The sequence below is a fragment of the Thunnus albacares genome, chromosome 18 (genome assembly GCF_914725855.1).
Source record: "Thunnus albacares chromosome 18, fThuAlb1.1, whole genome shotgun sequence".
NCBI lineage: Eukaryota > Metazoa > Chordata > Actinopteri > Scombriformes > Scombridae > Thunnus > Thunnus albacares.
In genome coordinates, this window is record NC_058123.1 from 891,307 (window position 1) to 963,395 (window position 72,089).

Consider the following 72,089-nt stretch of genomic DNA (forward strand, 5'->3'; position numbering starts at 1 on the left):
CCCTGTTACAAGTGCTACACTGTTGATGAATAAATACCTAATCACTGATTAATGTTAAGTTTAAGCCACACACACACATGAAAAACCAACATAAAGTGTCTCAGTAAGGTGTTGAGCCACCAGAGCAGCATCAATACACCTTGTTATTGATCCTACAGTGTCTGAACTCTTCTGGAGGGATGAACATCATTTTTCATAAAGATCTTCCTCATGTAGTATTGTGATGATGGTGGTGGAGAGCGCTGTCTAACACGTCAGCTGGGTTGAGATCTGGTGACTGTGAAGGTCATAACATATGATTCACATCAATTAATTCTCATCAAACCATTCATCGTCATCCTGGAAGAGACCACTCCCATCAGGATAGAAATGCTTCATCACAGGATAAAGGTGATCACTCACAACTACTTTGTATTGATTAGCAGTGACTCTTCCCTCTAAGGGGACAAGTGGACCCAAACATGCCAGCAAAATGCCCCCCACAGCATAACAGAGCCCCCAGACCCCCTCACTGTAGGGGTCCAGCATTCAGACCTGGACCAGTTTTTCCTTTAATGTGTCACCCGTCTGTAAGCATATTTACACACACATTCTTTCTGTAGCTAAAACATGAAGATCACAGTTTAATCTTTACTGAAAATGTTTAGGTAACATGTTGAACAACAGGACAACGATTTTATTTAAAAGTATGAGTTTTTGCCTTTGTTTAATTAATGGCATTAATAAAGTTCAAAATTATCTCAAAATTGTTTAATTTTGTGTCATTTTTATATCAATATTTAATGGTAGCACTATTTATCCACAGAGCGCTGAATTTACCCCTACCTTGGGGTAAGTTGTGCCATAGGACTAACTTTATTTAGTTAGGTGTTTATGAAAAGGAAAAATTATGAAAAGGAAACTGTATATTGTTCCTATAGATGCTACAGGTCAGGTTTTAGAGACTAATGAGTTACAAGTAAACAAAATCATCAGCTCCTTAAAAAGTTCCAAAAGTAGAGATGCTTTCCAGTTTGGCACCATGTTTGTTAAATCACACAAAGATATTTTAACTCCCCCTGTTGCTCATTTAATTAACTTGTCTTTTAAACATAACTCCTTTCCTGATGACTGGAAATGTGCCATCTTCACGCCTATATTTAAATCTGGAGACCGCCTTGAAGCCAGTAACTACAGACCAATAAGTATACTGCCAGTACTCTCAAAGGTTGCTGAGAAAGTTGTCATTAAACAACTAACAACATTTCTTAATACAAGCAGTTTTGGTCTACATTGTATGCAATTTGGCTTTAGAGCAAATCATTCCACTGAAACTGCTACCTTGCACTTAATAGAACAAATTAAATCAAGACTTGATAAAGGAGGAGTAGTTGCTGCTGTATTTTTAGATCTACGTAAAGCATTTGACACAGTCAATCATGATGTTTTAATATCGAAACTCTCTAAATTTAACTTCTCATCTAGAGCACTGGTATGGATGTCCTCATATTTATCTAATAGGAGACAAGGGGCCCTATCTTATGCCTGGTGCAAAGCGGCGCCAAGTGTGACGCAAGTGTCTTTGCTAGTTTCAGACCGATGCAGTTGTCATTTTCCTGTCCAGTCTCACGTTGTTTAAATAGCAAATGCACTTGTGCCCATCACAGCGCCCATGGGCGTCATGGTCTTAAAGTGAGGTGTGGTCAGGCGCATTGTTGGTGTGTTGCTATCTTGAGGCAGCAGAGAGCGATTGCGCTATTGACCAACAAAAACCTGGTCTGAAGTCAAAGGTGCAGTGTTTCACTGTTATTTTAAGGGCACATTATCATTATAATAATATGCAGCTACACAGTGTATGCACAACATACACTCTGCTTGTTACACACACAAGATGCGCAGCAGTGAAAGCTGAAAAGATTGACATAGTCACTGATTTTAAATATCTTGGTGTAATATTGGATCCAAATTTGAACTTTAAGAAACATGTTAAAAAAAATGGTTAAAACCATAAAGTACAGCTTAGCAAATTTTAGACATATTAGAAACTGTCTCTCTTTGGATGCAGCCAAGATATTTATGCAGCTATGATTCTTTCCCAGATGTCTTTCACTCACTCAGTAAAGTCAATTAGATCCAGAATATCCTCTATACAAGATTATACTATACCATTTCATCACACTGCATTTGGACAGTCAGCTTTCTCTGTGAAAGCCACCACTCAGTGGAACGTCCTACCTGATGATATGAAGAACTGCAGTTCCATCGGTACGTTCAAAACCAAATTAAAAAATCTGGTAAAAACTACTCAGCTCTGTAACCGCTGAATCTAAATTTCATCTCATGGTCTTCTCATGAATGCAAATAATCCTGCTTTTAATTTGACAAGTTTACATTATTCATTTCTAGTTGACATTGTGGGTGTATCTGATGTGCTGTTGTGTGTAGCTTTGTATTTTGTATAATGTATCCTGTGTGTTTTTTTTTGCTTTGTTTGTTATTGTGCTGTTATATGTTTTAATTGTAAGGGACTGCAGATGAAAATTAGCTATAAGATAACTTTTGTTTTCTCTGTGCCTGCAGAAGACCTCAGCCTGACCCCGGCCCTGTCTCCAGTCCTCCTGCCTCGCCGGCTCAGCCTATCCCTCTACCTGGCTCCCCGCTCCATCCCCTATACCCAGCCTCACGCCCAGCCCAAGCCCCAGGTTCCCCAGCTACCGGTCCAGACCTTGGCCCCAGTCTCCCAGTTTTTCCGCCTTGCAAATAAATTCTTCTCCAACCCCACTCGCTGCCTCCTGCCACGGTGTCTTGCTCATGGGTTCATTAGCCTAGCCATAACTATTATTATTATTATTATTATTATTATTATTATTATTATTATTATTTCTCTCTGGCCATGACATGACAGCTCCCCAGAAGTAAAGCCAAAACATCTGCTGCAGTATAGGTAATGAGTCCCGCCCCCTCCATGTTAACAGATGGGACATAAGCCAAACTAAAATATCAAAGTACACATAAAATTCATGGTTTCTGTCATTTTAGGTTGTTATCACACTGTATGTTCAGATACTAATTTTTCTGATAAGTTTGTTTTTAATTGTTATTTGACAATATAAAAGGGGGTGTGATGTCATGATTGACAGGTATAACAGCCACTGTCAAACCTCTGCAAGGAGGCAGGGTGGCTGAGAGGGCGTGTCCTTTGGGCTGTCATCCAACTCCACTGCACAGACTCTGGCTCCAAATGACGTCACACAAGCAAGATGGCCGCTCAAGGAAAGGAGATATTTTGGCTTCACTTTTGCATAGTGGCAGGAAGTGGAGACATGTCGTCCATATTTATACAGTCTATGCTCCTGCATCACACAGCCATGTTCCTCCCTCCTCAGCCACTCCTTTTTCCTCTATATGTCTATCCATCTCTGCTTTGGTTGCTTTTATTACAGTATTATAACTGGATTCATGTTTCAGCTGCTCTCAGACACTTTTTATGCTAAAATGGGAGCTTAAGCATCTCTGCACACCCATCATCCACCCACACAGGTGTTTTGACTCATGTTGCCTCATTAACAGTGTGGGCATGTTCTTGATTCTCACCCTTCTATCTGTTGTACTAGTTGTATTAATTGGGGCACATTGTTAGTAGCACCACAGAGTTTGGCGACAAGATCAGCTTCAAACAAATGAGCAGCTTCAACATCAGATTGAGATATCAGCAGCGTATAACAGCCGTCTGTGATCTGCTTTGATATTGAAATGAAAGGAAAAATAGGGATGCAAATGTGGACAGTCTGTGAAAATCTTGCATAAAATCCAATTGGCTGCATGTAAAACCAGATCAAACTGTCCCCAATCTTAATCTCTAGGAAAATCTCCCAATATTTTTCTGTTGTGTTCTTTTTTCTTTTAGTTGATTAATGCCAGCATTTTATATACTGTAGATCTAAATGTTGATTTTTTCATTTGGTTTGTAATGTGCATGCTCCAGCTGAACACAATTCATTCTATTTTTAGTATCACACAAAATGAAAACTAGAAAATTGATGCTTCTGAGCTCATGCTTAAATTAATCTGTTTTAAACTGAACTGTTCTCTGGAGGCTATAATGGCTGTTATCACCAGCGAGTCTATGACCTAAACTAACTAAACTAATGTGACCAAACTCCTCATGGAAAGCAACATGTCAGTCAGTGCAGCGGTGTGACTCACTGATGTGTTTTACTGGACAACAACGGAGGAATAAGATGTACCAGGCTTTGATACACACACAATACTTGTTAGTATGTTGACAAGAAGAAAAATACAGAAAATCTCCAGAATTATCCTTTAATTTATGCTACAAATGCCTTTTTTAACTTTAAAAATGTTTTTCTTGTTGCATTTGAATTAATTTTGTTTTCATCTCTCATAGTTGTTTTACCTGTGTGGTCAGATGTGGTTCAGTGTGTGGAGGAGCAGGAACAAGTGAGGAGTCTGTTCTGAGCAGAGTTTTTATAGTCCTCCAGGAGAGGGGACAGACTCTGCATGTTCTTAATGTTGATGCTCAATGACTAGAAGAGGGAGGGCAGGAACAGTGAAACAACTGCTGCTTTCTGAGTGATGTGTTGAAACATGAAGACTCACAGCAGTAAGGTTTCTCAAAGCAAACAGCATCAACATGGAACCTGAACACACAGGAGGTAACTGATGCACACAGCTGATGGTGAACAGGAGACAGTAATGTGGGGGGTAAACACACAGAACAGGGAGAAAATACAGACTCAGCTTGATAAGAAAGGAAACACGTCTGTGTTCCAACTGTATAACTGCAGTGTTCACACTGAAGAAATGTCAGCATGCAAACTGAAATTATTTTTTGTTTTATCATTTCTGCAATTCAAAGTTAGTCCAGGTACCACTTAAAAACATCACATAAAAAGACAGTTTTTTCTTGAAATCACATGACAACAGAAACACAGACACCCATATACGCCTGATGGTTGCATAGAGCTGAATGGATTTAGAGTTCTGGTCTATAAAAACACACCTATATATTTATCTATATACTGTATATTACTGCATATATAGAGAGAGAACTTTGGGGGGAAAAAAGAAAAACACAGGTTCTTGTCTATGTGTCCACCAAATTATTATTATTACCAAATCAGACAGGAGATGTTATAGAGACACTCAGACATGTCTGACCTGTGTGTGTGTGTGTGTGTGTGAGTGTGTGAGTGTGTGTGTGTGAGTGTGTGTGTGTGTATGTGTGTGTGTGTGTGTGTGTGTGTATGTGTGTGTGCGTGTATGTGTGTGTGCGTGTGTGTGTGTGTATGTGTGTGTGTGTGCGTGTGTGTGTGTGCGTGTGTGTATGTGTGTGTGTGTGTGTGCGTGTGTATGTGTGTGTATGTGTGTGGGTGTGTGTGTGTGTGTGTGTGTGTGTGTGTGTGTGGGGGTAGCTGTGTGTTATTTCTCTGGTCATGTGATTTCAGAGAAGTTATTACACCTCAACAGGCCTACAGAAGAGGAGCTAGATTAACCACATCTCATAATTTGCATGATTCCGCTGCAACCACATTTGGATTTTTGACCTTATACAGGACTGTTCTTGTTTTGGAAATGATGCTTCATGACAGAGAGTCACATAAGTGGGACCTGCCATTTGTAATGTGAAAGCAGATATGACCTCTTGGATCAACAGTTGTCACTCTCATATTTTTGTTTATTTATCTGTCTGAATTTCCTTTTTATTTTCATTGCACATCTCATGTTATATATCAATGACAGACTGTTTTTATATATAAGATTGTTGCTTCTGCCTGAAGTTGACATTGTCTTGGTAGCATTTCCGAATGTACGGTTGTTTCTTCCTGTTTAAGTTCATCATTGTGTCTGTAACGATTGTTAGCATTGACTGTCATCACTAAGTTTCTGAATATGTTTAGTTTACAATATGTTCACACAAAGTATATTGTTCCCTTTGAAGCTCATTTATTAAGATGTATTTTGTTTGTTTATTCCATACACACAGTGAAATGTATAAAAATAATAATGTAAAGTATAAACTTATTCACTGATGTGTTTTTAGTTGAGTTGTTTTGACGTATGTGACACCTGAACAGGACAGGAACAGTACAGACATCACATACATGTATTTCCCTTTTTTCAATTAGGTGTAAAAACGGTGATTAGGAGCTGGAAGGGCCTCAATTAATAATCAATAATATATTCACAACAAACAATGATTGTTGTTTATGTACCTGGTTCAAGGATTTAACCTTCACTCTGACACTCAGCACTAGATGGTGACGTCACTGCAGGATCTTAACACAGCAGCAGTGATGTTTCTCTGCAGAGGTCACTTTGAGGTGATGATTGATCACATTCACAGAAAATGAAGTGAACAGAAGGATGAGAAAATACACTCCATTTCCTCATGAAGTACAATAAAAGACTGAAGTTATCAGATGAAACACTGATAGTGTTCTCATGAATACACAGATTAAATTTTCAACATGTTCCAGCGTAAACAGTCTAACAATGGCGGGAAATACAATAAACCTGTGAACCTCACAGTTCACAGCCTGAATACAAATAACATTATCTACAGTATAAAACCAAACTGAACAAACTACTGTGGTGGGTTTACATAAACTAAACATTTCACAGGCTTTATTGATTGGACTCTTAGGACTCTTATGTTAACCTGGATCTATTTGTCCTGCAGGTTCGTTTATATAACAGGACGACCAACGTCTGTTCTTCATGTTTTTACATTCAGACATCATTACATGTCCTGCAGGGAAATATCAAAATAAAACTTCAAACACATCAGTCTGACACTCATAAAATAAGGTCACTAAAACTACTGACCTTTTTTTAAATAATCTTTTTATTGATTTGGGCAGTGTAAAAAATAACAGATTGACAATGTCAGGAGTAAGTAATACTTAAATAATAATAAGAGAAAAATTAAGGATAAGTTAAAGCACACAAATAGGTAATACAGAAAATTTAAAGTGGTATTGAAGTAGCTAAATTTCAATATTTTTTATTAAAGCCTACGTGGGCTCATCAGACACTATTTACATGACCTACAGAGACAAGAGAAAACAAAGAAGAAGTAAGTCAGTACATGATGCTGTTTACATCAGATAGAAACTTAAAGTCGCCTCCACTTAAATCTGAACCCTTAACTAATGTTCAGGTCAAACTTGACCCATTTGCAGGATTTATTTCAGTCTGCAACCAATAACAGAAATTATTTAATGTGTATAAATATACTAATATATATATTTAAAAAGAGGCAGATACTCAATAACACAGCTGGAAACAGCACAATAACACAAGTTAAAGATTTCTGCAGTCTGAAAAAGTTTTATGATGAAGCTGCAGTTTATAATGAAGATATATTTAACATAATGATTAACCTCGAAAGGTAACATCAAACAACAAAACAACACAAAACTTTAGTACAAAATATTTGTACACTTGAGCAGTAAAAACACCCTAAACACATTTCTGTTAACTTAAAACTTTATGACTTTTTCTAAAGTGAAAATGTCAGTCTCAGAATATACAAAAATTTAAAATATTTTCAGTTTTCAGAAATTATTTTGAGTTTTGTGTAGCTGATACACATTTTTGTACATACTGTTTCTGGGTATTCTGGGTTAAATTCAATCCATAATTTTTCAAAAATTCTAAAATGTTGTTGCATTCTTCACATGCATTCTTCTAATGTTTTTTGACATTAATATAACGAAGGACCATAATATAATGTGATTGTGAATGTTTTTTCTCCATTAAACCTCAATAAAACCCTGAGTGTATGCTCTCTCTGCTCTCTGAGAGATTAATCACATTTTATTAATGACTGAAGTTGTAATGAATGAAAAATAGATTTATGGTCCAGATGTTTGGGGGCGGCTGTGGCTCAGGAGGTAGAGCGGGTCGTCCACTAATCGGAAGATCGGTGGTTCGATTCCCGGCTCCTCCAGTCCACATGCCGATGTGTCCTTGGGCAAGACACTTAACCCCAAAATTGCTCCTGATGGCTGTGCCATCAGTGTATGAATGTGTGTGAATGGTTAGCTTTCTCTGATGGGCAGGTTGGGACATTGCATGGTAGCCCCTGTACCCATTCAGTGTATGAATGTGTGTGAATGGGTGAATGTGATTCGTAGTGTAAAAAGCGCTTTGAGTGGTCGGAAGACTAGAAAGGCGCTATACAAGTACAGTCCATTTACCATTTACCATGTTTGGTATAGAGACTAATTATAAGGAGATACTGTGCTGCTTACTCCCTGACCTCCTCACAGCTGACCAATCACTGAGTAAACTGGATTTGATGTCAGATTGTCAGTTTCAGGAAGTTTCAGTAATTCCCTCAGAAAGGAGGTTTCAGGTACTTCATCGAAAACATACTGAGGCCTTTATGACCCACTGCAGAAAGCAAAAGGAGCAAATTCATGATAAAACTTCAAAAAGTCCTCACAAAGCAACAAACACAAAAATAAATAAATAAATAAAGTTAATTAAAGTCATTCAGTTTAATCTCGACTGGTGTCCAACTGTCAGCACGTCTTGTATCTCTTGTTTGTCCAAATCAGTAAAGAACAGAACTAGTAAATATACTGCAATGGCTGATAAAGGGTCCACTTACTGTTCTGGAGCTTTCAACCACATCACACAGCAGCACATCAGGCTCAATGTTTAAAGCAGCATGGATGAGAAGTCCTCCAGCTTTGTAACAACTGAACAAACTCAACCTGCTGATGAAGACCATGTGTAACAGTCAATCAAGCTCCAGAACAGATGAATTACTGGACCTTGAGTTGAGATAGTTTTCATCAGCTGCTGTTTCTTAGGTCAAGAATGAACCATAAAGAGTAGAGAGGAAGTGAACACAGCTAACAGCTCAGGTTTAATACGGAGTGAAGACGCCCCCTGGTGCTTCATGTGGAGTACAACAGCCTCCCTGCTGTTACAGAGAAACAGCAGTCACATCATCTTCTACACACACACATTATGTTTCTTTAGCTTCTTTCACTTGAATGATTTGAATGTTTTTCTTGTGTGTTTCAGTCAATATGAGGCTGAGATGTTTTCTGAAGTGACTCATGCAGACAGAAGTGTCAGTAAACTGGTGGAGGGACAGTAACATGTTACTGACATCATATAGAAACTGATACACATGATTGATTTTCTCATTTGAATGCGTTTGTTCAGACGATGTTACAGAACGTAGAAATATTCTGCTGTGTTGGACGTGAATCCAACTTTCTGATGTTTGTGTTTTTGAGTGGAGTCATGAAATCTCATTTGCTTCTGTTTGATGAAATTTTCTTCACATGTATTTGAATCATACAGCTTGTAATGATTAGTTTAATATTTCACATGACACAGGCCATGTAGGAAAACTTGTATTCATTCATGTTCTTTATTTTCTAACAAGTTCTATTAGAGTGATTGCAGTATATTGTGTTATTCTACATTAAATCATATCCTGCTTGATGCATTTTTCTGTGAATCATGAATAAAATCTTAGCTTACCCACCCATCTGAGAAAGCTGGAGCTGAGCTACAACAAGCGGCAAGTTTCAGGAGTGATGTTTCTGTGTAATTTTCTCGAGAGTCCACACTGTAGACTGGAGACTCTGAGGTCAGACAACTTTTTTTCAACTTTTGTGATGAGATTAATATGATGTGAAAGTTATTGTGTTATTATTGTGTTATTCTACATTAAATCATATCCTGCTAGATGCATTTTTCTGTGAATCATGAATAAAATGTGAGCTTGATGAAACCAGTTTGCTCAGAGTGTCTTCACTGGATCATCAGCTGCTTTCTGAGTCTGTTGAAGCTTCTGCTGAACTTTGTTTATTAAATGTCTGTTTGACTTTAAACTGAGCAGCAAGTCTGACAGAGACTCAAAGAAAACACAGCTCACATCATCATAGTGAACATATCCTGAAGAATATTAGATCAACTCTGGATAATGATGTTTTCTGTAGTGACCACTAGATGGAGCCACAACTGACATGGACTGAAGGAAACCTGAGTAGACTGAACTGATATTACAAGAAGAATTAACTGTTTAAACTGTGCAGACTTCAAGAAGTACTTCAACTAGTACTCTCTTTATTTTCGTTGACAAAAAAGAGGAGACATAATATTACAGACTTTTTTTCTCTAAATTACAATCCAAACATCCTGTTCATTGGATGACACATGCGTTCTCTCTCACACACTGCTCTAAACATCTTATCAATTTATGCATTTTCTTATTAATTTATGTAATCCCCCACTCCCAACTGCTTAACAAACACTCATATTTGATGACCCTCCCCCCACTTGCATTGGTTATACGCTGGTGTGTGTATGTATGCGAGCCTGTGTTATTGTCGCAAGTATATGTGGGGGGGATGCCAATGTGAACCTGTAATGGGGCTAGATTGACTGAAATGTTCAATTTAATCTGAAAAAGACTAAAATGTCAACAGTTTGACTAAAACTATACTAAAATAGTTACAGTTCTCTTTGACTAAAATAAGACTAAAATGCACTCACTTTTAGTCAACTAAAACTTGACTGAAAAAAAAGACGATTTATGATAAAAACTAACAAGGACATTTGACACAGGACTAAGACTAAATAAAAAAATATCTGACAAAATTAACACTAATTCATAATGAAGATTTTATGTAAATAGCTTCAGAAACAGCCTGCTGGAAGTCAGAGGGGAATCTGGGCTGAAAGGAAAGATGGATTTAAATTAACAATAAACAATTTTTGGTGAATAAAACATCACAGATATTTAAAATAGACTCTTGCTCAGTATTTATAAAAATTAGTCAAAAAGACCATGAAAGAGTCTGTGTCTTAGTCAGTCTTTCACAGTGTCAGTGTGTGAGTACGAGCTACAACCAATGTCCATTTTTGCTGGAGCTGGACAACGATCCACACTCTTTACAAAGTTCTTGAATATTTTTCTTATTTTTGCATCTTTAACGCACAGCGCTCCCCCCAGCCTCTCATACTGTGTCTTTGCTCTGTTTACATCAGCAATACAAGTCCAGGTTTTATTTCGATCCACAGCTACACACCACTTTGAATGGTCATGATCATCTTCCCATTCACCCAAATCAGTTTTTACAGATTGGATATTTTGCACTTTTTTTCCATCTGGAGGGCAGAAGGAACCATCACGGGCTGTCTGGCAGCCCCAGCTCTGGACATTCACATCACTGTTGACTGTCTTTGAAATAGTGACATAAAGATCTCCATCTGCAAGAACAACAACAATAGGAGCCACGTTAAACAGACCGTTCACATCTGTGAGAAGAGCTTCTCTCTGTCTCAGCAGCTCAATAACATGTTGTTGTGGAAATTATCTGCAAACTATCTGTACTCATGAAATAACAAAACACTGATGTAGATGAATAAATATTGTGACAATATATGGAGGCAACACTATCAACTCAATGGTCAACAAGAAGGGAAGGGTTCAGTGATTTTTACCACCTAACAACCTAATCCCACATACAGTAGGGCAGATCAAATTCTTGCAAGGCTCATAGTTCAACACAGATGTTACCTTCTATGGAAACACAGCCTAATGGAGACAAGAGACTTGGGGAGAGGGAACTCTCCTCCAGCCCCTAGAAGACTCCCTAAAAGCTATAAATCTCCTGACAGTACATGGTAATACAACTTATGAGGTAACAGAGGCATGTAGCAATAAAGAAACAAATACAAAAATGAGTTATACATGAATAAATGATAAATCTTAATGTTTCATACCAGTTTACCTTCACAAATGCTTCACAGAACAGGGAAAATACACTTCAGAAAACAGACTGGAGCAATGATTGATTTGTAGTTTTTCAGACTGAAAACGTTTTCACCACTATTGTTTCTTCATTAGAGTTAAAATGGAAAAAGGCAAAAGGCAAACACATACAGGCGTTCAGAAAGTATTCAGACCCCTTTACTTTTTTCACATTTTGTTATGTTGCAGTCTTATGCTAAAATTGTTTAAATTCTTTTTTTCCCCTCATCAATCTACATTCAATACCCGATAATGACAAAGTGAAGACAGAAAAGTGAAGAAAGAAAAACTGAAATATCACATTGACATAAGTATTCAGACCCTTAGACACTTGAAATTTAGTTCAGGTACCTTCATTTCTCTTGATCATCTTTGAGATGTTTCTACACCTTGATTGGAGTCCACTTGTGGTAAATTCAATTAATTGGACATGATTTGGAAAGGAACACACCTGTCTATATAAGGTCTCATAGCTGACAATAAATATCAGAGCAAAAAACAAGCCACAAGGTCGAAGAAACTGTTTGGCCTCAATTCTAAGTGGCATGTCTGGAGGAAACCAGGCAGCGCTCATCACTTGCCCAATACCATCCCAACAGTGAAGCCTGGTGGTAGCAGCATCATGCTGTGGGGGTGTTTTTCAGCAGCAGGGACTGGGGGACTGGTAAGGGTTGAGGGAATGGTGAATGCAGCAAAGTACAGAGATATCCTTAATGAAAACCTGGTCTAGAACGCTCAGGACCTCAGACTGAACTGAAGGTTCACCTTCCAACAGGACAATGACCCTCAGCACACAGCCAAGACAACGCAGGAGTGGCTTAGAGACAACTGTGAATGTCCTTGAGCGGCCCAGCCAGAGCGTTGACCCAGTCAGTGTAGATATGACAGGAAATGAAGGGAGAGAGTTATGGGGGGTGACATACAACAAAGGTCCACTGCTGGATTCAATCTGTGAACGTTGCAGTTATGTTGCATGCACGTCTTAACCAGTAGGCTAATGGAACGCGCCTCAAATATTTCTTTAATGGATGCTACTGGAAACAGAAACTCACGTTTCTGGGAGTGACCCTGACACTGACCTAATTTTAAGCTCTGTGATTGGCTGTTTCTTGCTGAAATGCACCCTGGGAGTCTCTCTTCTCTTCTTCAGTTTTTACGTCCATAGTCTTGTAGTTTTGATTTACTAAAGAACCAGATATTTTCTAATGCAGTTGTCCATTTTTTGTTCTGATGATTCAACCAGGAGAGTTTCATGTTGATCCAAACTCCTCCCACTGTGTTGTCATTGGGTAGTTGGTTAAACAGGAATATCTGTTGTAATCTATTGGATAATGTGTTCGAGGGCAGGAGTTACTACAGCCAATGTGCGAGAGAAATTTATTCATAACTCACTCCAAAACATTTTTTATCCAAAACTGCTGCGTGGAAAAGATGCTTTGGTCATATGGAGAGGAAATAGAGGAGAGCTGGTTGATTTTCTACCATCAACTATGTTTCTTTTACTGTGAACTACATGAAAACTTTCTTCACTCGACACTGAACAAGTGAACGACAGTAAAAAACTACCATCTAAAAGCTGAGACTAATCACCCACACAGCTATAGGTGTGCTTCCATGCACCTGTTTGTATTTCGCATTTTAAATGTCTGCATGTCACTTGCCATATGTTGTCCCTTTAGGGACGAATAAAGTTTTCTGAATGGATTAGGTAGTAGTGATACAATACACACCCCAAGAGCTTAAACAGAAACATGAAGGAAACTCACCCTCTACTGTACTCGACCGTTGTTTAGCAATGCTGTGAAACTTCTTCCCTCCCCTGGATTTCAGCAGTTGGAGCTTAGGAACGAACTGGTTGTTGGCGAGGGTGTTGTGGTTTTTGGTTTTCCTGGTTGTTACCTCGTGAAGCTCATTAAGGTTTAAGGTTTGTGGAAAATGAGAATCAAATGGGTACGCTCTGATGAGCTGCAGGTGTTTACCTGAAAACATTAAGTCAGACACATTTATAGTATCGTTCAATGTAAACACTAAGAATAATACACAGTAAATATGAAGATGGATTACCAATATGTTTGAACTGGTTGTAGTTGAAGGTTACACAGATGAATATCTGAGCATGATCTGTTCCACTTTCAGGCCAGAAATTATTTGGATCTCTCTTGTAAGGGAACTGTGGTGTGCTGTGTAACAGCCAGACTCCAGTGCCTCCAGTGCTTACAGTGTCATCCTTCTGCACCATCACAACCCCTGTGAACATGAACAGTCAGACAGCAGCTCATCTGAAGCAGCTACACCAGACTGACAGAGCTGAACCCCAACTGACCCAAACAGAAGGTCATGGACCAGCAGGACAAATCTGACGTCAGTTTGATTATTGAAGGTAAATCAGCAGAGAACAGAAAGACATGTTCCCTGTGAGAGAGAAGCTTTCTCTGTTTACCTTTACTGTGACCATATGAAGAAGAAACACTCTTCTTCTTCGGCTTTGAAGGAGAAACAGAAGAAGCAGAGGATCCAGAAACATTTGGAGGCTCAGGAGGCTGATCGTTGTAGCTGATGAATCCAAAGTTTGGTGGCTATGAGGGATGCAGAAGAAAAATAAGAAACAACTTTTTAAAGTTTACTGGATTCCTTGATCCTCACATGTTCAACAGAGAAACAACCACAACAGAAAACACAGAGATGAAGGTTAACCTGCTATCTTTGGGTTAAATTCAGACTTTCTACTAATCAGATTTAAATTAATCTTCTGCGGTTTCAAAGCAGATAATAATAATAATAAACATTGTATAACAATAATAATAATAAATGCTGAATAATATATTTTTTGCACATTAATTACTGATATTGATTATTCAGTGTAGATGCTTTTATTCTCATTCCGTCACTGCATTCAAGATAACATGAGGAAACCTTTTTAGACTCAATGAAATGATGATTGTCAATGAAAATATTTTAAATGGAATTGAAACATGACTTAATTTAATTTTAAAATATTCTTGTCGGTGCTGGACTTCCATACTTTCTCTGTCATTTAAGTTCCTGGCAGCTGTTTGTCGATGTGACTCTGTGGTTTACTCATTAGCAGCATTGTGTTGTAGGAACAGGCTCTGAATGCAGCACTTATATATCAAGTGAAGATATTTACTTTATATCATATTTACTCCTTTGTCAGCCCATCAGTTAATATCAGGATGTTACTGAATAAAATAAGTAAAGGGCTGTATCTCTAAAATCATACTCACCAGAGGATCACAAAAGAGCGGCTTCAGGGTGTTTGCCAGGATGCCATTAGGATCGTTGATGGGCTTTATGTTACGTCGAGACACTACCCTATTATATAGTCTTTGATCTGGATAAATGTAAATATAATCCAAACCAGTCATGCCTTGATTCCTTGGTGTCTTGTATAAGATGTACCTGATGAAACAGTCAGAGAAGATAGAAATCAGAACATAATAGTGACTCTGAAGAGTAAACTGTGGCATCTCTGTTTCAGTTTCACTCAGACTTTGAACAAAATGATTTTGCAAAATGAACTTTTCATTCATTCACCTGCCCTGCTGTTACAGTCACAGACACCCTTTTGTCTGATGTCTTTTGTCATGCATATTTGTACATATAAAAAGTTGGAGAAGGAAGAGTAGTAACATGTACACACTTACATGTATACAGTGCATGAGATCATCAACATAATCAAATTACAGAAGAAACAGTCTTTAACCTGGTTACTGAAGTACTGTAACATATATAAGTAATGTAAATGCACTGATTGCAAGCAGACTTGACAGGACAGACTGAATCAGAAGTAGCCGATTGCATTTTTTATGATCTGGAGCGCAGCTGGAATATGAACGGATGCCATGTATATTTGCCATAAGAGAACACTTTGTATTCTCATTAACTAACCAAGACAATTGCTGTTTACTGCTAGTTATATCTTGTTAATATTTGTCTCCATCAGCTTGACAGCTCAGAAAGTTTGATTAGAGTTAATTTTCAAACACCACTATTATCAGCAAAATCACAACTCTGAATAAAGGCTGAAAGTGAAGAGAAATCATAAAATCAAACAATATCTAAGAAACTGATGTTCCGAGGTCCCCATCTCTCCTGTGTGTCTCAGCTGTAATTTATCTTCTTGTTTGCATGAATATAGATTTGGGTATGGACAGTGGAGACTTGGCCATATTCAAATCTATGCCCTTGCCATGGGCGTAGATTTTAAATTGATGATATAAAATACAATTAATATAAATATATATAATATAAATACAATTCTAAGTCTGAAAATGTTCTTACCATTCAGTGTGTTTGTACAGTATATGTTTATATAAATGCAAAAGCTCCTTAAATAAAGTTATATATAAAAAACATTCTTTATCAAAGATAAAAACAAAGTAATTAAAGATAGCAATAACAAACATATTACCAGAACATGGATTTGTAATTTAGATTACTGTAGTGATAGAATCAAAAATGTAAACAACGACCCATCTGAGAAGGTAAAACTACTCCCAGTTGTTGTCTTTCCTTTGTGGGTAATCTTTGTATTTTTTCTACTGATAGTAACATCATGCTCTGGTGGGCCGAGGCGGACTCCAAGAGTCTGCAGTCCCATCAGGGTTTAACAGTTTATCTGACATAAACTACAGGGCAGCTTGGGCAATTTGACAACAGACAACATACAATGTTTACCATGTTCACCATCTTAGTTTAGAGTGTTAGCATGCTAACATTTGCTAATTAGCAGTAAACACAAAGTATATCTGAGGCTGGTGGGAATGTCTTCAGTTTGCAATTATTTGTTCATAAACCAAAGTATTGTACAAATAGAAAATCTTGACCAGATGATGGTGCTAGATGAAAAATCAAGGGGATCAAATTATTGTAAATTATTGTATATAATAATTAGAAGTTACCCTGAGGGAAACATGAATGTGTGAACAAAATTTTAAAGCAATCCATCCAACAGTTGTTACGATATTGCAGACTGGAACAAAGTGGTGGACTGAGTGACTGACAGACCAACTGATCAGCACTGCCTTCTCCAGAGCCACACTGCTAGCATGACTAGCATGACATAAAATAAACATGAACTGTGTCTAAAATAGACAATGAACTTATTGACTGAAAATTATGTGGGTTTTTTTCTGAAGGACAGGGACCCTAAACAAAAACTCTCTATTGCTGGGGAAGCAGCTGCAGAAATAAATACATAGGAAAAGGAAAGTGTTGTCTCACCAGTCCACTTCATGATTGTCCTCATCTCTGCAGGTCACTGGGCCCTTAAATGCCTTTCTGAAACACACAGCAGCACATCAACATGGTTTGTTTTCATTTTAGGCCCTGTGGAAATTATTATATGAGTTAAGCCCTTAACCTATAGACAAATTGGAATGTAAATCGAAGTTGGTAAGTCACCATCACTGCGGTGACATCTCACTTGTAAACCTACATATAACACTGTTATTTCACCTTTTAATCTGTCCAGGTGATCCTGTAAAAGCAGATAGTCATCAAATGTCACTAAAAATGTCACAAATGTCTAATCTGCAAACTATGACACTTCATGAACGTATATACATATGCTGCCAGAGTATGTCATCTCACTGGGTTTCTGTCCATGTTTTATGCACATTCATACTATTCATACCTGTCATTTGCAGGCTGGGTCCCTCCCCCTTTCTGTCTCTTATCTTTGACGCCACTCCTTCCACCTCCAGATTCAGCTGTTTCAGTCAAAGGACACATTGTGTTAGTTTTTTATTACTGGCTGTGTTTGCCAGATGTTTAAACTGGCTCAATGGATGTCTCACCTCGCTCTTGATTAATAGCCTCCACACCCACTGCAGGTTGGGCTGTACTTGTTGCAGCTGCATCTTCCACTTCAATAGCTTTTTTTCAAATGCCTGGCCATAAGGCCCCTACAGCTCTGCTATCATTTTCTCTTTTTTGTTTCTCTCTTCTTCTGAGCACCTGACTTTTGACGACTGGCCATTTTGAAAAAAAGGGGGGAGGGGAGGGTTGGCTAGATGTTAAACTTTTGACCTTTTACAGTAGCCTGACAGACCAAACCATTTTTTGCATTATAGGGAGGGACCGTTATGTCAAGACAAATTAGATAGATTAAAAATAAGCTTTTATGTGACTCACAAATACTATATTATAGTTTTCACAAATATGTATTTTTGACAAATTATTCCAGCAGCCCTTTTGGGCCCTCCCTTGACCTAAGGCCTGGGACTGGCCCTGCACACAACCTGCATTTTCCTAAGCGGGTCTGAAAATATAAGCCATGTGGAAGTGCCTTAAACCTGCATTCCCTCTAATGGCCAGCAGATGGCGACTCCACTAGCTGCAGAAATAAGTCTGATTGTATGGAAGTCTATGAGAAAATGACCCCCTCAGTAAACACTTTCCTAATGAGTTTATGGTCTCAATCACTAGTTTCAAGTCTTCTTCAATACAGCATGATGTTCATTTGGTAAATTATGGCCCCATTTAAGAATAAATATACAATAAGGCAGGGTATGCTTTAGGTATGTATTGTATCGTAACCCTAGATTAGAATAGCAGTATAGGCGTAGCCGCCACTATTTCAGCGTGTTTTCGGTTCATGAAAATTTAAAAAAACATTTTGGTTGCCTAAAAAAGTCTTGTTCAGTGTCTTTTGTACTAAAAGTCAAAATTAGCATTAGCGTTATTATCACAGTTAACCATAGACTGTGCACAGAGAGCATCCTTACCAACTGCATCACAGCCTGATATGGCCACTGTTCTGATGGCAAGTCCCTGCAGCGATATACATTAAAATAGCAGCCTGTTTTTCCTCAACCCATACTGTGTGGATGCAGAAGAGGCTCATAAAAATTCAAATAAAACGATTCAGCTTTAATTCTACCATTTTAGTATATTCTGCTTTGGCAGAAGACTTGTGTGATCACATCATGTCCCAGTTTCATGTTTCTGTCCTGCAGCTTACCATGTGCTCCTATTTTTAAGTTTAAGAATTCCTTCCGTAGATCACTCATGTTGTCCGCAGGCTGTTTGTTGCAGGTCTTTATTGTCTTATCTACAGTATCTGGTGTGTCTGCTTTGTCCAGATGACTCTTTGGGGTGACTGAAGAGCCTTCCAGGAGCCTTCCAGGAACTCTTCCACTGTCTTCAAAAGCTACTCACTATCAGCCATTGTCCCCCAGATCCCTGTTAGAATGAGAGGAAATGTTTAACTCCAAGGACATGCTGACTACACTCAGCTGTATGTTCCTGTTAAACCCACTGACCCCAGTATGCTGAGTCCTTTACAGGAGTGCAGACGTGAGAGACTGGATGTCTAAGAATTTTCTTCAATTGAACTAAAATGAGACAGAAAACCTTGTAATGGCTCCAGTATTTAAATATTGACATCTACTGGGTACCTGTCTGAATACATTTGGCCTGTTGCAAGAAATCTTGGTGTCTTGTTCAATAACCTAAACTTTGAGCAGTACATTACAAAACTTGTACAAACATGCTTTTATTAACTGAGGAACATTGCCAGAAGTCGTGTCCCATCCACCGCCAATATGTTTTACACAAGTACAGCATGCTGGTTAAGCTAATAACGCAAAGTTCTAGTAAACTTGGCTGCTGGCTGAGACAAAGAGATTTGAGTGTGAGCTGTTATGCCACTAGTGTCACCCGCTTTGAATGTTATCACTCAGTTGAATGGGTGTTATCAGTGGTTATCAGCCTCATAGATATGACATAGAAGGGGCCTGTTACATTTACTAGTAGGTTCAGAAGGCCATTATCATCTGTTTACTTTGTTGATCACCGATATGAATACAAGAAGACCACCTGCTTCGGATGTTATCAGCCTATTAAATGGGCATTAACAGATGCCGAGTATAGTCAAGGTGAGCATTTTTCTTATTAAGAGGTGGTGGGATGGGGGATAGGGGGTGGGTGGCTGGATAAGTACATGGCAAAAAGTGGACTTTGCCGCAGGAGACTGGTGTTCACTTCCCGCTTCTAACCAGAGTCAGAGTGTTTTTATTGGTGGATTGTGAGTATATTTAACCATAGTTTTTAGTGCAACCATGATCTTTTCCTAACTCTAACTAGGTGGCTTTTGTGCCTAAACCTAACCTGTTTAAAGATGACACTAAAGGGCAAAGACAAATAGAACAATCTAAAGGGGGTATGGCTGAGCAAAATAGGGAGTAGTACTGTACCAAAATCAGTTGGAATGGAATGGAGTAATGTCAACTATAGCAACTGCAATGTTTTTTAAGGGTGCCTTATTTTCCTAATGGTCAGTCTACTGGTTTGCAGACAAATCCCACCTCTTTCCATACGATACTTATACAATTTAAATATAATGAGATAAAGGCCAAAGGTTTAAATAAGATAGATAAGTAAGCTAAGATAGATGGCATCAACAATGGCTTAGTCAAGAGACTTTGACTCAGCTCAGACTGTAGATAAGTCAACACTTCATTTACTTTACAAGAGTTTATGGTCCATTTAAAAGCACTGTTTAATCTCCATGGTTCAAACAAAGTCAGTTAGTTAAACAAATATCTCTAGTTCACACTGCAATGCAACAGGTAAATCCTGACTCTACAAGGCAATGTGTGCGATTATGTTTCAACAGCTGTCAAGAATGACTGATAATTGATTCAGGTAATTGCGTGTACGCATGATAGACCCATTATGTGCCAGCCAAAGTATTCAAGATCAACAGGTAGAGTAGCATCAGCTGTAATCTGGACTGCCAAAATGTTGTGGTTTGAAGGGAGTGGAACCTAAAGGTGGAGCTCTGATTTTACTGGTTGGGCTACGTTCTTGGCCTCAGCTGGCACGAGCTTTAAGTGGTGACTGACAGAATGAGATCGAAAGTGAGGTGCTGATAACAGATGGATAGACAGTATTGTTTACTGGGTGACACCTTATTTACTCTCAACTTTCCCATAAATACAGATAGAGATAATGATGTCATCCAAAATCTTTTTGGCAAAGCAAATTAGTAGGCCACAAATGTATTCTGTGGAATATAAAATTGCTCCTAGAATCATTCATCCAAATCATTATCAGCTTTTCCTATGTTTTGCTTTATGTACATATATCTTAAACTAGTTCTGGTTTGTAAAACAGATGCAATGTTTGATAGATCACTTCATAAGAACAACATTTCAGTTGCCAGATTTTTTTTAAATGTCTGCCCTCATCCAGCAAGACAAATTTCTTTTCAGTGTTATTGTACAAGAATAAATGCAGATATCTATAAATATCAAGTTATTTTTTTCTCCCCCATTTAAAGCTTTGTGTAGAGTCTAAAATCGTGATCTTAACATTTGAAAGTATTTCATCGTTGGTCTGTCAGAGTTTTCTTACCTGTGTTGTCGGCTTCAGGAAGCTGTGAGATGCTGAAGAGGCAGGAAGAGCAGAGAGATTGCAGAGGTTTTATAGTCCATCAGAGAAGGGACGGACTCTCTGTGGTCACATGATTTCACAGAAACTCTCCTCCTGACTCTTAGCATCTCAACCTTTCTGTTTTCATTTTGTTATTGTCTGAAAAACCACTAGATTATCATGCTGCTGCTTGAAAGTTTGTGAACCTTTTAGAAATTGCTCTATTTCTAATATGACCTAAAATGTGATCAGATTTGCATTCAAGTCCTAAAACTAGATAAAGAAACATCGGTTAAACAAATGAGACAAAAACCTTATTGTAGTTTGTATATTTATTGAGGAAAATGATCCAATGTTACATATTTGTGTGGGGTAAAAGTATGTGAACCTCAGGATTATCAGTTCATTTGAAGGGGAAATTAGAGTCAGTGTTTCAGTCAATGGGCTGACAATCAAGTGTGAGTCTGGGAGGCCCTGCCTTATTTAAAGAGAAATCTGGGTCTTCACTGTCAAACTCTGAGCTTCACAACACAGGTTTGTGGAAGTGTGTCATGGCTCAAACAAAGGAGATTTCTGAGGACCTTAGAAGAAGAGCTGTCAAGCTCACCAGGCTGGAAAGGGTTACAAAACCATTTCTTAAGAGTTTGGACTCCACCAGTCAGCTGTCGGGCAGATCATATACAAACTGAAGACGTCAAACACCATTGTTGCCCTCCCCAGGAGTGGTTGAACAACAAAGATCACACCAAGAGCAGGCGTGTAATACTGTAATACTGGGAGGCCAAAAGGGACCCCAGGGTAACGTCTAGGAAACTAAAGGTCTCTCTTGCAGTGGCTACAGTCCATGTTCATGAGTCCACCATCAGGAGAACATTGAACATCAATGGTGTTCATGGCAGAGTTGCAAGGAGAAACCCACTACTCTCCAAACAGAACATTGCTGTTGTCTACGGTTCACTCAAGACCACATGGAGCCAGAAGGTGATTAGAACAATGATCTGTGGATGGATGAGACCAAAATCGAACTTTTCAGCTTGAATGAGAAGCGTTCTGTTTGGTGATGAGCAAACACTGTATTCCAGCATAAAAACCTTAACCCATCTGTGAAACAAGGTGGTGGTATCATGGTTTGGGCTGCTTTGCTGCCTCTGAACCAGGACAGCTTGCAATCATTGATGGACCAGTAAATTCTACAGGAAAATGTCAAGTTATCCATTTGTGAACTGAAGCTCAACAGAAAGTGAGTCATGCAATAAGACAACGACCCTACACACATAAGTTGTTCTACCAAAGTATGGTTAAAGAAGAAGAAAGATAATGTTTTTGGAATGGCTGAGTCAAAGTCCTGACCTTAATCTTATAGAAATGCTGTGGAAGGACCTGAAACATGTAGCTCATGCAAAGAAGCCCACCAACATCCCTGAGCTGAGACTGTTCTGTGAGGAGGAACGGGCTGAAATTCCTCCAAGCTGATGTGCAGAGCTGATGAACAGTTACTGGAAATGCTTGGTTGAAGTCATTGCTGCAAAAGAGGGTCACACCAGTTACTGAAAGCAAGGATTCACATACTTTTGACTCACACAAATATGTAGGATTGGATAACATTCCTCAATAAATCAATGAAAAGGTTTTTTTTTTTTTTGTCTCATTTAATTGGGTTCACTTTATCTAGTTTTAGGACAGCAGAACTCACCCTTGCTAAAAACATACAGACACCCATTTGTGAGTTTGTGAAATGGTGAGATCTGTACATTTAACTCAAAGTAGTAAGTAGTAAGGTTTGACCAAAGTCGAAGCTGTGTTTCCCCGGCTGACAATAAATTCATAAGCAGAGCATAGAGGGTTTGAGTTTACCTGCAGGTAGTTTTGATACAGTATGTAGATGACCTGATCTGTTCACTTATACAAGAAATATGCAAAACTGACACAGTGACACTGAAATATTTAGCAGAACAAGGTCACAAGGCTAGTCTAAATAACACTTTGTACGACCCACATTGACATTCCTTGAGCATGAGATCTCAGAAAAGGGCAAATCCCTGAGCCCTAGAAGAGTGGAGTCTATCCTAAAAATTCCAAAACCAAAAGCTAAATGTCAATTTATGTCACTTTTAGGCATGACAGGGTACTGCAGACAGTGGATCTGTGATTGTGCCTCTTTGGAGTTTGACCCTGTTAGTTCCCCATGTGGTGACCTCCATTTTGTTAGAACAGAAAACTTCATGGTTTTGACTTTTTACTGTGTAAGATTTATGGACCTTTGTGACCAGCAGTAGTCTTTCCTATGTAACCCCCTGTTTGTCTGTTCTCTTGTTTATGGATTACTAAAACAATTTAAAAAAAATACCACAGTTGTGGTAGATGTTCAGTTTATCTGCTTCATCATTAAACATTTGCAAATCCACTTTTATGAGTATTTTGTAACCAGCATTATTATCATGTATGTTTTACATTGATTAGCAGTCTTTTTCCTCTCTGCCTCTGCTACATATTATATATTATATTATATATATTACTGCTACCAATATCATATTCAAAGTGATGATCAGTGGAAAAGCATGAAACCATCAGCAGACATGTGTATCTCATTATCTGCATACCTGAATCTCAGAAACAGAAGTGTCATCTGAGCAAGAAAACGGCATGTAAAGTATAAAACTTATTCACTGATGTGTTTTTAGTTGAGTTGTTTTGAAGTATGTCACATCTGAACAGGACAGGAACAGTACAGACATCACATACATGTATTTCCCTTTTTTAAATTAGGTGTAAAAAAGGTGATCAGGAGCTGGAAGGGCCTCAATTAATAATCAATAATATATTCACGAAAAACAATGAATTAGTTATTATTTATGTACCTGGTTCAAGGATTTAACCTTCACTCTGGCACTCAGCACTAGATGGTGACGTCACTGCAGGATCTTAACACAGCAGCAGTGATGTTTCTCTGCAGAATCACTTTGAGGTGATGATTGATCACATTCACAGAAAATGAAGTGAAAGGAAGGATGAGAAAATACACTCCTCACTTCCTCATGAAGTACAATAAAAGACTTAAGTTATCAGATGAAACACTGATAGTGTTCTCACGAACACACTGATGTGACTAAAGAGACTGTTTTGGATTCTCCTGCTGTATTATTTTTAGTTTGTTATCTGATGTATTGAACATGTGGGTTTGGTGCATTGTGGAATCTAATGAACTATGTGGAATTACCTGCTGACAGACATCAGAAGTGATCAGATGAAATGATAATTTCACAGATTAAATTTTCAACATGTTCCAGCGTGAGAACAGAAATGTTCTTTCATTTTCAGAGAAAACTGGTTTTTAGAAATGTCTGAATCTGACTTTGACTAAACATTTTACTGCAGGTCAGTTTGCAGGAAGATAATAAACAGAAGATTTGAGGTAAACAGTTCTTCTTTGCGAAAGTTAGAAAAGTCTGTACAGATGAATTGTGGTGTGTTCTGTGAGTCAGAAACTGTTACTGTGGCTGTGAAGGAAACTTCACTCTATTTACTGATGAAGTCCAAACTAGCTGTACTAAACCTGCAGAGTGCTGAACTGAATGATCAATAAATCAGTAAACAGCCACTTTTCAAGCTAAAATGTCATCTATTCTCTGATGTCAACTGCTAAGATTGTGCTGCTTTTCTGTGTTTTCTATCATTGTTAACTTGATTAATTTGAGTTTTGGACAAAACAAGACATGAGAAACTATGATGGAAATTTTTCACAATTTTCTGACAATTTATTAACAAAACAATTAACAGAGAAAATAATCTGCAGATGAATTGATAATAAAAGTGATCATTATTCCTACTGAACAACTCTCAGCTCCTCATGGAAGATGGTTTAAAGGCAGCAGCAACAATGATCCCAAACACATGTAACTGTGATATTATGATCTTAGTGATAAACATATATTTGTTGTATTTTTGTTAAAAAGGAACTGTTCAATAATTTGACTTTCTGATTCTGTATTTAACACAAACACATGAGATTGACATAAATATTCTCACACTCTCAGAAAGAAAGAAATGAGCTGCTCTCTGTCAACTTAGTATTATTATACTTAGTATTTTCATATATACCTTTCTGAAAATATATAACTTTTTCTATGCAAAGTATTTTATTATATAATTAGTTTAAATTTCCAGCTGAAACAAAGTTAATGGAAGTATGGGAAAGACAAGTGGGTAAATCTGACATTCAGCTTTAACTGATGTCATTTATAATTGACTAATAGTAATTATAGTTGCTGTTCAGCTATTACCATGGCAACATGAGTGACCTGAACATATAAAACAACACAGAAGATGAGTAAGGGACACAAATCAGAGGATGGTCTTAACATTATTACAGCCTGGAGGGTATTATCCCTCATACAGTAGTAGTCAGAAGTTTGGACACAACTGCTCATTCAAGGGTTTTTCTTTATTTTTACTATTTTCTACATTGTAGAACAAAACTGAAGACATTAAAATTATGAAATAACACGTATGGAATCATGTAGTAAACATATTAGTGTTAAATGCACAATATGTAGTTTCAGCCGCTAGGGGTCTCAATCAAAACAATAACAACAGACGGAGTGTGATGACAGTGTGAAGTAGCAAGGGATCATGGGAGTTGTTGTCTTTGTTGTTAAATAACCAGCTTCACCGGGATAGGATTACTCCAGTGTTGATCATTCAGGATGTTTTTACCTGCAGAGGTCTCCTCCTCTCCAGAACAAACAGACCCGCAGATTACAGGTAAAAACACTGAATAAAGCTGTTTCACCTAAAAAAATCGATATTTCTCCGACGATGTTTGGCGACCACCGGACTTCCTGGAGGGGCTGTTAGCCGAGCTGCTGCTAACGTTAGCCCAGTTTAACTTAAGATCCAGACGTCCAATGACTAAAATCCTTCTTCCGGCTAAAAGATATAGTTAAAAACGTCAAAAAATTTATCACGAAAATGTGTCTTAAAACTGAATAAAAGTCCATTTATAACAGTTTGTGTGGAACAACCACAACGCCGATGTATTATCTTGTATGTGTGTAAGTTACTCTTTGGTAGACGCCATTGTAGCGGACAAACACAGCGCCGCCGTATGCATCTTGTGCGTGTTTACTCTTTGGTAGAGGAGGTATGACGCCATCGACAGGCGACCAAATGAAACGGTCCGTTACTTTGATTAAATTACAGATTTCTGTTGGAAACATTTAGTATAATGTAAGTACACAACTCAACAACATATATAACATAGATCTAGTTGTTTTTAGACATTTTAATGTGGAATAATTACATATTATACCTTTAAACAAACCAAAATATGTTTCATATTTTAGATTCCTCTGGAAGTTTTGCACACTGCTGGCAATATCTGAACCACCTTCATTAGGTACAATATAGAAAATAATAAAAATAAAGAAAAACCTTGAATGAGTAGCCTACGTGTGTCCCCACTTTTGACTGGTACTTTACATCATGGCCACTACCATATGTCATCAAGTTAAAACCATTGTTCTTTTATTCATAAGTCATTTTTGTTATATATGTGAACCACCTTTAGCAGCAGGTTTGGCCGGGTTTTTGAGAATGATGGCTCACTTGACTGCATGAGTTGAACTGAACATGCCGCAGCCTGGCTGAGAGTGAGTTTGGGCTTTTAGGGAGGGGTGAAAGCACACCGCTGTAATGGAAAGAGCTGCACTGGATTTATAACACAAGACAAAATGAGATCATCATTGTGAAACGGAACGCAACAAAATTATCATTTTATCTTGTTGTTTTATCTTTTCTTGTTCTCATAATTGTTGGAAGCTAAAATCTTAATTGAAAATAAAATTCAATTATCGCCCAGCCCTACCACAATGGCCACATTCATAGGAAATACATCAGGTTCAAATAAACCAGAATTTTCCTGTAACAATATTCAGTGGCCATGGTAAAATAACACTGTTGACACTGAACTGCTTTACTGAGGTGAGAGAGTAAGGGCTGCAAGACTTTTTTGTTTATTTAACTGCAATTAGAAAAGCAAAAAATAAAAGGTGAATGAAGGAGTTCAGCAACTGTTTTGATTTTTCTACAGGAATGATAAAACCTCGATGAAATACAAGAATATCATCTCTGGAAGTGAAGAGATCCCTTCACAATCTCCTGCTCGCTACCAGCTGATAACAAAGATAAAGAAGTTTGGAACTCTGACAAAAAATTACTGAAAAAAATCTGAACAAGACAAACAAAACCATCTTACTTGTAGGTGAAACAGGAACAGGAAAATCTACTCTGATCAACTCTCTGGTCAACTACACCATGGGAGTGAAGTTTAAGGACAACATCTGGTTTGAGATCGTAGAAGAGAAGAAGAGAAGTCAGTCAGAGAGTCAGACATCTGATGTGATCGTGTACGAGATCTTTGGTTTTGAAGATAAAACTCTGCCCTTCTCTCTGACCATCATCAATACTCCTGGATACGGAGACACCAGAGGGATTAAAAAAGATGACAAAGTCAGTCAAAGATTATTTGACTTGTTCCGTTCAGAAAATGGAGTTCATGAACTTGATGCAGTGGGTCTGGTGATGAAGGCGAGTGAGAATCGACTGAGCGACCGACTGAAGTACATCTTTGATTCAGTGATGTCTCTGTTTGATGTTCTTGCAGGTTTTGGATGCAGGCTGTCAGTCTGATGCGTTCATTCAGAACATCCACAGTTGTTTCCAGTTTTTGAGATGCAGTTTTTTCCAGGAAAACTATAAACTGTCTCATTCCCTCCGTTGTTATTTCATCAGCATGTTTACAGTGCACTGTATGCTTTGTCCGGTCGCCATTCTGGCAGTTATCAAACAGGAAGTGAACGGGCTGATCCTCCTCATTTTTGGCACATTTAATGTTTGCATCTTTAAGAGCTTGTAGAACATTACCAGGTGTTATTCCATTTGAATATGTGATGAGAACGACGATGTTCTTCACCAGGTCTTTTCCAAACAGAGACGTCACTGAATTGAAGATGTACACCAGTCAGTCACTCAGACGACACTCTGATGCTTTCACCACCAGACCCACTGCATCAATTTCATGAACTCCATTTTCTGAGCGGAACAAGTCAAATAATCTTTGACTGATGATGACATCATGTTTGACTTCTTTGATGTGTCCATATCCAGGAGTATCGATGATGGTCAGAGAGAAGGGCAGAGTTTTATCTTCAAAACCAAAGATCTGGTACACGATCACATCTGATGTCTGACTCTCTAACTGACTTCTCTCCTCTTCTTCTACGATCTCAAACCAGATGTTTTCCTCAAACTTCACTCCCATGGTGTAGTTGACCAGAGCATTGATCAGAGTAGATTTTCCTGCTCCTGTTTCACCTACAAGTAAGATGGTTTTGTTTGTCTTGTTTGGATTTTTTTCACCAAGAGTCATTTTTGTCAGAGTTCCAATGTTTTCTCTCTTTGGTCTCAGCTGGTAGACATCAGGAGATCCTGAGGATATCAGGGAACTTTTGGAGATGATGATGTTGTATTTTTCTGAGATGTTACTGATCCTGTAGAAACAGAAGAAATCTGCTCAATAGACATTTAAACTGTATGTACAGATTTTTATCTTTCCCTCCTTGCACGTCTTGAACATGTTAGTTTAAAACTACATCACATAAAATATAATAAAACCAAATAAAAATGTCTAATTGCTGATTTGGTCCAAACTGCTTCAGCTGTGTGTTTAAAGTGTTCTGGACAATTCAAAGTATCAGACATAATGCATTACAAACAATAAAAAGCAAACACAGCTTAAAATCCAAATTAAAACATCAGAAACCATTTTAAAGGAACTAGTCAAAGTTTTAAAGTCAGTTCTTTGAGCAGATCTGCACTCAGTGGCCACGTTATGATGAACACAGTGAGATCTGATGTAATCCTTCAGCTCTCATTGACTCTGTCATTTTGTTTTATTTTTTAATAGTTACTTCATCATTATAATAACGATAATTTTTATGCTCTTTTATGCTAATGTTACTCACGTTGTTGCCATGGTGATGCTTGGTACACAGAGCTCCACATGGTGAAGATGAAACTGGTGATTGGTGTCTGAATGAAAAAAGAAATAATCAATAAAACTTTAAGCACATTTTCATTCATCTGTATGAAGAAAAGTTGATTAACAAGTGCAGAGATGTTAAAGGGCAGTTCTGCTGTTCTTTCATGTTTTACATCATTTTAAGTCATGGGTCTCAATCTCGTGGCCCGCGGGCTGATATTTTGTGGCCCCCACCTTGATATGAAAGTTTAATGTTAGTGCGGCCCGTGAGTTTTATATGAATGGCACTTTACTGTGTTGTGTGTGGAAGGTCCCTTTATTGCACAAGCTGGAGCTGAACGAACCTGCCAATCACAGGGGTATATGGCTGTTTCACAACAACTATGCTATTTATACAGGAAGAATGTGTGCTGAGAATGTGCACACCTCACGCTAGATTGTGTCGTTATTTTTGCTACACAGCTTTCAGTAAAATTCAAAGGTGAATTATTAAACCTTATTAAAGCATCATTCTGTTTATTTCAGCATCATCTCTCTGTTAACGATCACTTCATTTTGTTTTGAAGCACTTTATAAAGTCCGTTTCAACACAAGCTCTATCAATAAATCATTTATTGATAGAGCTCGTGTTGTGTAAATGAAGGTTTAATAAAAAAATATATGTGTAAAAAACAAGTATAACATCACATAACTATATTGATGTATTATTATATAACACTGTACACAGGTTTCTATGTGATGTGGAATGACATGTTCAGCTTCTTTAGAACATTGTTATGATTATTTTTGGCTTCAGTTGCTTTTGTGCTTTTAACCGTTTATGTTTTGGGTTTTTCTGTCTGTTTGTGTGACAGAATGTCAGGCATATTTGTTTAATGATGATAAGGTGTGGTTATTCTCTGCAGAGATACAGAGTGAAAGTTTCACTGAAATGCAAACTACTAAACAAACAACCAGACCCGGTTAATCCTGTTGTTAGTTCCTGTTCTACAGGATTTATTTTAGGTCTGATCATATCGCTGAAATCACATGACCAGAGAAACACAAACACAATGTGAGAGGTGTTGGTGTTACATTTTGTGCATTTTGGATGTGAGGTTAACTGTTGTGCTGAGCTGCATGTTAGTGAAGAGAACTGTTGGAAGAGTTTTGAAAAGCAGAAATGTGAGTTTTACAAACTTTCAACATTTTTAAAAATACTTAACATATACAGCAATCAACATCAACTCTGCTTTTAAATCATTTTATGAGAAACTGTCTAGATCTGTACTGAGTAACCAAGATATAGAAGACTTTCTAGAGAATTCAGATTTCATCTGAAAATAAAGAGATGGTGAACAGACCAGTGAATTATGTAGAAGTAATCTCAGCTATCACTGAATTACATATTAATAAAACCATCGGACCAGCTGGTTCTCATCCTACAGACCAATATCTTTATTAAACGTAGAAGGAAAACTTACAGCAAATATTTTGTTGGTTGGAGACTGTGCTTCTAACTATCATATCTACTGATCAGACTGGCTTCATTTTAGGATGTAATTCTTGTTTAAGTTTAAGTTTGTTTTATTTATAGAGAACATTTCCTAAAGAAATCAACACAATGGGCTTCACAAGGCCAAGAACAATACATGTATAATGACATAAAATATGAGCATACATATCATCATACATAAAAACAAACAAACATACGCATGCATACATGGACACATAAGTAATTAAAGTGCATAATAATTCAGGTAAAACGGGAGCAGATAGTGCATATAAATTATTAGTCTTATATAAAGTCTTTAGTTATTTCACTGAAGCCGAAAAGAACGGCCACATCTTTTATGAGCCTTAACTAAATTTGATCTTGGCCCTTATTTTGTAATTGGATATAAATTTTATATGAATGACCACATGTCTCTGTCCTGACAAATGGTATGTGATCCCTTGCATCCTCCTGGTCAGAGGGACGAGGCAGGGCTGCCCAGTATCCCCACAATTATTTGAACTTGCAATTGAGCCCCTGGCAGAAGCTATCAGTAGCGATGCTCTAGTGGAGGGCATAGCTGTAAGATCAAGAAATCACTAAATTTCACAATATGTGGATGTATACGGCTGTATGTGTGTAACTCTGAAACATCTATCACCAGAATAATTCAAAACATTAATCCATTTTGACATTTAACTATAAAATAAATTATACAAAGTCTGAAATGATGCCTGTTTACTTTCAGGAGTCTTGGGCTCTTATTTATCCTCCTTTCTCCTTTAAGTGAACCTGCAGGGAGACAATCATGATAAACAAAATTCAGATTCTACTATTACAAATATCTGAACACACTCCTGTCATAACACAGTGGATCAGATGTAACCTGGAACTCATGCTGATGAAGCTTTTTCTTGAAGGTCAAATCATTTCAGTTCTACAAAATATTGAAGCCTTTCCTTCCCAGTAAGACCTGGACTCTAAAAGTGGATTTTGTGGACTTGCATGGGAATGATTAGTTGGAGTAGATTGTCGTGGACTGATAACCTGTTAGTTGTCAGTTAATACTTTTTACTCCTTAAGTCTTAAAGACCTTTGTGACCAGCAGTAGTCTTTCCTATGTAACCCCCTGTTTGTCTGTTCTCTTGCTTATGGATTAATAAAACAATTAAAATAGTAAAATACCACAGTTGTGGTAGATGTTTAGTTTATCTGTTTCTTCATTAAACATTAAACGTCCACTTTTATGAGTATTTTGAAACCAGCATTGTTATCATGTATGTTTTACATTGATTATCAGCCTTCTTCCTCTCTGCCTCTGCTACATATTATATATTATATTATATATATTACTGCTACCAATATCATACACAAAGTGATGATCAGTGGAAAAGCATGAAACCATCAGCAGGCATGTGTATCTCATCACCTGCATACCTGAATCTCAGAAACAAACTGTCAGAAGTGTCATCTGAGTAGCAACACAACATGTAAAGTATAAACTTATTCACTGGTGTGTTTTTAGTTGAGTTGTTTTGAAGTATGTGACACCTGAACAGGACAGGAACAGTACAGACATCACATACATGTATTTCCCTTTTTTCAATTGGGTGTAAAAAAGGTGATCAGGAGCTGGAAGGGCCTCAATTAATAATCAATAATATATTCACAACAAACAATAAATTAGTTGTTGTTTGTGAACAGAAGGATGAGAAAATACACTCCATTTCCTCATGAAGTACAATAAAAGACTGAAGTTATCAGATGAAACACTGATAGTGTTCTCATGAACACATTGTTGTGACTATAGAGACTGTTTTGGATTCTTCTGATGCATTAGTTTCGGTTTATAAGCTGTATAAACAATGCACCACACCCACATGTATTGAACATGTGGGTGTGGTGCATTGTGGAATCTAATGAACTATGAGGAACTACCTGCCAGACATCAGAAGTGATCAGATAAAATGACAGATAATTTCACAGATTAAATTTTCAACATGTTCCAGCGTGAGAACAGAGATGTTCTTTCATTTTCAGAGAAAACTGGTGTTTAGAAATGTCTGAATCTGACTTTGACTAAACATTTTACTGCAGGTCAGTTTGCAGGAAGATAATAAACAGAAGATATGAGGTTAGATAAATCATAATTGAATTCCAAAACTCATGTTAGCATCCATTGAAATGTTTGAACTCAAGGCCATGTTGTTGTTGTTACATTTTATAATACAGCATTAAACTAAAGATGCCATGCTGACCATCCACAACAACTAAAGTTGATATTACAACCAAGAACAGCAGTAACATGCAGCTATCATTCTATTCAGCTCTAACCCAACCCTTGAAAACATCACGATACACCTTTAACCATGTTTACTGAATGACCTGCTGTAAACAGTCTAACAATGGCGGGAAAATACAATAAACCTTTCCAGCCTGCATCTCTACTGGTTGGTTACCTACCTGTAACCTGCAATGATCTCACTCTCACACACCCTGAATATCATATTCTACAGAATTAAACCAAACTGAACAAACTACTGTGGTGGGTTTACATAAACTAAACATTTCGCAGGCTTTATTGATAGGACTCTTAGGACTCTTATGTTAACTTGGATCTGTTTGTTCTGCAGGTTCGTTTATGTAACAGGACGACCAACATCTGTTCTTCATGTCTTTACATTCAGACATCATTACATGTCCTGCAGGGAAATGTAAAAATGATAAAACTTCAAACACATCAGTCTGACACTCATAAAACAAATTCATTAAAACTATTGACCTTTATTTTTAATAGTCTTTTTATTGTTTTGGGCAGTGTAAAAAATAACAGATTGACAATGTCTGCAGTGTGGACATTACAATCAACCCAACCTACTTCCCATCCCAGCCTTCCTTGCATGACAGTACATAATAGTAATACTTAAATAATAAAAAGAGAAAAAATAAGGATAAGTTAAAGCACACAAGTAGATAATGCAGAAAAAATAAATTGATATTGGAAAAATAAGTAGCTAAACTTTGATATTTTTTATTAAAGCCTACGTGGGCTCATCAGACACTATTTACATGACCTACAGAGACAAGAGAAAACAAAGAGGAAGTAAGTCAGTACGTGATGCTGTTTACATCAGAAAGAAACTTAAAGTCGCCTCCACTTAAATCTGAACCCTTAACTAATGTTCAGGTCAAACTTGACCCATTTGCAGGATTTATTTCAGTCTGCAACCAATAACAGAAGTTATTTAATGTGTATAAATATACTAATATATATATTAAAAAAGAGGGAGATACTCAATACTACAGCTGGAAACAGCACAATAACACAAGTTAAAGATTTCTGCAGTCTGAAAAAGCTTTATGATGAAGCTGCAGTTTATAATGAAGATATATTTAACATAATGATTAACCTCGAAAGGTAACATCAAACAACAAAACAACACAAAACTTTAGTACAAAATATTTGTACACTTGAGCAGTAAAAACACCCTAAACACATTTCTGTTAACTTCAAACTTTATGACTTTTTCTAAAGTAAAAAGTGTACAGTGAGTTAACATTCAGACTTATGGTGTGTTAACACCAATCGCAAAGAGAAATTTTTCCACGGCACGATTACAGATGAAGTAAATGCAAAGATGTGAATAGACACAAACAGTCCTGCGGTCAAACTTTATGTGAGTAATGTAAAGTGAAAATTTTCTTCCCATCTGGTGTGAACACAGCATTATGACTGTCTACACCAGCATTACTCACTGCGCTGCTCACCAGTTTTAATTGGTGGCTTGCATTGCAGCTAATAATTATGTTAATGCAGCCAATACACATAACTTGCAAGGGTCGTAACAACAAACTACAAATATAACATGAGGAAAGTCAAGGAAATGCCTGCCTCTGTTCATCCGAGTATTAAGGGAAGCCTGTTTTTAGTTCAGATTGTATTGGCTGCGTTACATATTGTGTGTCGTGGGATGACAAATTAATGGGCAGATTTACTCAGTGGTTTGGATGGATTTCGGTGTTTTATGAAAGATGTGTCTCTCCTATTGACTGTCCTGCCAGTGTGGCTCACATGAAAAAAATAGTGAAGACCACTGACCCACACTGTGGCTCTTCATTCATGGCTTTTACTGACAGTGCTGGAGCTTTCTTTTAGTGATGGCTTACATCAGCAAACTGTCTGGTATGGTATGATTTAGTCGTAGCTTTCAGAGGATGATGTGGTTCTTCTGGCTTCAACAGTCTGTGACTTCTGATGTGCTCTGAGATGATTTGAAGCAGCAGGGATGAAAATCAGCACCTCATGTGTAAAGAGACACGATACTCTGCTGGAAAACAGCAGACTGATCCCTTCATGTCGAGAATGAGTCGCTACCGCAAGTGAACAATTAAGTATCATGGGTTCATAAGTATTCAAGATCAACAGGTAGAGCAGCATCAACGGTAATCTGAGTGTTGTGCCAAAATGTTGTGGTTTGGAGGGAGTGGAGCCTAAAGGTTTAGCTTTGATTTTACCGGTCGAGCTACATTCCAGTCCTCAACTGTCACAAGCTTTGGGTGGTGAGAGAAACTCTCAATTTGCCCATAAATACAGACAGAGATGATAGTGTCGTCCAAAACCTATTTGGCAAGGAAAATAATTGGACACAAATGAATTTAGTGGAATATGAAGTTAATCCTAGAATCATTCATCCAAATCATTGTCAGCTTTCAGTGACGCACATATATGTAACCCTGGTTCTGGTTTGTGAAACACATTAAAGGAGAACCTAAACTGTCATCAGATCTCTTACAGGTTGAGTCTTTCTTCTGGAAATGATGGAGGTTGATTTTGGGAAGAGTCTCATTTTCTTCTCTGCTGTTTTTATCAAACTTGTAAGAACAACACTTCAAAACGCTGTAAAGAACCAACTGAAGAATAAAACAGTTGTTGGCTGACTGTGACCAATGAGACACATTTATCAAGTGACTGAGACCTACTGACAGAAAAGTGTAAAAGTCTCAGCTGATCACGTGATTGATACAGTCAATGTACTCAATGTCATAAAACCAAAACTATGCACAGAGGACATATCTTTAAAGGACACATTTTGCTTTCCTTTTTGTAAAGTCTCCAGATTTTAAAAACTGCACAGCACATGTTAGGCATGTGGAAACAGAAGAATCTGAGTGTGTAAGAGCAGAGTATAGTTTTAGTAGAAGGTAAATCTGGCACACAGCTACAGTCGGACAGGTTGGTACAGATTAAAAAGGCTAATGAAGGGAATGCTGTTATTTTCCACAGAATTGAAGTTCTAATTGGGGTGCTCTTCTGCTCCTGTCATGACTGAATCTCTGTAGTCTGACTCACTGGATGCAGACTGTGGGTATAGCCTGCAATTGGCTAACTATTTCAGTTGGAATTCTCCTCCTGTTCTGCTATCTGCATGTTGCAGTTTTCAAAATCCCAGTCACTATGCAAAACACCAACAACCTCCGAGCTAGCAACCCACACGCTTTAACTCTGTTGTGCCAGTGACATTGACTTGACCGATGTATTGATCCGTTCCACTTCACACAAGCTTCTGTCATATTGGTTTATTAACTTTCTGCAAGAGCTACATACAGCTATTAAATCATCTGTGGTTTTGACGAGTCCAGTGACTCCAGAGCTGAAGTATAGGCAGGCTTCACCTCTAGGGCACCGATGATCAAGTTGTGTTTGTGTTTGTCTTTTTTATTAGTGAAAGTTGTATCACACAGTCAACATACACCTTTTACTGTTTTATATGGCGTTTTCTTTTGTGGGAATTTAGCCATTTTAATGCCCCTTGGCGCCGCCCAAGATGATTGTTATTGGTTTAAGGAAATACAAACAAGCCAAAGTGTTTTTTCTGCTATAGCAGAATGATAAAGGATTCAGCCAAATCTTTCTCCAGAGCTGGCACAGCACTAAAACAAAGTGTGGAGATAGGTCGGGCTATGACAAACTAGAATCTGTGTGAAGCTGCAGAGGAAGAATTAAAATACAAGTTAGAACTCAAACACCTTGACTACAACTTCAACTTCAAACTGATTAGATTTGACTGCAGCTGTGAGTGAGAGCAAGGTAAGACTGTTTTATTTCTGTTTCATGTGAACTTACATGTTATCACCACAGTTCATAAAACTGAGTGTTTATAATGTACAGTAAATTGAAGCAATAAGCCCCAAGAGGCCGTTGTTTACAGTGATTTTAGAACAGCTAAGGGTGTTGATAGGGGAGTGCCTAACAACACCCTTAGCAGAATGGTTGCCAAGCAACACACAGACACAGTGGAACGCATGCTTAAAGATGGGATGATTATTAACATTTATCAGGATATCGCCATTAATTGTTCAATTGCTGAAGTAGTGTTCAGTTATGTTAGCACTCTTCTTTGCTGGTACAGGGGTGTTTGACTCTGGACAGGTGCATTTTAATTGCGCAGTGCTAGAAGCAAGGATATTGCTCCAGCGTCTTCTCTTGTTGTACTTTGGGCACCAGTAAGATTGCAGGGACAATTCACATTTATGCCCCGTAACTGACATGATTTCTCTTGCCTCTAGGCCAGCATTAGAGAGTTTCTGTACATTGGTGCTTTGTAAGGAGTGCTCGGTGTAGATTGTCTCGGTGCTGGCTGCTTTACAAATCCGAGGCAACATGGAGCCAAGGAAGTTCATCCCCATGGGCTCTCTAATATACCTAATGTTAGAGAAAAGAAAAAAAAATGTTCCCATCATGTTGTAGTTACATTATAACCACATATGTATCTACCATTGACAACTATTATGCTCCCTGTGCTATATAGCTGTTGTCACTTGCGAGCCATATCATTTTGGTTACAGTGTAGAGTAACCAAGCTACACTGTAACAAAACAGAGTTTGTAACAAACAAAGTTACATCATTAACTTGACATAGATCAGTGGTGTAGTTTGGCCGATTTGAATGGAGGTAAAAGGCCAGTGGATTGGGCGGCAGCAACGAGAGGTATTTCTCCAACAAAGCGACAGAACACACTGGGTTCCCTGGCTGCTAAAAAATAAATCCCTGTAGGCTCTTTGTTTCTTTCGCCAGCATCTTTGTGGTTTTTTGTGCATTTGTTGAATGAGAGCATTGTATATTTCTGACTGTGATGATGAATGATTCAGCGGTTGCTCTCTTTAGCTCTGTGTCCCATATGCAGCTGCAAACCAGACTTTGTTGACCAGACCCTCAGGTGTGTTTGGATTCAGTGCCTGAGAGTGCTTGATTTTCTGAAAGTCTGCCTCCGTTAACGCTTGGTGATGGGATGTTTTGTTGCGTTGTTCTCTGCAAAGTTTTTTCACTACTCCAACGAAAACGTTGTTGCTAATGATAAACTCAGGATCTTTCAACAGACACCAGAATCAGCTGATCGGTGGATCATTAATGTACTGGTTAAGTCCTGCACTTAGGCCAACATAAATGCTGAAACCACAGGGTTTACCTTTCTTGCATATTTTTAGCGGTTCATGATTTATTCTTGAAATCTACAATAGTGTCAACACAGCTGTTTCACATTTTGCGATGTGATGTGACAGTTTACAACAGGAAATATACAGTAGAATTAAGACTGATATTGCGTCAAACTGTCTTCAATGATCGCATTATATATAGATATAAAATCTCTCTCTCACCCCCCTCCCATGGGGGGTGGTGGTGTGTCTTCCTCAAGCTCAGGTCCTCTACCAGGGCCTGGGAGTTTGAGGGTTCTGTGCAGTATCTTAGCTATTCCTAGGACTGGGCTCTTCTGGACAGAGACCTCAGATGTTGTACCCGGAATCTGCTGGAGCCACTCTCCCAGTTTGTGGGTCACAGCCCCCAGTGCTCCAATTACCACTGGAACCACTGTTGCTTTTACTCCCCACATCCTTTCTAGCTCCTCTTTCAGCCCTTGGTATTTTTTGATCTTCTCGTGTTCCTTCTTCTTGATGTTGCTGTCGCTTGGGATTACTACGTCCATCACCGCTGCCCTCTTCTGTTGTCTGTCAATCAACACGATGTCCGGTTGGTTAGCCATCACCAGCTTGTCAGTCTGGATCTGGAAGTCCCACAGGATCTTGGCTTGGTCATTCTCAACCACCTTAGGAGGTGTCTTCCATTGTGACCTTGGGACCTCCAACCCATACTCAGTGCAGATGTTCCTGTACACTATGCCAGCCACTTGGTTATGGCAGATTTTTTTTATATAGCAAATGCTAATGAATTAAAAGCTAACTCTTTAAAAGTTCTTTCTCTTTGGGAACAAACCACATTATGAGATCAGTGCTCATCAACATCTAGCTTAAACATTTTTCACACTAATATCACCAGAATAACAAATGTAATAATCGTCTTATCTGACAGTAATAAATAAACTCTTTATGCATGGTGGTGTTGCTGTTGCTGAAGTGACAGAGATGGTGGAAGTTGATCTGATATGAAAAAATAATGTGGAACACTCACTTAAACACACTATTATTACATTATTGCGTAAATGTCCTCAGCTACATTCTGCTGCAGTAGTGTCAATAAAGTTGAATTGAATCTATAATTGAATAAATCCTCCTCCTGTCCACCAGGTAAAGACAGAGTCCATGTTGGTCAGTGTGCAGCATCACAGAGAATCACATTTATAAACGCTAACCAGTCATTAGTGTTTTATTTTATCATGCAAATCATTTTCTCTTATTTATGACAGATAGTTTTATATATTTCTAAACATTTACTCGTTCAGTCTTTATTAAGAACATAATGAGAAACTATACTGCTGGATGTCTGCTAATTTTTAGTTTTTTCTGTTGATCTTGTTTGTTTAGTTTTTTTTTATTATTGAAAATGATTTGTTTTATTTACATATCTTTGAATTTTTTCTACCATGTGGGTGTTCTTGTTCAGATTGTCCAGTGAAGAATAATTTGCTCTCATATGTTTCCTTCAACTATGAAGTGATTTGCTCTCTAAAATTTAAATATGAGACACAAACAGCTTCAAATTAAATTTGTAGAATCCTCTGAAGGAGGAAAGTAAAGGTGAGTGTAGACTTGAATATAAAATGTGAACATTTGAAAATTAATATGATTTGTAGTTGAGTATTAAAATACTCTTGAAGTACTTGAAGTCTGCACAGTTTAAACAGTTTATTCTTCTTGTAATATCAGTTCAGTCTGCTCAGGTTTCCTTCAGTCCACATCAGTTGTGGCTCCATCTAGTGGTCACTACAGAAAACATCATTATCCAGAGTTGATCTAATATTCTTCAGGATATGTTCATTATGATGATGTGAGCTGTGTTTTCTTTGAGTCTCTGTCAGACTTGCTGCTCAGAATAAAGTCAAACAGACATTTAATGAACAAAGTTCAGCAGAAGCTTCAACAGATTCAGAAAGCAGCTGATGATCCAGTGAAGACACTCTGAGCAAACTGGTTTCATCAAGCTCACATTTTATTCATGATTCACAGAAAAATGCATCAAGCAGGATATGATTTAATGTAGAATAACACAATATACTGCAATCACTCAAATAGAGCTTGTTAGAAAATAAAGAACATGAATGAATACAAGTTTTCCCACATGGCCTGTGTCATCTGAAATATTAAATTAATCATTACAAGCTGTATGATTCAAATACACATGAAGAAAATCTCATCAAACAGAAGCAAATGAGATTTCATGACTCCACTCAAAAACACAAACATCAGAAAGTTGGATTCACGTCCAACACAGCAGAATATTTCTATGTTCTGTAACATCGTCTGAACAAACGAGAAAAACATTCAAATCATTCAAGTGAAAGAAGCTAAAGAAACATAATGTGTGTGTGTAGAAGATGATGTGACTGGTGTTTCTCTGTAACAGCAGGGAGGCTGTTGTACTCCTCATGAAGCACCAGGGGGCGTCTTCACTCCGTATTAAACCTGAGCTGTTAGCTGTGTTCAAAAACTGTTGCTGTGTTGAAAGCTCCAGAACAGTAAGTGGACCTTGAGTTGACCTTGAGAAAGTTTTGTCAGTTATTGCAGTACAAGTATGTATAAACCAGTTTGTGATGTAAATTATACAGTTAAAGTTTGTACTTTGTACTAACCTGAGGTGGCATACGTCAAACATCAGCAGAAATAAACTTTAATAACTTTGTTTGACTTTCTTTGTTTGTTGATGTTGTTTTGTCAAAAAAACAACAACAACCTTTTTTCACAACAAAAATGCAACTAAAACTAAATAAAAAGTCACTTTTGAAAAAGAAGAACTATACCGAAATGGTTAACATTTTTCTTCAACACAATGATCATGTGAAAGACAGACAAATAGACAAATAAAGTAATAATTGTTTTGGTTTATTGGTATAATTGGTAAATTGGTATATTACTTGTTGTCTACACAGCTGTCTGATGTTGTTCACCTGTCGCACCTTTAACTGCTTTTAGTTTACCATACATGTACCACATTGTTGCTCTGGTTCTTTCATCCACTCGACCTGCCATCTCTTTCAGTTTCTGGATCTTTTCTTTGCCTATCCTCCCCATTTTCTCGATCAGGAAGTCCAAGTGGACATAAGTGGACAATGAATTAACATTCAGAGCGATCCGCTCTAGATGCTCCACATGATGGTAGACCTCATCCAGCAGCTGAGTCTTCTCTGATTCCAGTTCATCCATCTCTGTTTGAAGATTTTCCAGAAGGCTCTTCTTTTGTTCATGATCTGACTTATTCTTTTCATACTTCTGTTTCACAAGTTGTTTAGTCTTCTTAACTCTCCTGGTCTTGTTCACATATCTCTTCTTTTCTTTCACATGAGCTGATGCAGGACACTTCCCTGTACAAACAGTACAGCAACCATCTTTCATGACCTCACAGTGTCCTGGACTCCAGGCCATTGTGCATCCAGGAAAGTGACAGTTCTCTTCACAGATGTTACAGGTGACAGCTGCTTCATAAAAAAACAAACCCCACGTCCCTCCATCAATAGGCTCTCTCTCTTTGTAGACCTCGTCAACTTCTACAGTGAACTCTTCATTCTTCTTCATCTCTTGTTCATGTTCCTTCAGAGCTTCTTTAGTCTGTTGGATCTCGTTCTGTTTTAGTTCAATTAACTTGATTCTGTCTTGCAGGTTGTGGATGCAGGCTGTTATTCTGATGTGTGCATTCATCACTTCAACAGTTGTTATCAACTTTTGAGGTTTAGATTTTTTCAGGAAGTCTGTGAATCGTTTCATTCCTGTCTCTGTTACCTTCCATGCAAACTCTAAAGCAAGCTGTTCTTCTTCTGTTCTCTGTTTGGTCTGGTTGTTATTAAACAGGAAGTGAACGGGCTGTTTCTTCTCAGTTTTGGCACATTTAATGTTTGCAGCTTCAAGAGCTTTCAGAGCATTTTCAGGTGTTGTTGCATCTGAGTGTGTGATGAGAGCGACAAGGTTTTCCTCCAGATCTTTTCCAAACAGAGACGTCACTGAATCAAAGATGTACATCAGTCGTTCACTCACTCGATTCTCACTCGCCTTCATCACCAGACCCACTGCATCAATTTCATGAACTCCATCAACTGAACGGAACAAGTCAAATAATCTTTGACTGATGATGACATCATGTTCAATCCCTCTGGTGTTTCCGTATCCAGGAGTATCGATGATGGTCAGAGAGAAGGGCAGAGTTTTATCTTCAAATCCAAAGATCTGGTACACCATCACATCTGATGTTTGACTCTCTGACTGACTTCTCTCCTCTCTCTCTACGATCTCAAACCAGATGTTGTCTTCAAACTTCACTCCCATGGTGTAGTTGACCAGAGTGTTGATCAGAGTAGATTTTCCTGTTCCTGTTTCACCTACAAGTAAGATGGTTTTGTTTTTCTTGATCAGGTTTTTCTCACCAACAGTTTTTCTTGTCAGAGTTCCAAACTTCTCTTCCTTTGGTCTCAGCTGGTAGACATCAGGAGATCTTGAAGCGATCTGAAGACTTTTGGAGGTGATGTCCTTGTATTTTTCTGGGATGTTACTGATCCTGTAGAAACAGAAGAAATCTGCTCAACACACATTAAAAATCTATGTAAAGATGTTTATCCTTCCCTCCATGTACGTCTTGAACATGTTAGTTAAAAACTACATCACGTAAAATATAATAAACCAAATAAAAATGTCTAATTGCTGATTTTGTCCAAACTGCTGCAGCTGTGTGTTTAAAGTGTTCTGGAGCTTGAAATGTTTTTGCTGTTGAGTTCATTTGTAGCAAATTTAACACAAACACAATTCAAAGTATCAGACATAATGCATTACGAACAATAAAAAGCAAACACAGCTTAAAATCCAAATTAAAACATCAGAAACCATTTTAAAGGAACTAGTCAAAGTTTTACAGTCAGTTCTTTGAGCAGATCTGCTCTCAGTGGCCAGGTTATGATGAACACAGTGAGATCTGATGTAATCCTTCACACAGAAAATAATGTTCAGCTCTCATTGACTCTGTCATTTTGTTTTATTTTTTAATAGTTACTTCATCATTATAATCACTATTTTTATGCCCTTTTATGCTAATGTTACTCACAGTGTTGCCATGGTGATGCTTGGTACACAGAGCTCCACACAGTGAAGATGAAACTGGTGATTGGTGTCTGAATGAAAAAAGAAATAATCAATAAAACTTTAAGCACATTTTCATTCATCAGTATTAAGAAAAGACGTGTAACAAGCAAAGATGTTAAAGAACAGCTCTGCTGTTCTTTCATGTTTAACGTCATTTTAAGTAAAGTCAGTTTTATTTCTATAGATAATAATATAAATAACATACGACCCCCTCTGTCCTCAGATCCTCACATGACCAAAGATCACATGTAACCAAAGATCACATTCATCAGTCTGTGACTTCTGATGAAGCTCTGAGATGATTTGAAGCAGCAGGATGAGAATCAGCTGTAATGTTTTGTTTTGTCCTGGAGGGAGCCGAACATGAAGGTGAAGATCTGGTTTACCTGTCAAGCTACGTTCCAGGTCTCAGGTGTGGTCACGAGCTTTGGGTGGTGACCAGCACCGTAACACATGAGACCCCCCACAGCTCACCCTGAGTGGACCTTTTCCTGCAGCACAGAGCAGGTGAATTTTAACATTTCAAACACACAATGAAATTTAACAGACGACTTTAGAACACTGAACAGTGATTATTAATCATTAATTGTATTGAGTACATTTTTTAACATTACAAACTATGAAGTGTCACAACTGTTGTCAAGGTGCTGATCCTGTCATGGCCATGATGTCCAGAGAGCTCTGTATTTCATTATCAAAGTTACTGTAAAAAGCCGACCTGCCCACTCAACTGAGACTGATACACAACTGAACTGTGAAGATACAACAAGCTTTTCCTTTAAGGCCAAATTATTTTATTTTAAATCAGTTTCTCAAACAGATCAACACAGATTACATCATCTGTGAGCACACCTTCATCTTAGCAACAGGACCACAGTATCAGTTTTCTTACAGGTGAATAGATGTGAACATATTTTGGTGTATATTAACTGTTTAAGTCCAGACTGTGAGTGTTTATTCTCAGTACTCAGAAGCCCCAAAATCTCTCCTGTGCTGCTTCTCACATATGTTTTAATTAGCTTCAGTTCTGAGAAGATCTTTCAGTGCTGGTGACACTCACAGGTGGAGTAAGAAATAATTTAATAGCTGTGGCTGCATCAGGAACATTTGGTAATATGAATAGAGTGTGCACAAAATCTTGAACTGAGCTGTGCTCAATTTCTTTATAGCGACACTAAAGTGCGTCTGAACGAGAGCACTTGTTCTGGAAAATCCACAGATTAGTCATCTTTGTGTTGGTCAGTGAGGGAACCTGCTGATTTATACATTTCATCATCAGGTTTTAACCAAAGTTCTCATGAGTGTAAAAACTCAAACCTCCGTGTCAGCTGTGTGAAGTACTGACACTGTGAAGTGCTGCTCTGCATTCAGCAGCCTTTCATCCTCACATAACTCATCAACATGTCTTCCGCTGCATCATGAATGATCAAAACCTCCTGACTGGGACAGACGGTGGGCAGTTTCTTTAATGCTGAGAAACACTCTCAGATATTTACTTGCCTGCAAAATATTGATGTTCTGTTTTTGAGGACTTTGTGAAACAGTGTTGACAGTTTCCAGAATTTTACCCTTCATCACTGTTTGGAGGACAAATTCTACTTTTTAAAAAAAAAATTGTTATTATAATAGTTGATAATAGTTGACAGGCGTGGCCCCCCGCCTTGCAGCCCAAATGGTAACTGAAGGAAAAAGGTGTCTTGAATGAGTTTGTGTAGCAGGCGGTCTGGACTGGAGGTGCAAATAACAGATGGATAGACAGTATTGTTTTCTGGGTGACACCTTATTTACTCTCAACTTCCCCATAAATACAGATAGAGATAATGATGTCATCCAAAACTTATTTGGCAAAGCAAATTAATAGGACACAAATTAATTTTGTGGAATATGAAGTTGCTTCTAGAATCATTTGTCCAAATAACTGTCGGCATCTCAGTGATGTACATATATCTAAAACTGGTTCTGGTTTGTAAAACACAGCAAAGAAGAACTTAAATCCAGTTCTTACAGGCTGAGGTTATAAGCTCCAGGATACAGAGGTTATAAGAGTTATTAGTTGTAGAAAACTGCTTTGTTAGTGGTAAATAAGTAAATTATTAATGTTTGATAGATCACTTCATACAAACGTTTGGGTTGGGTTTGGGTTTTTTTTTTACATGTCTGCCCTCGTCCAGCAAAACAAATTTAATTTCAATGTTATTGTACAATAATAAACGCAGATATCTATAAATATCAAGTTATTATGCAGAGTGAATGTTTTTCTGCCCCATTTTGTGTAGAGTCTAAAATCCTGATCTTAACATTTGAAAGTATTTCATCGTTGGTCTGTCAGAGTTTTCTTACCTGTGTTGTCGGCTTCAGGAAGCTGTGAGATGCTGAGGAGGCAGGAAGAGCAGAGAGGAGTCAGACTGCAGAGGTTTTATAGTCCATCAGAGAAGGGGCGGACTCTCTGTGGTCACATGATTTCACAGAAACTCTCCTCCCACCTCTCAGTTTCTCAACCTTTCTGTTTTCATTGTGTAATTGTCTGAAATGCCAAAACATCATGCTGCTGCAGGTGTTTGTGTTCTCACATATGTTGCATTCAGTTTAATTATCCTCCATTCAGACCAACACTGACTGTCATCACATCTCTTACAGGTCGAGTCTCTTCTGATGCAGATTGATTTTGGGAAGAGTCTTAATCTTTTTCTCTGGTCTGTTTTAACAAACTTGTAAGAACGAACTTTTAGAACGCTCTAATCAATATCCCTAGTTCTCACTCCAGAAAGACTTGGACCTTCTCCGGAAGTCAGCTGTTCATCAATGTCAAGATCCAGGTCCACTTTCAGACGAGCCTCCACAACCAGAAGCAAGCTGACCAGACACATGTCCAGACCTGTGTGATGGGTTTGAGGTGCCCTGGATGGATAGCGATGGGAGAGTTTTCAGCCAGTTCCCCATCATCGCCACTTCCTTCATATTCTACAGATTCATCTCAAGAAACTCTGTCAAAACAAGCACAAGCAGGCCAGAATCTAGACTCCCTTCCAAACACACCAGAAGCAGAGAAAGAAATCCTTTCAATGCCAATGATAGAGGCACCCAACCCCACAGAAGATGATTGAGAAACAATGAATGTCAACCACTCTTGGATTCAACACACAGCATGATTCTCCCTGGGAACAACAACTGAAGACTTGCTTCCTCGATGGCATGAATGAGAATATATAAGAAATAAATAACATCAAGTATGAAAACACTGCACTGGGTTGGAAAGAGATTGTTTAAACAAAATACAAAACCATGCTATCCATGCTGAAATACTCCAGAAATTAGCAGCAGCAAAAGTCACTGGGAACAAAGAAAAACTAACTGAAAGACTCCAAATGGCTACAAGCCATTCAAACGCTACAGCAGGGATGGAGCAAAGGTTGAGGGTGAGGCAGATTTACAGGGGCTGTGAAGCCCAGATCATTGGGACAGAGACGGTCCACAAGGAAATCAACAGAGAGGTAGAGGCAGATGACCAGACAGGTGATGGTGACCCACCGCCAGGGGGACCAGTACTACGATGTCGGGCGGTGGAGGCAGGGGAGGCCAACACTTCCGGTTAACACACCCCCAACACCTCACACTCACACATTCAGGGTACAGACAAACACATTCAAATGACAAAGATTTCACAATTACCTCAGAACTATTAGAGCACACAAACACTAATGTCTGACTCACATGTTCATGAAACCTGCAGACCTACATTGAACAGCCAGGATGAGCAAAACAGGGGAAACAGATTTTGAAAAGAAGTGGTTGGAGAAGGGACAGGAAAGTGATTTGTTCAGCAGTAATATGTTATATTGGAATGATGAAATGTGTGTATTGTCAGTAAACATGACCACTGTGGTCACTATATTCTTCCATGTCCACTGGTCACACCCACATGTGTCACTGGCCAAATCTCCTCCATTGTAGTGTTCGTCAGAACTCAAATAGATGAACAAGAGAGAAGGAGAGCTGAACTCATCCTTGCTAAAAACATACAGACGCCCATTTGTGAGTTTGTTCATTGGGGTGAGATCTGTAAATTTAACTCAAAGTAATAACCTCAGTCGAACCTGTGTTTCCCCAGCTGACAACACACTCCTGCCAACGGAGGATGATGACCCTCATGACTGTCTGGCTGCTGTAACAGGCCTGCAACTCATGTAATGATCTTGCAGACACACTTCTCTCTGACTCTGCGTTTCAGCAACTAAACGGCTCCCGCCTACCTGATCTCTCTCATTCACTACTACTCACTACGCTCTGCCAATGAAAGGTGCCTGGTACCACAACAGGACCCTAAGTCACTAGCTAGACTCTTCTCTTTTGTGGTTCCCCGGTAGTTACAAGAACCGCAGAGTCCCTCTCAATCTTAAAGGACTTGATGGACTGAAGGAAGAAATAGTAAATTGTAATTGTAAATTGTTTGGTATGTCGATGGCTCAGCTAGAAAGAATGTTGACACTGGTGAAAATCAGGTTGGTTATGCAGTTGTAAGTGACCATGACATGATGGAAGCTGCACGTTTACCAAACCATCTGTCAGCTAAAGCTGCAGAACTGTTTGCAGTCCATGAGCCTGCATACTGGCAGAAGACAAAATATTAACTGATGATTCTGTACATTATGGAAAATGAAAGGACTCACATGGACTTTTAACCCATAACTTGCAAACATCTATTCTACTCATCACTAAGATTGCTGTCTGTAAATGTGATGCTCATACTAACAACACTGACTGTTTCACAGGGAAATGTGAGAGCAGAAATTGCAGCAAAGCAAGCTGCAAAGCAGGAAATTATGCCACAAATGTCACAACACACAGATCTAAATATAACTCTTCCTGCCTCTCTCAGAACTAGCAGAAGCACAAGACCGTGTCTCTGACACAGAGAAGACAGCTTGGAAGAAGCTGGAGAGGTGACCCATCCTCTGTCCTTTACACTTCTTTTAATGAAAACAGTTGCTACAGCCTCTATAAGACACTTCAGTCCATTTGTCTGAATGTTCTCAGGTGAAACTACAGTGTTAGGCAGACAATGTTTTTTTGCAATTATTATGAAATAAATCTAATTCCACAAAATGTTAAGCTCTTTTTTGTTGAACTTTCTTTGAGTCACTGTGTTCAGTTGTTGTTAAAATTACAATGATAACCCTTCCTGCAAGCTGTTGCATTTGTTATTTACTTGAATATGCTGTTGAACATACAGTCGAGTATATTGTGTGGAAGCGTATGTTGAGATGTTTAAGAGGATTATTCTCAGATTGTTTAGAATTAAACATGTTTACTGCAAGACATGTCCTTTGTGTGTGACATAAAATTATTTGCAACATTAATCTCTACTAGACTGGGCTTCATTAGACAAAATCATCTTCAGGTTAAAATGATCTTAGTCCATGGAGTTACAGTGGGACGAGGATCGTCGCCTTTAGATGTTTTTATGAAATGGGGCTTTGGTCTGCAACGTCACTCTGAAGACCAACATCGGTAGTAACACACATCGAGAAAGTGAGAATATCAGTTATTACATGTTTGTATGGACAAAAACTGCTTTCGCACTAAGCTCAGAACTGTTACACTAATGTCAGGATGAAAGAAGAGGCAAAGGCCTGAGACTGGAGGCATCATTCCATTTGTTTTTTTTTTATTGTTCAAAATCCTGTACAAAATCAAAGGCTGTCTCTGTCTAACACTGTAGTTTCACCTGAGAACATTCAGACAAATCTAATATTTGGACTGAAATGTCATATAGAGGCTGTAGCTACTTCAAAGGCTAATGTCTATGTATATATGTCTATATGGGATCTGTGTGCAGCCATGACTGGATGTAATCCTTGAATGCAGGCGTGACAAGCATGAATGGGCGGGACAAGTTTCCTCCACCGGCCAATCAGACATAAGTTGAGTCAGGCGCTTAGACCCCACCCTCTCAGGCTGCCCAAGACACCGATAGAAATAAAACCTCTCTGATTTTCTATTTTTCAATTTTCCATTTTTTCTATGCAACATTCCACAAATAGAAAATCTTAATTATACATTAGGAAAAATACAATTTCAGAAAATTGAAATTTTATATGGAAAATCAGGGGCGTCGCTAGGGGCTTTAGCCCCCCTAAAATTTTCTTTAGCCCCCCCAAAATAAATGCACATTATTAGTTTAAATCATCAATAGTTTTCTCTTTATTCATTTTTCATTAAAGTTGATCGAAATGTGTCATTGCGTCTCCAAATTCACAATGAACCTGAAGCTCCGGGCGTTAGGACCTGGAAGAGGCTGCTGCTGCTCTAATCCAGCGTTTCCATTGGCTGTGCTGCCCACTCAGAGCCCCCCGTAGAGACTGTAACAGTAGTCAGAAACCACTGAAGTGACAAGATGTTGGTGAAGACTTTACCGAGATAAACATAATATACAGAGTGAAATAGTAAGTAGTTACAGAGTGAAGATAACAAGCTCCAATATGAATTTGGCAAATGATGGTCAATGTAGCGAGCTATCAAGTTGTTACTCGTTTGTTTCTTGCTTAACGTTAGCTAACTATAGGTTTAAGTGAGGACAAGACGAGAGGCTAGGCTATATAACACTAACGTTATACAGTGGAAACTGCTTATATAATCACAGTTACAGTGATCAACCGCTTATATGGATCAAACAACTCAGGACAGAATCAGTCCTATACAAATGCTGCTTAAAAAATTTGCTGATAGTAATCAAATAGTCTGCTTACAGTGTTCATTTTGGATCTTTTCATACATGAGAACATGGGGGGGGGGGGGGTTACAGTAACTCTATTTTTATTTTTTACCTTACTCCCATGATACACATATGATATTGTAATTAGCGGCTGCGGCACCATTATCAGTGGTGCTGGGTGTATATTTGTAACCATCGTGAAACTATCTGAAAATAACGTTTTCTTCCTCTCATTCACTGGCTTTCACACAACCACTGCTCGCTCTCCTCATCCACTCTCTAGCTCACTTGACCACTGCTACTCTCTCTCTCTCATCTTAAAATGAGTCAGGGGGCGTCAGCAGTGAAACAGCTGTACTGTATTTTGAAACAGTTACAGTAAATAGCAAAGCTGCCATTTCATTACTTTTTTATTCATGTAATAAATATACTGATGTCAATTAGATGGTAATCTGCATGAGAAATAAAGAAAAAGAAAAAAAATCGGTTATCATATTCATCCGCTCATAGTAATTAATTTGACCCAGATGGACGTGATCACTATAAGCGGTTTCCACTGTACTGTACTAACTAGCTGACGAGCCAGCCAGCCAAAGTGTGAACGAGTGAAAGAGACATAAATAATGTTAGTGACAGCTCTTTACATACTCTCCTTTTATATGCATCTTAAGTATTGGATCATTTGAACATTTATTGAAATGAAAGCATATGAGAAGTTTAGAGGGAAAAATCACTATTTGGTGGAGCTGTTAACAACTCATAGACATGTGAAATGTGACCCCGACTACACACTGCTTTTTGTAAGACGTCAAAAGCCAAAAAGGTTGGAAACCACTGGTTTCATCTTTAACAATGTGTTGTATTTTAAAAGCTTGTTATATTATCCATTGGGTCAAATCTTCATCTGAAAAGTAACTAAAGCTGTCAAATAAATGTAGTGGAGTAGAAAGTACAATATTTCCCTCTGAAATGTAGAAAGTAGCATCACATGGAAATACTCAAGTAAAGTACAAGTACCTCAAAACTGTACTTCAGTACAGTACTTGAGTAACTAAGTACTCGAAATGTGCTTAGTTACTTTCCACCACTGCTTTGATTTTTCAACATTTTCAAGGCCTTTAACAGGTGAAAACAACTAATTTTATTATTTATTTTGGCTGTAAAGCAGAAAGGAAGAATATTAAAATCAGATGTATTTGGGGATACAGCTTAAGTACAACAAAGCAATACAGGAAAATGCTGGATGTCAGTGTTTTATATGTAGTAAAAGGGGATTTAGAAATTGATAAACTCATACAGAGTATATTACTGATGGAAACAAACAGAGACAAAAGAGGAAAAGAAAGTGAGAGAATAAAAAGTTAGTTTGACTGAAGGAAGATCCTCACACCTTTAGGACCTTTTTGTTTGAGTTATGTAGTGGGAAATTGCTTGATCACTTAATAAACACACAAAGAGAGTATTGTCAGGTTATGAAATAATGTAATCAAATAATATAATCAGAAGTACAATGCATTGTATTTCTCACAGTTATAAACTGAGAATAAGAGAAACCAAACCTCTTTTACATCAGTCAGTTCATTTCTGATAAAAGACTTCAGCTTCCTGTTTTTTGTGTCACAGTAAAAGGAAACGGCTGTTCACAGCACACTGTCTCCTAGATACGTACAACACCATAAAAACACTTCCTGTGTGCGCTGTGAGGTGATAATGAAAGGCCTCACACTATAAGAAAATAAGGAAGTGAAACTAAAATGTCAGATAAGATAAAAAAAAATGATATTAGAAGTGTATTGTTGGTAAAATTACTATATTATTATATTAATATTTTGATGATCATTAATACAGTATAGAAGTTTATTCAACTGATCAGTTTTGTCTTTAAAGAACATGATGCACTCTTTACCCTGTCTATTGACGTTTATATGTTGTAATCTCATTATTCTGTTTCTAAATGAGATGTCTCCACCTTGTTTGTGTCAGCAAATTGCATCCATTGTAATGTTTGAACTCGAGGCCATGTTGTTGTTTTTACATTTTACAATACAGCACTAAACTAAAGATGCCATGCTGACCATCCACAACAACTAAAGTTGATATTACAACCGAGAACAGAACTAATATGCAGCTGTCATTCTATTCAGTTTCCTATTTCCACCCATCACAGTCTCTGGGAAGCTGAGGTTCTTTAAACACTTTGAAACTATTTTCAATCAGTAATTCTGTTCAGGATAGGCTACACATTTCTAAGAGCTGTTTCCTTGTAGTGGAGTAAATATGTTATATGTTACAGGTTCAGAATGATGCATTAAGTCACAACTGGTGCAACACATTTATTCACAGAGGTTACCTGTGCAAAACATATTTAAAATAGTCATCAGCAATGTTATTCATATTGTGGCATTAACTCAGCTTGCATCAGCTCTGCTATCTCTGAACTGTGAACTTCACTGTAATAACTTTAGTTTACAGTCCTGCTTTAAAGTTCTCAGTGGACTTCACTTACTTTAAACATCATGTACACAATGAAACAAACATCTTTACGTGTAAACTGCATCTTACTGTCACTTACTCAGTTTAATTAATTGAAAACATCACGATACACCTTTAACTGCGTTTACTGAATGACCTGCTGTAAACAGTCTAACAATGTCTGGAAATACAATAAACCTTTCCAGCCTGCATCTCTACTGGCTGGTTACCTACCTGTAACCAGCAATGATCTCACTCTCACACACCCTGAATATCATATTCTACAGAATTAAACCAAACTGAACAAACTACTGTGGTGGGTTTACATAAACTAAACATTTCACAGGCTTTATTGATAGGACTCTTAGGACTCTCATGTTAACTTGGATCTGTTTGTTCTGCAGCTTCGTTTATATAACAGGACGACCAACATCTGTTCTTCATGTCTTTACATTCAGACATCATTACATGTCCTGCAGGGAAATGTGAAAATGATAAAACTTCAAACACATCAGTCTGACACTTTTTTTCTAAAATAGTCTTTTTATTGTTTTGGGCAGTGTAAAAAATAACAGATTGACAATGTCAGCAGTGTGGACATTACAATCAACCTGACCTACTTCCCATCCCAGCCTTCTTTGCATGACAGTATGTAATAGTAATACTTAAATAATAAAGAGAGAAAAATCAAGTTAAAATACACAAATAGATAATGCAGAAAATTGAAAAAAATATATAACTAGACTTATAAATGATAAATATTTTTATTAAAGCATCAGCCTACGTGGGCTCATCAGACACTATTTACATGACCTACAGAGACAAGAGAAAACAAAGAGGAAGTAAGTCAGTACATGATGCTGTTTACATCAGATAGAAACTTAAAGTCGCCTCCACTTAAATCTGAACCCTTAACTAATGTTCAGGTCAAACTTGACCCATTTGCAGGATTTATTTCATTCTGCAATCAATAACAGAAATTATTTAATGTGTATAAATATACTAATATATATATTAAAAAAGAGGCAGATACTCAATAACACAGCTGGAAACAGCACAATAACACAAGTTAAAGATTTCTGCAGTCTGAAAAAGCTTTATGATGAAGCTGCAGTTTATAATGAAGATATATTTAACATCATGATTAACCTTGAAAGGTAACATCAAACAACAAAACAACACAAAACTTTAGTACAAAATATTTGTACACTTGAGCAGTAAAAACACCCTAAACACATTTCTGTTAACTTCAAACTTTATGACTTTTTCTAAAGTAAAAATGTCAGTCTCAGAATATACAAAAATTTAAAATATTTTCAGTTTTCAGAAATTATTTTGAGTTTTGTGTAGCTGATACACATTTTTGTACATACTGTTTCTGGGCATTCTGGGTTAAATTCGATCCATAATTTTTCAAAAATTCTAAAATGTTGTTGCATTCTTCACATTCAGTATGTTTTTTGACATTAATATAACGAAGGACCATAATATAATGTGATTGTGAATGTTTTTTCTCCATTAAACCTCAATAAAACCCTGAGTGTATGCTCCCTCTGCTCTCTGAGAGATTAATCACATTTTATTAATGACTGAAGTTGTAATGAATGAAAAATAGATTTATGGTCCAGATGTTTGGTATAGACACTAATTAAAGGAGATATTGTGCTGCTTACTTTCTGACCTCCTCACAGCTGACCAATCACTGAGTAAACTGGATTTGATGTCAGATTGTCAGTTTCAGGAAGTTTCAGTAATTCCCTCAGAAAGGAAGTTTCAGGTACTTCATCGAAAACATACTGAGGCCTTTATGACCCACTGCAGAAAGCAAAAGGAGCAAATTAATGATAAAACTTCAAAAAGTCTGATAAATAAATAAATAAAGTTAATTAAAGTCATTCAGTTTAATCTCGACTGGTGTCCAACTGTCAGCACGTCTTGTATCTCTTGTTTGTCCAAATCAGTAAAGAACAGAGATTTGTTTTATATTAACTCTAAATACTCAGTGTGCTACAAAAACTAGTAAATATACTGCAATGGCTGATAAAGGGTCCACTTACTGTTCTGGAGCTTTAAACCACATCACACAGCAGCACATCAGGCTCAATGTTTAAAGCAGCATGGATGAGAAGTCCTCCAGCTTTGTAACAACTGAACAAACTCAACCTGCTGATGAAGACCATGTGTAACAGTCAATCAAGCTCCAGAACAGATGAATTACTGGACCTTGAGTTGAGATAGTTTTCATCAGCTGCTGTTTCTGAGGTCAAGAATGAACCATAAAGAGTCCACAGTGTGTTGTGTTAATATGTAGAGAGGAAGTGAACACAGCTAACAGCTCAGGTTTAAAACGGAGTGAAGACGCCACCTGGTGCTTCATGTGGAGTACAACAGCCTCCCTGCTGTTACAGAGAAACACCAGTCACATCATCTTCTACACACACAAATGATGTTTTGTTAGCTTCTTTCACTTGAATGATTTGACTGTTTTATTTGTGGGGTTAGGGTCTAACAAGTTATATTAGACTGATTGCAGTATATTGTGTTATTCTACATTAAATCATATCCTGCTTGAAGCATTTTTCTGTGAATCATAAATAAAATCTTATCTTACCCACCCATCTGAGAAAGCTGGAGTTGAGCTACAACAAGCGGTAGGATTCAGGAGTGACGTTTCTGTGCAATTTTCTCAAGAGTCCACACTGAAGACTGGAGAGTCTGAGGTCAGACAAGTTTTTTTCAACTTTTGTGATGAGATTAATATGATGTGAAAGTTGTGGTGACAATAAACCGCAGACATAAAGCTAATATTATGCTAATCCACAATTAGTATTTTGAAGGGAAATTCTGCTTTGTTGTTCAATGGCTTATGATTTGTGGTTCATTGACTGTGTCAGAGGATTTTGAGCTACATTTTTAAAACTCTTGATCTAACAAACAATCCCACACTACCTAATTTACTCTAAAACACTTGAATTTATATGGTATTTAACCTTTTTGTTTCTTTAAATAAAAAAAAAACATGAACATTAGTTAAAATATATGGAGTCACTGGTGGAGCTGCAAAGTTTAAGACATGAAGTCACTGTGTATTTATAGAAGTAGCAGCATGTTGTCATTAATATTAATCAGAACTTTTTTTCAATTTTTGTCTTTTTTAACCGATATACTTCTGGGTTCAGGTGTTTGGACTTCCCGTATTCTAAACTTCTACATTCTAAACCTTCTTCTCTGAACAGATTATGAAACATTGTATCATCTCAAGCGGAATAATCTGCCTCTAACACTACACATGACAGTTTGTCAAAGATCAGCTGTGCTCCTCTGGCCTCAGCTCTGAAATCCAACCCCTCCAATCTGAGAGCTGCAGCAAAGCTACAATGAGCTGCAGGATTCAGGAGTGAAGCTACTTTGTGATTTCCTGGAGAGTAGTAGTAGTCAGTAGAGAGTTGTCCAAATTGCACCAAATTCAACAGCGCACTTCCTTGGTAATCATACAGCTTGTAATGATTAATTTAATATTTCAGATGACACAAGCTATGTGGGAAAACATATTCATTCATGTTCTTTAGTTAAAGTTATTCTTGAGTGATGGCTGTATATTTTGTTATTACAATTATGAATTACTAGTAATTATAATATTTTTTTCATTTATTGGATAAATATGGATATATTCATAGCTATTAATAATATTAATAATTATTATTTTTCATATACTTTTTCTGTGAATCATGAATGAAATCTTAGCTTGATGAAACCAGTTTGCTCAGAGTGTCTTTACTGGATCATCAGCTGCTTTCTGACTCTGTTGAAGCTTCTGCTGAACTTTGTTCATTAAATGTTTGTTTGACTTTATTCTGAGCAGCAAGTCTGACAGAGACTCAAAGAAAACACAGCTCACATCATCATAATGAACATATCCTGAAGAATATTAGATCAATTTTCTGTAGTGACCACTAGATGGAGCCACAACTGATGTGGACTGAAGGAAACCTGAGCAGACTGAACTACAACAAGTCTGTCATAACACATTCAAATCTATTTAATCTGCTCCATGTTTACTTAACACAGTATTCAAGTATAACTGAAACACCACTAATAACATATTTTAATTAAAGTCTTCACTCACCTTTAGTTTCCTCCATCAGAGAAATCTACAAACTTTCCTTGAAGCTGTTTGTGTCTCATGTTAAAGTTCAGGACAGTGTAGAATCTACAGGGCTGAAACTTATATTTCATTTGATTAAAAAGCAACATCCTCCCCAACTTTATTAATATTTCTGTTAGACTCTTCCCTAAATATGTTAAATAATATATATCTGTATATAATCTGTCTTTGTTCATTAAATGTTTGTTTCTCTTTATTCTGTCAGAGACTCAGTGGGGAAACAGACACCAACATCATATCTCATATTAAATAAAAGTGTCATGAGGAATATCTGATTAACTGTTAGACGACTGTTATTGATTTCTGTATTGATCACTAGATGGAGCCAGCACCACGTTAATGATTAGAAACCTGAAGTTCATTTAATAAAGTGAATCATCAGAGATGTAACAGAGAACTCAGTCTCATATTCAAACCAGGATAAAAACACTTATTGTTATATATATATATATATATATATATATATATATATACAATCTCCCTCTCGGGTCCTCTCATCAACATCTAGCTTAAACATTTTTCACACTAATATCACCAGAATAACAAATGTAATAATCTTCTTATCTGACAGTAATAAATAAATGAGATGAGATGGTGGAAGTTGATCTGATATGAAAAAATAATGTGGAACACACTAAAACACACTATTATTACATTATTGCGTAAATGTCCTCAGCTACATTCTGCTGCAGTAGTGTCAATAAAGTTGAATTGAATCTATAATTGAATAAATCCTCCTCCTGTCCACCAGGTGGAGACAGAGTCCATGTTGGTCAGTTTGCAGCATCACAGAGAATCACATTTATAAACTCTAACCAGTCATTAGTGTTTTAATTTATCATGCAAATCATTTTCTCTTATTTATGAGAAACAGTTTTATATATTTCTCAATCAATCAATCAATCAATCAATTTTTATTTATATAGCGCCATATCACAACAGAAGTCATCTCAAGGCACTTTTCACATAGAGCAGGTCAAGACCATACTCTTTAATATACAGAGACCCAACAATTCCCCCATGAGCAAGCACTTGGCGACAGCGGTAAGGAAAAACTCCCCTTTAACGGGTAGAAACCTCAAGCAGACCCCGGCTCTTGGTGGGCAGCCATCTGCTTTGACCGGTTGGGTTGAGAGAGAGAAAGAGAGAGGGAAAGGGAAGGGGGGGGGGGACAGAAGAAAAAAAATCACAACAACAACAACAACAAGCACAAGCAGCAACAGCCAGGGAAGGATGCCATCAGGGCTGTGAAGGACCGCGAAGGTTCGGCCCGGGACTCAGGTTTTCCTGTGAGATGAGAAAGCACAAAAAAAAGCAAAGAAGCAAAGTTATTGACATGCATTGATGTTACATGAATGCATACAGATGGAGAGGAGGAGGAGGAGAGAGGAGCTCAGTGCATCATGGGAAGTCCCCCAGCAGTCTAGGCCTATAGCAGCATAACTAAGGGCTGATCCAAGGTGAGCCTGGTCGGCCCTAACTATAAGCTTTATCAAAAAGGAAAGTTTTAAGCCTACTCTTAAACATAGAGAGGGTGTCTGCACCCCGGACTGAATCCGGTAGATGGTTCCATAGAAGAGGAGCCTGATAGCTGAAGGCTCTGCCTCCCATTCTACTTTTAGAGACTGTAGGGACCACCAGTAAGCCTGCATACTGGGAGCGCAGTGTTCTAGTGGGATAATACGGTATTATGAGCTCTTCAAGATATGATGGTGCCTGACCATTAAGGGCTTTGTAAGTTAGGAGAAGGATTTTAAATTCTATTCTAAATTTTACAGGAAGCCAATGTAGTGAAGCTAAAATGGGAGAAATGTGATCTCTTTTTCTAGTTTTAGTCAGAACACGTGCAGCTGCATTCTGGACCAGCTGGAGAGTCTTTAGAGACTTGTTAGGGCAGCCTGATAATAAGGAATTGCAATAATCCAGCCTAGAAGTAACAAATGCGTGAACTAGTTTTTCTGCATCTTTTAGGGACAGGATGTGCCTGATTTTTGTGATATTACGCAAGTGAAAAAAGGCAGTCCTTGAGATTTGATTTATGTGGGAGTTAAAGGACATATCCTGATCAAAGATAACTCCCAGATTCCTTACGGTGGTGCTGGAGGCCAGGGTAATGCCATCCAGAGTAGCTTTATCATTAGATAATGTGTTTCTAAGGTGTTTAGGGCCTTTACTCGTTCAGTCTTTATTAAGAAAACATAATGTGAAACTTTACTGCTGGATGTCTGCTAATTGTTTAGTTTTTTCTGTTGATCTTGTTTGTTTAGTTTTTTTTTTTTAATGATTTGTTTTATTTACATATCTTTGAATTTTTTCTACCATGTGGGTGTTCTTGTTCAGATTGTCCTGTGAAGAATAATTTGCTCACACGTTTCCTTCAACTATGAAGTGATTTGCTCTCTAAAATTTAAATATGAGACACAAACAGCTTCAAGTTAAATTTGTAGAATCCTCTGAAGGAGGAAAGTAAAGGTGAGTGTAGACTTTAATACAAAATGTGAACATCTGAAAATTAATATAATTTGTAGTTGAGTATTAAAATACACTTGAAGTACTTGAAGTCTTCACAGTTTAAACAGTTTATTCTTCTTGTAATATCAGTTCAGTCTGCTCAGGTTTCCTTCAGTCCACATCAGTTGTGGCTCCATCTAGTGGTCACTACAGAAAACATCATTATCCAGAGTTGATCTAATATTCTTCAGGATATGTTCATTATGATGATGTGAGCTGTGTTTTCTTTGAGTCTCTGTCAGACTTGCTGCTCAGAATAAAGTCAAACAGACATTTAATGAACAAAGTTCAGCAGAAGCTTCAACAGACTCAGAAAGCAGCTGATGATCCAGTGAAGACACGCTGAGCAAACTGGTTTCATCAAGATCACATTTTATTCATGATTCACAGAAAAATGCATCAAGCAGGATATGATTTAATGTAGAATAACACAATAACTTTCACATCATATTAATCTCATCACAAAAGTTGAAAAAAAAGTTGTCTGACCTCAGAGTCTCCAGTCTACAGTGTGGACTCTCGAGAAATCACTCAAAAATAACTTGTGTCATCTGAAATATTAAACTAATCATTACAAGCTGTATGATTCAAATACACGTGAAGAAAATCTCATCAAACAGAAGCAAATGAGATTTCATGACTCCACTCAAAAACACAAACATCAGAAAGTTGGATTCACGTCCAACACAGCAGAATATTTCTACATTCTGTAACATCGTCTGAACAAACGCATTCAAATGAGAAAATCAATCATGTTTAATAAGGTTTAAATTAACTGACTTCTTTAGATGCTACAGGTTTGTGTTAGTTTCAATCAGACTTTGGATGAGTCTTTCATGGTGTCAGTGTTTGAGTTTGAGCTACAACCAATGTCCATTCTCACTGGAGCTGGACAACGATCCACATTCTTTACAAAACTCTTGAATATTTTTGTTATTTCTTCATCGTTAATGCACAGTGCTCCCCCCGGCCTCTTATACTGTGACACTGATCTGTTTACATCAGCAATACAGGTCCAGGGTTTATTTGGATCCACAGCTACACACCACTTTGAATGATCACTGCTGGCTTCCCATTTACCAAAACCAGTATTTACAGATCTGATATTTTGCACTTTTCTTCCTGTTGTAGGGCAGAAGGAACCATCACGCTCTTGCTGGCAGCCATAGCTCTGGACATTCACATCACTGTCGACTTCCCGTGAAATAGTGACGTAAAGATCTCCAACTGCAAGAACAACAACAGGAGCCACATTACACAGACTGTTCACATCTGAGAGAAAAGCTTCTCTCTGTCTCAGCAGCTCAATGACATGTTGTTGTGGAAATGATCTGCAAATAATTTGCGCTCATGAAATAACACAAAACACTGATGTAGATGAAAATATATTGTGACAATATATGGAGGCAACACTGTTAACTCAAAGGTCAACAAGAAGGGAAGGGTTTAGAACAAAGAAGCCTCGTAGAACTGGTTCCGAATGTTTATCTAAAAGCAGTCAAGCTGTAGCTAATCCTACATACAGTAGAGACGATCAGATTTTAGCAAGGATCATAGTTCAACACAGAAATGAACTTCCCCTTGAAGACTCTCTCTTAAAGCTATAGATCTTCTGACAGCACATGGTAACAACTTCTGAGGTAAAAGAGACATGTAGCAATAAAGAAACAAATACAAAAATGAGTTATACATGAATAAACAATAAATCTTAATGTTTCATGCCAGTTTATCTTCACACATGCTTCTCAGAACAGGGAAAGCACACTTAAGAGGAAAACAGACTGGAATGGACAAAGACAAAAGGCAAACACACTGTGGTGGAAACTGCCCTCCCATGATTAAATGAATGTGCCAGTGAGTGTGCAAAAGATAACATTATGCAAAAGATGCTGAGGCAGTAATTTCTAAGATAAGTCATACTTGTATTATCACCAAAGCGTCGTGGTCACTCATGAACTCAGAAATAATGACCAGATGGTTGAACATAATTAAAAAATGAGGCAGATTCTAGAAAATAAGCTCCACAATAAGAGGGGCTATGAAAAGTATATAATATGAGGTTTTATGATTTTGTTTTCAGAAGCTGAGAATAAGTGATTCACCAGCTATTCTAGACAAAACATCTTCAACTCCCAAAATGGAGATAAACTCCTCCAAGTCTGACACCATTTTATAGTAAACATATTCTATTCTAATACGTGTGGCCACCAGGCCTCTGAACATGAGTTCAACATCTACAGATCCTGTTCCCTTTGTTTTATTCCTTCTAGTGAGCCAAACGCTCATCTTGGCTTGACCCAGTAAAACATTAACCAGACAGACAGACCTCCGCTGAACTGCAGAGTATCTGGGACCAAAAATGAACAACTTGTCATCAAAAACCAATCCTAAACCAGCGAGCCACTGCTGTAACAGAGAGAAAACCGGAGCTAGTCTGGGACAGCTGAGCCAGAGATGTTTTAAAGTTTCCTCAGCCTGGCAAAAAACACAATGACTTCCTGTTCTATGATCTATATGTGCCACATGTCTGTTCATAGCCACGGCCCCATGCACCACCCTCCACTGGAGGTCCGCACTGCGTTTCTCTATGGGAGGTTTGAACAGGGACCTCCAGCTGCCTCTGGGAGATGATCCTGGCGCCAACACACCAGACCACCTCAACTCCCGGACACCGGCTAATGACGCTCTATTCAGAACCTTCACAGATACGGCATACAGGCTTTTTTCGATGCTTTGGCGAAGTCTGGTAATACTGGTGTTCTAAAGGATAGCAGAGCTCCACTGTCTTCTTCCTGCTCCTCCACTGCAGCACAGATGGACAATGATGGACGCCTCTCTAAAAAGACCAGGAAGCCCACCCTTCACTTCCTCCAACAGTCTTTCTAGAAGGCGCAATGACTTAATCCCAGTGTCTTGACTCAACCTGGCGGCAGATTTCCAATGCCCAGCCGACCTTAGTCCTGCCAGCTTCGTCAGCCCAGCTGTTATAAAGACTTTCTGTATACTGGCAGAACTTAGAGTCCTGCTCTGTATGAGTGGGTTATGAAACAGAGGTTCTTCCCCAACATAACCATATACCTGAGAGTAGTCTCTTTTTGCATTTAAAACTGTTCTCCAAGCACGCAGGACCGACTGATAAAAACAAGAAGTGTTTGATGTATCTACACCAGCCAGATCCAGAAGGAACAGATGCTTGTTGTAGGTCAGGTTCTTCACTGTGAAGCAGCACAGATGCTGTTTCAGTCCAGGGCTGCTGCTTATAATAAAGCAGATGCTGTGCAGTTTGGAGACGAAATGTTGTAATGCGACTCCTGAGATCTATCAGTCCCTGGCCCCCCTCTAACACAGGTAGAGACAGCACAGCAGATTTAATCCAGTGATATCCTCCCCAGAAGAAATTCACCAGTCTCTTCTGTATTTCCTTTATAAGTGTGTCTGGAGGTTCTACCACAGTGACCCGGTGCCAGAGCATAGAGGCGGCCAAGTTGTTAACAACCAAAGTCCTCCCCCTGTAGGACAACTGGGGCTGGATCCACGTCCACCGAGACAATCGGGCACAGATTTTTTCCACTAGACCCTCCCAGTTTCTGTCCTGAAAATTGTCATTCCCTAGAAAGACACCTAAGACCTTCATCCCTTCTCTGCTCCACTGTAGCCCAGCTGGTAAAGTCGGCTTCTCTTTATTACTCCACTCTCCTAGTAAAAGGCCGTCACATTTTAACCAATTGACCTTGGCAGAAGAAGCTTGTTCATACAGTGCTAGTTTTTGTTTGAGAATCTGGATGTCATTTTGACTCTTTATGAACACTATTACATCATCAGCATATGCTGACAAACTAACTGTATTTGTTGTGCTTTCTACCAAGGTCAACCCTGAGAGACCCTGCCTGAGCTGATGTAGGAGAGGCTCAATAGCCAAAGCATACAGCATCCCAGATAAGGGACATCCCTGTCTGATGCCTCTCTGGACAGGGACCGGTCGGCTGAGTCCTCCCCCCACTTTTAATAAAACATTGGCTCTTGCATACAGCAATTTAATACAAGAAATAAACTTTTTTCCAAAACCAAAGGCATCAAGTGTTTTGAACAAATAAGAATGATCAACTCTATCAAAAGCCTTTTCCTGGTCGATAGAAAACAGTCCCACCTCCACCTCCTGTAGTTTAGACAAGTCAATAATGTCCCGAATCAGGAATAAATTGTCCATTATTGTCCGTTCAGGGACACAGTGAGTCTGGCTGGTATGTACAATCGTGTCCATGCAACCCTTGAGTCTATTTGAAAGAACTTTTGCAATTATTTTATAGTCTGTACAAAGCAATGAAACAGGTCTCCAGTTTTTTAACAATCCAAGATCTCCTTTCTTGGGTAGTAATGTCAGGACTGCCCTCGTGCAACTCGTCGGTAAGACCCCAGAGTCTAAGCAGCCTTCGAAGACTTCAAACAGGTCTTTTCCCAGCAGTGTCCAGAATCTCTTGTAGAACTCTGAGGGAAGTCCGTCAAGTCCAGGAGACCGACCACAGCTGAGCTGCTGCACCACTACAGTCATTTCTTCAAAGGTGATGGGGGACTCCATTGAAGCTGATTGTGCTTCACCCAGCTGAGGCAGTCCCTCCAGTATCTCAGCCACACAGTCAGAGTCACAGCTGCCTGCACTAAACAGGCCACTGTAGACGTCCATGGCCAGCTTCCTCATCTCTGATGGATTACTTGTTATAGTCCCATCTTGAAGCCTGAGATGCATCATCTGGTTGTGTTCTCTGACTTTTCTCTCCAACTTAAAGAAAAAGCGAGTTGGGGCATCTATTTCTTTAATAGTTGAAATCCGTGTTCGAATTAAAGCACCCTTTGCTTTTTCATGTAAAAAGCTGCCTAAAGCTTTCCTCCTATTCTGCAAAATCTTCTTCTTCTTATCATTATTATTATTATTATTATTATTATCATCATCATTATTATCATCATTTTCACTATTATCATTATTATTATCTATTCCATTAATTATTCCATCTTCTAATATCATCATTTCCTTCTGTAGCTCTTCAAAACAATTCCTCTCTATTGCTGTTGAGTGTGCTGTGTACTGCTGGCAGAAGATTTTAATTTGTGTTTTCCCTACCTCCCACCATTTAACTAAGTTATCAAGATCTTTTTTCCTGAGTCTCCATTGACTCCAGAAATCAGAAAAAGATGAGCAAAAGGTCTTATCATAGATTAGCTGTGTATTAAAATGCCAGTAGGGACAACGTTGAGGGTGTACCAGTAAGGAAAAGTTTACAGTCACTAAATGGTGATCTGAAAAGCCAACTGGTGATATTGTTGCCTTAGTTAACCTGTTATTATAGGTCTGATTAATATAAATCCTATCTAATCTAGCTGCCCTCACGCTGCCCTCAGTGACTTTCAGCCATGTATATTGCCGAACTGTTGGGTGAAGATTCCTCCAAACACCTGTGAGGTCATTTTCTGTAACCACACCTGACAAAAAAGAGGCTGATGGTGAATGAGGCTCTCCTACATTCCTGTCAACTGAAGGATGTGTAGTGCAGTTCCAGTCTCCACCTACCACTATTACTGAACTGCTGCTGAATTGTTTCAATTGATCATTCAGCTTGTGGAATAGATCTATGCGATCAGCACCAGAGTTATAAGCATATACATTTATAAACACAAAAGGTATGTCTCTAATTGTTGCTTGCAGTACTTGAATCCTGCCCTGCTCTACTTCACATGCTAAAACATTTGTTAGATGAAGGTGCTGTGAAAACAAAATCGCTACACCTGTACAAAGGTTAGTACCATGACTTAGAAAAAACTGTCCTCTCCAAGTCATTCCCCACTCTGCTTCATTGTCTGCTGAACTATGTGCCTCCTGTAAGAGAAACACATCTATGTTTTTGGTTCTGCTCAGTTCAGCTAACACTGCTCGCTTATTTCTATCCCTCCCTCCATTGATGTTTAAGGTTCCTATTCTCAAGACCTCCATGTAGAGTAGGATGAGAGAGAAGACAAAGAGGACAATGAGACCCTTCCAAGAAAAGGAGACCACGCTTAGTGCTTCACCCATTTTTATTTTTTATGCATTTATAGGAGCCTTTCCTCGCTTTTCTTTCCTCAGTTTAGTCAGTATCTTTTTGAGTCGAAATCTTTTCTGTTTGCTCAGCTGTTCATAACCAACCAGTTTCCTTATCTTTAGAACAGAATTAATAAATCTGTCCACATCTGGAAAGAAATCAGTTACTTCCACAGACTGCCTGCCATGAGTTTCATCCATGAAATAGTTAATCTCCTGTAAGGAATATGGCTGCCTGTCATCCTGTGATACAATATCAGAGAACTGTGACAAAGAGTCATCCTCGAACATTTCCTTTTCTTCTTCCTTTTCAGCATTTACTGTGCTTGGTTCACCTACTGCTCCACTTTCAGCCTCAGCCGTCTGAATGTCAGTCTCTCCTCCTTCTGTCTGTCCACTACCTTCATTGTCCTCCACATCCTTTGCCTCAACGTCACCAGAGTTCCTGTCTCTCTCCTCACTGTTCTCACTTATTTCTTTAAGCAATGTATCAGGATGCGGGGCGCTGGTTGCAATCTCCCCCGTATCATTCTGCGCTGCCAGCGGGCCGCTGCTGCCAGCGTGACCTGCAGCCTGCTGCTCACCTGTACTGCTACCTGCAGCCTGCTGCTCACCTGTACTGCTACCTGCAGTCTGCCCTTTATGCGGGCAGGACGAGCGTTTATGACCAACATCGCCACAGTCAAAACATTTCATTTTGCCAGAGCTAGCATAAACAGCATAGTAACCATTGTCATATTTGACTTTGAAAGACACTTCTAGGACCTGCGCGGGATCGTTCAGGTACATGAACGCCTGTCTCCGTAGAGACTGAACATGCTGCAATCTGGCGTCTTTACAGCCAAGACGAATCGTTTTGAACCCGCTGGCAAACTTTCCGAAGCGGGTCAGTTCTCTTTCCAGCAGTTCATTAGGTATGAAGGGGGGGGGGGGGACACCTGACACAGTAATCCGCGTAGAAGGCACAAACAGCGGTGAGACAGCCACAAACAGATCATCCAACACCAGGCCCGTCTCCACTAACGTGTGAACCAAACGCTCCTCTCGGAGAAAGGCCACGACGGCCTTATTCATCCGAGAACCATATGTTATATTCTCATGACCAACCAGTTCACCTACAGCCAAAAGAACCTGTTCCACGGTGTACTGTGGATCGGCCACAACTCTGATCCCGTGTCTGATAGACAGCGGAGGCGAACCCTCACCTGGGAGGGACGCCATAGCTCAGTCAAACGATGCGATTAATACCAACTTTTACACACTATTTCCACAAATTGTTGAATTAAACTCCTCTTACCTTTTCCTAAGAGACAGGATGAAAGATTGAAAGCTGAAAAAAACAGTCCAAACGTCCCAAACTCACTCAGCAGCCCCACACACTCCACAGCCGCCCACACGCCCAAACTCCCAGCATGCAGTGAGAGACAGAGAGAGACAGAGAGAGAGACAGAGAGAGAGAGAGAGAGAGAGAGAGCTTGATGTAGTTAAAGTATTGCAGTAAAAGTACATAAGTATTATGAGCTTGATGTAGTTAAAGTATTGCAGTAAAAGTACATAAGTATTATGAGCTTGATGTAGTTAAAGAATTGCAGTAAAAGTACATAAGTATTATGAGCTTGATGTAGTTAAAGTATTGCAGTAAAAGTAGTGGTTTGGTCCCTCTGACTGATATATTATTATACAACATATACACAGACACAAATGGAAATACTCAAGTAAAGTACAAGTACCTCAAAATTGTACTGAAGTACAGTATTTGAATAAATGTAATTAGTTAATTCCCATCGATCATATCAAGTATTACTACTACTAATAAAGTCTTAATTGAGTGCAGTTATAATTAGGATTAAGTTATTTTACTTAATGAATGATGATGATGAAATATAATATTTTAGTTCCGGTGTTTGATGACTCTGGTCTGTTAGTCAGACAGGTAGAAAGCAGATGAAGTGAATGAGTCTCACCACTCCCACTGAATGAGGCGTCGGTCCCGTCAACTCCCGACATGCTCTTCTGTCACTCAGCAGCATTTTCACATCGATCTGATCTTCAGCTTTATGTTTAACATCAGTTATTACAGCGGTTGAATCTCTCTCAGACAGAAGCTCAAAACATCACAGGCATTGAACATGAGAGCGTCCGGTCGCCATGGTAACAGTAAACACCGGGATGTTGCGGTGTAAACAGCGCCGCTGCTGGAGGCCCTTCAACAGTTTTTCATCTTTTATAACTTTATTAATAAACCACAGCAGGAGATGAACATTATACAGACTTTATTTGGCTGCAGAACAGAAACAATATTTCATTAGTTTTGTCATCATTCAAATGTATGTTGGACAGATATGCAGAACTTAATAAATAGAGAAATGTAAACTAATGATTGTATGTTGTGTTCAGTGGGATGGAGAATAATATTACCTGCATTTTATCATCTGGTTACTGATTATTTTTATTAAACATCCACAAATCTAAATGTTCTGTTTCCAAACCTGCTTTATTAATTTATTGTTGAACTCAAGTTTGAACCTTAATCAAAGATGTGAAAAACAAAAAGCTGAGAAGACTTTCAATATTTAAAAGAAAGGATTTACTTCCTCTGACTTGTATAAAGTTTTTATTTTTACTGTTGTTGTAAATACAGAAAGTTTTGAGAAACACAGTTACATTAAACAGTTACATTTATGATAATAATGAAGAGAAACACATGGACTCATGTTTTATATGTGAAATCTGATATTTGACTCATAAAGTTGATGTGTTTATTGTGATGATGTGTGTCTGGGTTCAGTGTGACGTGATGATCTAGAAAGACTTCTGCTGGATTTACACATTAACGTCACGTCTGCTGCTGATCTAAACCAAGAATCTGATCGACTCATTAACACTTATCAAACCCACATTCGTCTCAACTACAAGGACTCATGATGGTTATCCTGATATTGTTTCATTATGTAGGTTGTTTGTTTAGTCCATAGTGGCTGAAAATGATTCTTTGGAGAATCGTTTGCTTGTATAATCTGTATAAATGTTTGTATAATTGAGTTTTTGGTTGTTAGACTGACGCCTCTGACTACAGTCACTGCAGCTGTTGGTAATCAGATGATTGATACTCAGTGTGGGTGAAAAGTTAAAAGGGCTCAACGATGAAACTGAAGGACTGTTGACAGAGAGACTGATTGTAGAGATGTACAGGGGTCGTGTATGTGAAAGACATAGAAGAGAGAGAAGGTTGAAATGTATATATGTGGTTTACAGTATACAGACTTACGATAGTAAAGGGTTTTTGTGAAAACTGGAAACTTTTGTGAAGATATAGAGACTTTATGTTGTATTACCTTGTGATGAAGGGCAGAATATTTAGGTTATAATGGTAACAACAGCTTTAAGTTCAGAGCTTATATAAGCTATTCTTTATCGGAGAAAAGGGAGATGTGTTGATATGTGCTGTTGTATACAGTTGACACCACAAGAGGACAGTCTAATGTAACAGGCCAGAGCCTGGAAACCACAGGTGGTTTAATGATGCAACTGCCAGGTAAAGTTCTTCTAACGAGAGCACTCAGTGTTTAAGCCTCATCAATACATGAAGCCTCTGAAGGAGCATGAAGGGAGGGGGGTATTTATTTGAGTGTTTAATTCAAATATCAACTATCTTTCTCCAGAATGACTGACTCTACCTTTAAAAGCTTTTAATATGAAGCAGCAGGAAATGTGTTCATCAGCTTCTCTCTGGTCTCCAGCACAGACATGAGTTTAGTCTTGCAACACCAAATCCTGCTTGGAGGTGAGGTTTGCTTTGGCCCAACTCCAGAGACGGTCCATCTCGGGCGCAATTCAGCACAACTTGACGCGTTTAACTGGTAATAAAAAGTCAAATTAACACATCATAGTTTACTCAGCGTGGCCAAAAGTGTCAATGGAAAAACCCCAACAGTTGTTCTCCGTCTTTGTCACACCATAAAAAGTTACATATTTACATCATCTTATATTTGGATTGTTCAAATTGACTTTGATGAATAAGCTTTATAAATTTGCAACTGATAACCAGTTTCAATATGTTATAGTAAATAATAATGTTATCTCTGACCCTGGATTAGTCAGTGCAGGTGCTCTGATGGGATGTGTGAGCTCCATTGTTCTCTTCACGTTGTATATAAATGAGTGTTTGAGTAGAAACTCTTCCAACTACATCCTGAAATCCTCTGATGACCTCTCCATCCTGACTACTACACAGAGACGAGGATACATCACTGTACAACACTCAGCACCTTATTATTAATGTGAAAAAACTGACTGATTTTCTAAAATCAGTCCAGTAATCATTCATAAGTCTCACATTTATCAGGTCTGAACATAAAAACCTTTGTGTGCACATTGATCTCTTACCTGGCATGTCCATGTTGAAGTCTTTGTTCTCTGCTGCAGCAGAAGCTGTACTTTATAAGAAGACTCAGACTCTACGGAGTTGACAAGAGAATCATGTTTCTGTTCTATCAGTCAGTGTTACAGAGTTTAATCAGGTGACCTTGTGCAGGTTGATATGAAGGTCACAGGGAGGGAAGAACAGTTTTCTCTTCAGGTTATATGAGCAGTCTGAGCTTAGAGAAGCACAGAACATAATGAATCATTCCTCACATTCTCCATCCTGAATACAAGCGTTTATCTTCTATATGACGGTTCAGACTGAACCTTTATAAAAACTCATTTGTCCCTTTATACATTAAGATTTAAACAGCAGCAATCAAATGTGGTGTTGGTGGAACGATACTTCCCAGAGCACTTTATAAGGTGCCATAAATTATGTATTGACAGTGTGTTTGGAAGATAAATGTTTTATGATGCAGTTATGCTGAAGCCAAGACAAAGTTCTCTAAGGGGACAATAAAGTATATTTTATCGTATATAACAACCTTTCACTTTGTATATACAATACATCCTAATGTTCAGGTATTAACACACACTGATGTGAAACGTTCACTCTACTCCAGCTACAGATCTTCAGTCTGTCTGATTACAGTTAAATCCACCAACACTCACATGTTGCTCCTTAATGACACATTAGAAAGCAATATATTAATGAAAACGTTTCTGCTCTGGATTCATGCACATTTCATGATGACATCATTTGTACTGCTCTCCATATTAATGAAGTCAGCCACTGATAATCAGAGATGTTCATTTAATAATAAACTAATCCATCATAAGTTGGTTAAAATAATGAAAAAACAACCTAAGTGGATGCTGTTTAACAGGTCAGGTTCTCTGTTTCTTATCCTGCCACAGAGCATCACCAGGGAAGACACGAAGTGTCCGCTGATGTCTGAGGCTCCAACACTTCAGTCTTTGACTGCAAAGGATTTTACACTAAATATTATGTGTTAAAGTGCAATATCTCTACCAGAGTTCTGTCTGTATTGATGTGAACCTGCTCAAACGTGGCATTTTAATGTAATATACATTATTTTATTTATAATTGAATGTGCTGAAGAACATAACATATGTAAGTGTCCAAATACTTACTGTCTGGACTGAACTTTTCTTTTCTTATCTTCCTCCTTCCTCCACATGAACCACCATGTTCCTGAGGTTCACTTCACTTCTGAGAAATGACTACACACACAGCCTCCATAAAATATTATAGCATCACATTAGAGATCAAATATTACCCCAGCATTCAACATCAAAGTCTAAAGTTCACTTTTATCGTACATCAGAGAGAAGAAAAATTTGGAACACATGATATATATACATATATATATATATATATATATATATATATATATATACACACACACACACACACACACACACACACACACACACACATATATATATATATTCACCCATTAAAATGTTCATCTGAAGAGGGGATGAAACCTTTTTACCAAACAAGCATTGCTGCTCTCAGCTGACGGGGCCGCTGAATGGATCAGGGTAGAGCGATGTGTGTGATGTACAGACAGATAACGACAGTTCAATCTACACTCACATAAAGTCAAACTAGACTCTACATTAGAGCTTAGAAGAGTCCACTTCAACCTTCCTCCTGGACTCATCACTGTGTAGATCATTCATTTTCCATGCAGCACTTATAGATATTAATCTGCAGTTCTATCAGTTACAACTTTGCCTTCTCTCTTCTTCACTTTGTTCTATTTTATAGTACAAAGATATAATTTAGTAAGAAGAATAACCAAAGTTATCACAGATTAACTTCATCACATATCTGCTTTTATTAATCTTTTCTTGACATACACTAACATCTGGAATCAAGTCCAATATAGCATGAAAAAATAAAAACACATGATGAATACAAAAATACATCAGCTAGAGGTGAAATAAAGTCACATGACAACTAAAATAAGTGGAGAAAAGATCAACGATTATTAAACAACACACAGTGACAGAAGAACAAATATCTATAGATAAACAGCAGAGTGAGTTACGTCACTATTGTCATGTTGCACCACTGAACTGTCCTTCATCACATGTCACAGAGAAACAGGACACACAACAATGCAACCATTTCCACTCTGTGTCAACTTTCCCCACATGTTGCTGAATAAATCACTTTATCATTCACTCAAATGACTGATTTCCTTTTAATAACAATAATAATAGTTATATAGCATTTTACAATCATAAGCACAAAGTTCTCTCCAGATAAATATGATTATAATAAAATACAAATAAAGGAAATAATCTGATAAAACAGATTAAATGCCAATAAAAGAACAAAGCTTGAATACAAAAGTGTAAAATATCTGGAAGAGCATATAAAAATACTAAAATGATGACAGCAAATAAAACACAATTAAAACTGTTATAACATCATGACTCTATAATATAAGAAGAAATATAACAGTGATGTGATGATGTGAACAGC

General features: G+C 38.1%; 2 protein-coding genes and 1 pseudogene across 2 annotated transcripts; all 3 read right to left on the minus strand.

The window, feature by feature from the left end:
* Nucleotides 1-10,843: 10,843 nt before the first annotated feature.
* On the minus strand, nt 10,844-19,021 carry LOC122968970 (deoxyribonuclease-2-beta-like). Its single transcript, XM_044334521.1, has 8 exons — nt 18,774-19,021; nt 17,445-17,520; nt 17,033-17,089; nt 15,034-15,208; nt 14,229-14,364; nt 13,853-14,035; nt 13,555-13,767; nt 10,844-11,244 (listed from the first exon to the last, which is right to left on the minus strand). The coding sequence occupies exons 1-8, from the start codon at nt 18,820-18,822 to the stop codon at nt 10,844-10,846; spliced, it is 1,290 nt and encodes a 429-aa protein (XP_044190456.1). The 5' UTR covers nt 18,823-19,021.
* Nucleotides 19,022-27,695: 8,674 nt separating this feature from the next.
* Nucleotides 27,696-37,386, minus strand: LOC122968971 (annotated as a pseudogene).
* A 2,738-nt stretch (nt 37,387-40,124) lies between these two features.
* LOC122968137 lies at nt 40,125-45,651 on the minus strand. The gene is made up of 4 exons (XM_044333136.1): nt 45,614-45,651; nt 43,660-43,764; nt 43,236-43,302; nt 40,125-42,695 (listed from the first exon to the last, which is right to left on the minus strand). Exons 3-4 carry the CDS (start codon nt 43,244-43,246, stop codon nt 41,072-41,074), a joined length of 1,635 nt encoding a protein of 544 aa, XP_044189071.1. The 5' UTR covers nt 43,247-43,302; nt 43,660-43,764; nt 45,614-45,651; the 3' UTR covers nt 40,125-41,071.
* Between the last annotated feature and the right edge of the window lie 26,438 nt (nt 45,652-72,089).

Bases quoted from the DNA above. Each gene is read 5' to 3' on its own strand.
- LOC122968970 (XM_044334521.1), bottom strand. From the start codon at position 18,822: ATGAGTGATCTACGGAAGGAATTCTTAAACTTAAAAATAGGAGCACAT. The intron at 15,209-17,032 runs GTGAGACAACAC...CTGTTTCATCAG, and splicing joins GACAATCATGAAGTGGACTG to GTACATCTTATACAAGACAC. The intron at 11,245-13,554 runs GTGAGTTTCCTT...TTGTTCTTGCAG, and splicing joins ACGGTCGAGTACAGTAGAGG to ATGGAGATCTTTATGTCACT.